Source organism: Mustela erminea, chromosome 9 (genome assembly GCF_009829155.1).
Source record: "Mustela erminea isolate mMusErm1 chromosome 9, mMusErm1.Pri, whole genome shotgun sequence".
NCBI classification, from domain to species: domain Eukaryota; kingdom Metazoa; phylum Chordata; class Mammalia; order Carnivora; family Mustelidae; genus Mustela; species Mustela erminea.
The window spans coordinates 102,421,024-102,493,112 of NC_045622.1; the positions used below are offsets into that span (position 1 = coordinate 102,421,024).

Genomic DNA, 72,089 nt, shown 5'->3' on the forward strand with positions numbered 1-72,089 from the left:
ATAGGCAGTAACCTCTTTAACATCGGCCACAGCAACTTCTTTCAAGACACAACTCCAAAGGCAAGGAATATAAAAGCAAATATGAACTTCTAAGACTTTATCAAGATAAAAATTTTCTGCACAGCAAAGGAAACAGTCAATGAAACAAAAAGGCAGCCCACAGAATGGGAGAAGATATTTGCAAGTGACACTACAGATAAAGGGCTGGTATCCAAGATCTATAAAGAACTTCTCAAAGTCAACACTCAAAAAACAGATAATCAAGTCAAAAAATGGGCAGAAGACATGAGCAGACGTTTCTACAAAGAAGACATACAAATAGCTAACAGACATATGAAAGTATTCATCATCATTAGCCATCAGGGAAATTCAAATCAAAACCACACTGAGATACCATCTTACATTAATTAGAATGGCAAAAATCGACAAGGCAAGAAACAACAAATGTTGGAGAAGTTGTAGAGAAAGGGAAACCCTCTTACACTGTTGGTGGGAATGCAAATTGGTGCAGCCACTTTGGAAGACAGTGTGGAGGTTCCTCAAGACATTAAAAATAGAACTACCCTATGACCTAGCAATTGCATTACTGGATTATTTACTTGCATTACTTGCATTATTTACCCCAAGGATACAGATGTAGTGAAAAGAAGGGCCATATGCACCCCAATGTTCATAACAGCAATGTCCACAATTGCCAAACTGTTGAAAGAGCCAAGATGCCCTTTAACAGACAAATGGATAAGGAAGATGTGGTCCATACACAATAAAAAATTTAAAAATACGAAAACATTCTTTAAAAATAATTTCAAGCACAAATATATGCATTACAATATGAGTCATTACATTTTACTAATATTTTGCTAATTGTCCATTTACTAACTCCATCCTACACAATAATCATACTTCATCTTCCTGGAAAATTCCTGATGTCAGCATTTTTTTCACTCTATGATTGCTGGTCTTATCCACATAGGTAATAATCACTGTTATTTTCTATACCAATCACTGATGATGGTATATATATAATAATCACTATTTTCTATACCAATCACTGATGATTGGTAAAGAAAATGAATATAGAATGCTAGTAACTCCCTCATTTTATTTTTCAGTCTGCCACATTGTAAATTTGAAAAAGGTGTTTCCTACAATTATTTCACAATGATGTACTTAAAAACATAACTTAAATATCCCACATGGTTATCCTAATTTAAAGAGGCTAATTACACTTTCAACTTTATCTTCAGTCATAAGCTAATGTCAAAAGTGTGTATGTTCATTGAGAGATATCATCAGCTATCAAGAATTCTTAATACACTGAGAATGACCTTTTCAGAAAAGGGTTCTAATTATGATCTTGAATAAATATGGACCTCAGAACAAACCCAGAAGAAGAAGAAGAACATAAGTGTTAGTCTTGGGTTGACAGCACTTACTGTGTGACCTTGACCAAGTTACTTTAAACTTTCTGAACTTCAATTTCTTCAACCATGAAATGGGGACATAAGGATTGTCTGTAGGGTCATGGTGAGCGTATCATAGGATCATGCAGATAAGGCACCTTACACAATTCATGGCACAGAGTGGGAGGTTACTTGCTCGTGGATATTAGTATTATTATGAAATTATCTGGGACAGAATAAGCTTTCAATAAATGTTCCATTATTTACCTCCTCTCTGTGACTCAATTTATATTAAAACTCCAGAGAATTTTCTCTTACATTGTTCTTATGACACAAAAGTAACATACAGTGATTTCCCCAGCTAGGCTTTAATTTCCTGAAAGCCAGAGACATTTTTGTATACTCCTGGCCAAACTCTCTGCTCTCTGGCCCTGAATATTGATCCTAGACAATGACACTGAACACACAGAAATAGATATGGTTGAATTTTTCTACTATTTATGACATGTGTAATATACATTTTAAACTCACAAAAATGCTTAATAAATATTTTGAATTGAGCATTATCTTTTTGGAGTATAAAAACAAATATTTCATTTCTGTACCCACTGCTATTATCATTGGGTGAGTTTAGAAGACTTGTTATCAGACACTTCTTCAAAGAAAACATATAAATGGCCAACAGACACATGAAAAAATGCTCAACATCACTTGGCATCGGGGAAATACAAATCAAAACCACAGTTAAATACCACATTACACCAGTTAGAATGGCTAACTTAACAAGACAGGGAACAACAAATGTTGGAGAGGATGTGGAGAAAGGGGAACCTTCCTACACTGTTGGTGGGATGCAAGTTGGTGCAGCCACTCTAGAAAACAATATGGAGGTTCCTCAAGAAGCTAAAAATAGAGCTATCCTATGACCCAAAAATTGTATTACTGGGTATTTACCCCAAGGATACAGATGTACTGAAAAGAAGGGGCACATGCACCCCAGTGTTCCTAGAAGCAATCTCCACAATAGCCAAAATGTGGAATGAGCCGAGATGCCCTGCAATAAATGAATGGATAAAGAAGATGTGGTCCAAAGATACAGTGGAATATTACTTAGCCATCAGAAGGGATGAATACCTACCATTTACATCTACATGGATGGAACTGGAGGGGATTATGCTAAGTGAAATAACTCAATCAGAGTAAGACAATTATCACATGGTTTCACTCATATGTATAATATAGGAATAGTTCAGAGGACAATAGGGGAAGGAAAAGCTGAATGGAAAGAAATCAGAGAGAGAAACAAACCATGAGAGTCTTTTGACTCCAGAAAACAAACTGAGGGCTTCAGAAAAGGGGGTAGGTGGGAGGAGGGGGGCACTGGGTGATGAGTATTAAGGAGGACATGTGATGTGATGAGCACTGGGTGTTATAGGCAACTAACGAATCATGGAACACTACATCAAAAACTAATGATGTACTATATGTTGACTAATTTAATTAAAAAAAAAGATGTGTTCTAAAAACCTACATAGAATCAAATGCCTGTAATAAAAGTTTGCCAGCATTTTCTAAAGGCTGAATAGGGTGGACAAAACCAATTTGGAACTGTGAAGGCATTTTTCTAAAAACTTAAGATAACTGACTACTGAGGAAAAACAAATCAAGCAAATTAAGTACGTGGTATCTTTGTAGACTAAAATTTTTAGAATTTTATTTTATTTTTTCAGTGTTCCAAGATTCATTGTTTATGCACAACACCCAAGGCTCCATGCAATATGCACCCTACTTAATACCCACCACCAGGGTCACCCAACCCTCCACCTCCCTCCCCTCCAAAACCCTCAGTTTGTTTCTCAGAGTCCACAGTCTCTCATGGTTCCTCTCCCCCTATGATTTCCCCCAATTCACTTTTCCTTTCCTTCTCCTAATGTCTTCCATGTTCTTCCTTATGCTCCACAAGTAAGTGAAACTATATGATCAATGACTCTCTCTGCTTGACTTATTTCACTCAGCATAATCTCCTTCAGTTCTGTTAATGTTGATACAAGAGTTGGGTAAATTTTAATTGACTAAGCCATTTCATTTTTCAATTAGGGTTTATAGTGTGATAGGAATTGTGCAGAGGACCACAGGGGAAAGGAGGGAAAACTGAACAAGAAGAAATAGAGAGGGAGACAAATCATAAGGGACTCTGGACTCTGAGAAACAAACTAAGGGTTACAGAAGGGAGAGGGGTGAGGGGGATGTGGTAACCAGGTGATGGGTATTAAGGAGAGCATATGTTGTGATGAGCACCGGGTGTTAAACACAACTAATGAATTGTTGAACATGGCATCAAAAACTAATGATGTACTTACTATATGCTGGCTAACTGAACATAAAAATTGATTATTTAATTAAGTAGTTAATAGTCATGGGAAGAGTTATTATATGTTACTATCATTTAAAATCAAGGCCTTGGGATCTCATTCCTGTCAATCATAATTAAAACTACTTTTTAAACATTTCTTTCTTAAAGATTTTATCTCAGAGTATAAACAACTGTTATCAAAGCACAGTCATTTTCCTTAATTCTTTTTCCTTTTCCAAACAATTACAAGACATTAGAGATAACATGTAAATGGTTCGTTGAGACACAGGAAAGTTGAGGTTGCCAAGCAAGTATCTTAAGAAATGGTGATTGGTCACAAAATGATCGGTTTCCTAAGCATGTTAAGTGCATGGAGAGGAGTAGCTAACATTGTCAAATTAGAAATTTGACTGGGGGTGCCTGGGTGGCTCAGTCAGTTAAGTGGCTGCCTTCGGCTTGGGTCATGATCCCAGGGTCCTGGGATCAAGCCCCATATCAGGCTCTCTGCTCAGTGGCGAGCTTGCTTCTCCCTCTCCCTCTGCCTGCTGCTCTGCCTACTTGTGTTCTCTCTCTCTCTCTATCTCTCTGTTAAATTAATAAATAAATAATTAAAAAAAAAAAAAAGAAAGAAAGAAATTTGACTGAATTTTCCAACTAAAATACCAAGCAGGAGTTCTAGAGAGGTAAGAACTAAAAGGATTAAAAAAAAAAAAAAGAATTAAAAGGATAGTTAAGAATGTAGGAAGTCACTTCTCATCTCGATTATTTCCAGACATGCTACAGGATCTTGGAAAGTAGGAATGCACAGCTATTTTCAATGTTCCTAATAATAAATAAGAATGTACTGTATCCAGGATAAGAATAACATAGGGTCATTAAAATGTCAACAGTCTTTCTTTGAGTTAGAATTATATTAATTCAGTGTGGTGTTCGTTTACCTGTTTCAAGTTAAATCATTTCTGTTTACTGATTGCTTAGTTTGTGTGAGGCACAGTTCTCAAAAATTCATATACATTTCCTATTCTCATGGAACCCTATGGGCATTGTTTTCCTTAATATATATATATATGGGGAAACTGAGGCATAGAGAGGCTAAGAAAATTAATTGTTCAAGGCCAAGCTGCTGATGAATGGCAGAGCTGAGAATTTGGAGCAGGTCTGCTAAACTCCCAAATTTCTGATCATACTGTGAAAGCAAATAGAAACTAAAACATTGTTTTAATTATAGTAAATGAATTAATTTTTACTTAATACAGTCTTGATAACCACAATCTTTTCAAAGCATTGCTGGAAAAGAAATCACACTGGGGCGCCTGGGTGGCTCAGTGGGTTAAGCCGCTGCCTTTGGCTCAGGTCATGGTCTCAGGGTCCCGGGATCGAGCCCCGCATCGGGCTCTCTGCTCAGCAGGGAGCCTGCTTCTCTTCCTCTCTCTCTCTGCCTGCTTGTGATCTCTGTCTGTCAAATAAATAAATAAAATCTTTAAAAAAAAAAATCACACCAAACTCTCAATACACTACCAAATCCCTAAGTGCAAAATATTCACTTCATTGCTTCTTTTTGTTTCTATTAAAACTTTCCATTGAAGGGAAACATTTTACTTCCCAGGAGAAAGGACATGAGCTCTTAGCAAGTCTGAGAAACAGAGAAGACAGCCTACAAACAGAAAGATGGTAGGAAAATACGGCTACACGGAGGAAAGAGGTTCCCAGATCTGGAGCAGGATCCCAGAACACCAACATCCGGCACGCTGCCCCACACTGCCCTTGCTGCCTCCAACCACAAACCTCACCTACATGTGTCTGCAGAAGTTGGACTACTGCTGGTTGGTTATGGTCCGGGCTGTCTAGCAGCACCTGTGGTCCCCTGCAGGTCCAGACTCTTGCCCCAGATTCCAGGGAACACCTTTGAACACCATCTTTTAAGCCTCTTTTAAAGGAAATTTTCTCTCCTGTGCAGCAGTGGTAAGAGAGGTACTTCCACCTGGGGTTCATTTAAATGCCTCCTTAGGATTCAAGGTGGAGACAGGATAGTTAATTAACCTGTCCAGGGTAATTGTTCTCTTAGAAAAACAGGAGCGATCCCCTGCTGATTCCATTTCACTCTATGGAACCTTCAAGTTCAGAACACTTCTTTAGACCAAAGAAGCACTAGAATGAGAATGCTTTTGATACATCATCTTAATCTAAAATCTTTCTTTACAGGTTGATATTTTCAGTCTTTTCTATTATAACTGAGTAACTGAATGTTATAATGATGCGTTTCACTCAAATGTTACAATGCATATTTAAATGACTCATAAACATCATCATAAACTTAAGTATTGGTGTTTATGTAATATTCTACCTTAAGCAATTCCTCTCTGTCGGATTTTAAGTGGAAACTAAGTTTTTGCTGTGAAAAACCATTCTAAATAGATGTCTAAAATTTCAGATAATTTCTGAACTTCAGATCATTTCTGTAAAATAAATTTCTAGAAAGGAGCATTATGCCATTGCTGCAAAGGCATTTTCCTAGCTTTTCTTATGTATTTGATTTTATTTAAAATCTCCTAACATTAAAAAAAATCTCATGTTGGGGCACCTGGGTGGCTCAGTGGGTTAAAGCCTCTGCCTTCGGCTCAGGTCATGATCCCAGGGTCCTGGGATCAAGCCCCACATCTGGCTCTCTGCTCAGCGGGGAACCTGCTTCCCTCCCCTGCCTCTGGCTGCTTGTGATCTCTGCCTTTCAAATAAATAAATAAAACTTAAAAAAAAAATCTCATGTTTTCACAGTGAATCTTACTGCTCTAATTCATCTATTGATTTTAAGCAAAGTTCTTCCCTGTTCAGAATCCAGGTAAGTAATTGTCTATTTTTCACTGACTGTTTCTTGGCTTAGCATTTTTTTACTCGAACAATCCAGAATTTAATTTATGGTTGAAGACCTAATTTTTTTCTTAAGTATCTTGTCATTTAATTGAAATAACAATTAGATTTTCCAACAATGTGTGGTAAATCTTCTATCATATAGTTAAGGGTTATCAGCCCATTTGGTTATAATGGTCTATCTCTACCTTGAACATTATAGACAAGATTCAAAACCTGTTACTGATTTTACATATACTTTCAAATTTACATTTTATCACATTGCATTAAAACTATTTATTTTTACTTACATCATATCCCCTACTAGACTGTGAGGTTCCTAGGGAAGGATCTGTATGGTATTAACCTCTCTCAGCACTCAACCCACTAGTAGGTGCCCACTAGATGTTGATGTAAGTGAAAAGATGAGTGAGTATCAGTTAGGTTCGATGATTGAAGAATTTTATACTAAGCTCTTTTCTGTGGTTCAGAGCATAATAGGACATATTCATGTTCTTTTGGCCAGGTATTGCTTGAAGACATGTTTTTTTCTTTTTCTCATATTATTTTTGTTTTCAAGAGTTACATAGTAGCATATTTACATACTATAAAATTGACCCATTTTAAGTGTACAGTGATTTTTAGTGGATTTACAGAGTTGTGCCATCATCACCACAATCCAATTTTAGAATATTTCCATCACCCAAAAGAAGATACCTCACACCCATGGCAGTTTATTGGCATGCCGACTATAATTTTTTTATAATTTTTTAAATTTTTATAATTTTTTATAATTTTTGTTTGTTTTTCTGACTATAATTTTTGAATGGGAAGAAATCAGAGAGGGAGACAAACCGTGAAAGACTCTGGACTCTGGAAAACAAACTGAGGGTTACAGAAAGGAAGGGGGTAGGGGCATGGGGTAACCGGGTGATGGATATTAGGGAGGACACATGTTGGAATGAGCACTGGGTGTTATACACAACTAATGAATCACTGCACACTACAACCAAACCTTGCGATGTACTATATGTTGGCTAACTGAACATAATAGAAAAATAATTTAAAAATTTTTGAACAGGGTACTGCTGTCTCTGAACCTCTGTCTTTCATGTATCATCTGGGATGGTATGAGTTCTTAATCCCAAAAGAAAGATTCAAATGTCATAGCCATGGAAAATAAGGGAGTGACCTGTACTTATGGAGTGTGTAGATTTGTGGTCTCCCCACCCCCACAACCTGTAGCAACAGAAAGAACATCAGGGAGAACTGCAGAACCAGGTGCTGCTGGAAATTACATGTCGAGTCTTTAATTGTGTAGTTTTAGAGTGCAGCATATTATTCCTTTTTAGTAGATGCCTTTGCCCTTATTTTTCTCTGATGATGGAGCCTCTCAGGCTTATTGTGGCTCAGCTCCTAAGTTAATCAGCACCAGTGTTCATCCTCACATTACTCAGGTGTATTTCAAATAAAGAATTGCCATCCTCCCCTCCATGGGTATAATTATTCACTTGCAGTCCAACTGGAGCTTGGCTCTACAGGGGATTCACTTCCTGTCATTTTCCAAGGTGAGCTGTCAACTCCTACTTTCATCTGTCTGTGAATATACCCAAGTCACTGTCTCCCTTTTTCCATCATCCATTCATTCTGCAGGAGAACAACCCTCTTCCACCATGGTAAGAGCAGAGAAAATGATCTGAGCAAGAGGGTGCTTCTATCACCGCAACCACAAGGCATGTCCATGCATGGAATGAGCCTTTGTCTTCCCTGAATCACACGATTGGCAGGCATTTCTTCATCCACCTTTATGTCACAGGCTATTGTCATAAATTCCAAATATAAATCTCTTTGGTGATTTTTTTCAAAGCTTTTATTTATTTATTTGACACAGAGAGAGAGAGAGACATTGAGAGAGGGAACACAAGCAGGGGGAGTGGGAGAGGGAAAAGCAGGCTTCCAGCTGACCAAGGAGCCCCATGCGGGGCTCAATCCCAGGACCCTGGGATCATGACCTGAGCCAAAGGCAGATGCTTAATGACTGAGCCACCCAGGCACCCCCTCTTTGGTGATTTATAAGAGATATCCAGATGTTCTTAGTAACTTTTGAATGGCCAAAAGGATCTGAACATCCTAAAAAAGCTGGAATACCACCGCTGTTGTAAGGTAGATGGGATGTCAGGTGCATGTTTTACATCTTCACTCTCCCCACCCTTCCCCCCAACCTTGACTTTTCTCTGCTCTTGATTCTTTTAAATTTAATTGAAAACAAATACACAGGAAGATAGAAGAATACAGTGTAACAAGAAAAAAAAATTACCCTTAATCCTGCTACCAAGAAACTACTACTACTAATATTGTTGACTCTCTAGACTAGCTCAATGCTTTCTCTCTCCCCTATTCATCACTTAAGGCTCTGTGGGAACTTTGCACCTTATTCACCAAGGAGAAGTGCTGTTCAGTGCTGCTGGGTTAGACGAAGTGATCATGAAGGCTCTCATTAGGGGGTGTACACTTAAGGTATTGAACTAAACAGACTCTAAGGGCCTGTAATAAAAGTGTCAGTTGTTCTAACATCAAAAATTGGTTTATTCTAGTAAAAAAATTGCAGTTTGGGGATGCAAGCTACGGAAAAACCACAGACAAAGTCCAACAAAGGAGAGGAATGTTATTTTTTTGGAGAAGAGGAAGGAAGTTGGAAGGAGTAGTTCTGAACAAAAGTCCATTGAAGTTGCAAAAACAATGAATACTGTTATGCTGAAAATAAATTAAAAAAAATAAATTATAAAAAAAAAAAGTCCATTGAAGAGAAGCAAGAATTTGGTGTGATGATCGCTTCTCATTGGCAGAGTTGCAGAGGGAGTCAACTTCTTGTAGGAGATACAACCTACCCCCCGCCAAAGCCCCCCCACCCACTGCTGGGGTCTGTAACTGATGATTCTTTCCAGTTGATACTTCTCCTATTGGGGTCTGTAACTGACACGTCCCTTGGAGAATGGAGGGAGTCGTTAGAGTTAGAGGGAGTCTTTGACTCATTTCTGGAATGTGGGAGGCCATGGTATGCTTTGGTTGAATCTCTCGTCAGCTATGTAAAGATGAGTTGAGATGAGAAAGATGAGTCACTGGAACATACTTGTGCCTGCAGCAGCAGAGTCGTATCTACAGTACTAATAAGACATGGACAACTAGGTTTGGAGGGTCTTTCAGTAAAGTCCTAGAGTATGGTGGATAGATCCCTCACTAAAAGTTTACTACATAAGTTTGGATCTTCTCTTCCTTTCTCCCTTGCTTCCAAGATGTTAGTATATCTGGACCTTTTCTCTACTTGGAAAATAGTTTCTCTCTCCCTCCCCTCAACCTGCCCACCATATAATTTATCTCAGCCTCCCCCTCTCTCCTTCACTCTTTCATTTCTCTTCCTTCCACATGGCAACCACTCCAAGGGTAGCCCCCAGTCTTAAGTAATTTAGGACATATAGTTCATAGTTTTAAGAAGCGTGACCAGTTTTCTCTTTCCTTTTTTTTTTTTTTTTTTTCCTTTATCGTTTGTGATCATAGTCTATGGGTAAGCTCTGAATTCAGAATTTAGCCTTAGGAGAAATAGCAGACCATTAGGTTATGATCCATTTCTGTCAATTTAATGTAGAATAAGCTATTTTCATGCCACAAACTCGTGTGCAAAAATGCATCTTCTTTATTGCTTTTTAAAATAATTTCTATTTTGCAGCTCTATTCCATCCAGTGACAGAAACTCAATGCATTCACTTTTATTTGTAAATACTTCCAAGTAAAGTTACTCATCTCATTATTTTCTCCCCAGTTACTGAATATCTATAAATCTATTTGTTAAGATGTCCTCTTTCTTTTATATCCTGGGGTTATTTCTAAGCTCCAGGGCTTGTGGAGTTCTGTAAGCTATTGGAGAGAGGACTTTCAGGTTTCAGACCTGTATTGTCTGCCATCCCCTCAGCATGCAGTTTTCCCACATGGCTTTTAGTATCTTCTTTTCACCATTGGCATTTAACCAGTTGCAGCCCTGTCCCCAGCCATGAACTGAGCTGTATATGGTCCTAATGGTCAATGGTCATTAATCCACATATTCTGCACTTTCCTCCTTCTAACCATCTGGCTCTTTTGGCCCATCAACCCTTTCTACCCCCTGCTGGGGTGCATGGCGGGGGTGGGGAAACTTCATGACCCTCTCACATGCTTCTCTGTAGCTGTGGAAAACTCAAGATGACTTTGTTGAGGCTTTTCTCAGGTTGAGCTCCCCCCCCACCCCCCCACCCCCCACCGCGCTTCATGGTCTAGGCTGCTGCCTTATATTTATGTGGTAAATAGGCAAACTCTAGGACCTGTGTTGCTTGCTCATATTCCAGTCAAGGAGCAGCCATGAGTGTTTTCTTCTTTGGAATCTTCAAAAACCTTATTTGCCTCTCTGGACCCTGAGTTTAACCCAAAATAATCAGGGAAGCAGGACACAAGGACCCAAACTAACACATCCAAACTTTCTGAATTCACACTCAACTCTTGGCTTCCTCTGTTTACCAGTGAGGGAGATCTTTACTTGGTTTTATTAAGTTTGTTACCTTCTGAATCTTTTTGGTCTAATTCTTGAACCAAAGCTTTTCAGTTTAAAAAAATGAGAATTTCAACATTTATTCCTTATTCTATTGTGGCAACCTTTTCCTTAATGTGAATGAGTAGAGTCTGGCTTTCCAGCTTAAGGGAAGGCTCTCAAGATTTAAGCAAAGGAATTCAATGAAGTACAAAGGGGTAAAAAGTACACTGGTAATATCATCCTGCCACCATATAAAATGGCACAAAAATGAAATTCCCACTGTAGTAAATGGTTAATTCCAGTCATATTTCCCGTTTCAACCTTAACTATACCACTTGTGAACTATTAAACATTGGGACAATTACTTAAACCTTTTGCTCCAGTTTTTTCTTTCCATGTTAAAAATGAGTACATAGGGGCACCTGGGTGGCTCAGTGGGTTAAAGCCTCTGCCTTCAGCTCGGGTCATGATCTAAGGGTCCTGGGATCGAGCCCCGCATCAGGCTCTCTGCTTAGCAGGGAGCCTGATTTCCCCTCTCTCTCTGCCTGTCTCTCTGCCTACTTGTGATCTCTGTCAAATAAATAAATAAAATCTTAAAAAAAAAAAAAGCATCTCTCATGAGATTGTAAGGATTAAAAGACTAAGTACAGGTAAGCACACAAAACAGTCCCTATCTTGGTAAAGGCTCTAGAAGCACTATCTTGTATTATGATAGTAATAATGATATAGAAGCTGGAATTTCATTCATATACATGGCATGGCTGCACTGGTAGTACGATATGAGCAGAGCTGGTATTTCATCAGTGTGCACTGGTATGGCCATACTGGTAGCTTAGTGATGCATTTCATTCTGATAGGTTGGTGTTTATCTTGTGCCAAACTGTCGAACGGTTTTTAAGCAGCAGTGTGGTGATGGTCGGCTTTTCACACTCCAACAGCTTTGGCTGGTGAGAAGACAATGAGCACAAAAGGATTCAGAGAGGAGACAGCATGAGCATTAGGATTACAACAGTGCCCTGGTGTCTGAAGTCCCATGGAGGCAATGTGGCGGCAGACACAGCAAGATCAGGCACAGACAGTGTGGGTCTGTGTAACAGCTGAGGGACACAGATGTTAACATACCCCCGATCTTATAATGGGCTGCTGGCAGCCCACCCATTCATTCCTCCAGAGACATTATCTTTATTATCCTGGAAGGTAAGGGAAAATTCTCAGTGGTGTGGAAAGAGGTGTCTCTATTTCTACTATCCTGGCTTTTTTTTTTTTTTTTTTTGCCTTGACAGTGACTTCTTAAACACTGCAGAGTCATTTTGTTATGAGAGATGAAACAGATCATCTGAAAAATGAGTACATTGGTATCAGCAAAATTCACCTAATAATCACAATCATCCATTTCACCTCTTTGTCCCCAAAGAAGGGAAAAATAATTAGCTTTATGGTGAGATCTCCCATCCTAAAAAATGGAATATTTGACTATGGATTTTTCAGAATAATTAAACCCCATTCAATATTTTAAATTATTTTAGATCACCTTTGTGAATTTGCCATGTGAACTGGGGCACACTGAGTTGTTATAATCTGCATTAACCTAATTACTTGGAGTTTGAGCTATTTTTCATCCATTTGTGTAGGCTCATTTTCTCTTTTGTAATTCAGCCTTATATGGGTTTGTAATAATCTCATTATTTTTCAGTAGAATGGATGTAGCTTCCATCAAAATGTTAATCCTTTGTAGATCATCATTTGTTGCTTTATTTTCCCTTACATGGCTGCTTGTCTTTGAATTTCATTTGTGTCATTGATTTAAAGAAAAAGGTAAAGTCTTTAGAGTACCAAATTATTCTCCTTTATGATTTCTTCTAATTTTAGCCTTGACAAATTACATTTGTATTTTCTTCATCATATTTATCAATTTTATTCACATATTTTTCTATTATTTACTCATAGCTTAAATGTGTTTCATTCATATTCTTCAGTCCACATGGTAGCTATATTTTAGGTACCATGAGATAATTATTTATTTATTTATTTATTTATTTTTAAAAATTTGTTTATTTGTCAGAGAGAGAGAGAGGGAGCAAGCACAGGCAGAGAGGCAGGCAGAGGCAGAGGGAGAAGCAGGCTCCCTGCCGAGCAAGGAGCCCGATGCGGGACTCGATCCCAGGACACTGGGATCATGACCCGAGCCGAAGGCAGCCGCTTAACCAACTGCGCCACCCAGGCGTCCCAATATTTATTTTTATATTCTGAAATATTTAACTAGTCTCAGATGATAAATCAGATAGTTTTTATCAATAATTTATAGACCCTTTATTAAATAAATTTTTCCCATGGTAATAGTTTTCAATCTTAGTTTAAATTACTGTATGAATTGAAAATCTAGAGGACAAGCCACTACTTGAATATTTTTTTCAAAGTATTCTGGTTATTGTCAAACTTTATTCTCTTTTTAAATTTTTTATTTATTTTTTTAAATTTCTTTTCAGTGTTCCAGAATTCATTGTTTATGCACCCCACTCAGTGCTCCATGCAATATGTGCCGTCCGTAATACCCACTACCAGGCTCACTCAACTTCCCACCCTCCTCCCCTCCAAAACCCTCAGTGTGTTTCTCAGAGCCCACAGTCTCTCATGTTTTGTCTCCCCCTCCAATTTCCTTTATTCTTCAAATTGAACATTAATATTAGTTTACAAAGTTCTTTCCACCACTTTCCACCCACCGCCAAATTCTGTTGAGATTTGGATCAGAATTAATTTTAACAAACACATTCCTTGGTTAAAACATGCAAGTTTTCAATATTCTTTTTTCAGATCAAGGGACTTATCTTTTCTTAAAATTCAACAATCCTGTTATCGCCATTTGTTTAATGATTATCTTTTGAATCTCCTGTTACATTATACTGGCTCTCCTAAGGCACTCATTTGTGCCTCATCATCTTGCTCATCATATTTATCTCTGAATTGTTAGGAAAGATCTCAGCAGAGTTCTCCAATTTGATGCTTCGTTTTTTGAAACATCCAATTTGTTGTTCACTGCCTGAACCACTTTTAAAATTCTGGGAATTAAGAACTCATTGTGGTTGTTTCCTCAGATGAAGAAAGGGTTAATGACTTCTGAATGTTAGGTGAATCATTCACTTTTCTGCAGATGCACTTGCTTGGGTGTAACAAACCACTTAGGAATATTTTCCGAAATCCACCTTTTTTTTTTTTTTTTTACCTTTCTTTGAAACTTATTTTTTATTATGTTCAGTTAGCCACTGTGTAGTACATAATTAGTTTTTGATGTAGTGTTCAGTGACTCATTAGTTAAGTATAATACCCAGTGCTCATCACAGCATGTGCCCTCCTCAATACCCATCACATTGTTACCCCTTCACCTTACCTTCTTCCCTCTGAAATCCCTAGATTGTTTCTCAGTGTCATAGTCTCTCATGGTTCATCTCCCTCTCTGATTTCTCCCCCTTTGGATTTCCCTCTCTTCCTCTATGGTCCTCCATGCTATTGCTTATATTCCACATATGAATGAAACCATATGGTAATTGTCTTTCTCTACTTGACTTATTTCACTTAGCATAATCCCCTCCAGTTCCATCCATGTTGATGTAAATGATAGGTATTCATCCTTTCTGAGGGCTGAATAATATTCCATTGTTTATATGGACCACAACTTCTTTATTCATTCTTCTTTAGAAGGACATCTCAGCTCCTTCTACAGTTTGACTATTGTTGGCGTGTCTGCTATTAACATTGTGGTGCATGTGGCCCTTATTTTCACTACCTATGTATCCTTGGGGTAAATAGCGAGTAATGCAATTGCTAGGTCATAGGGTAGCTCTATTCTTACCATCTTGAGGGACCTCCATGCTGTCTTCCAGAGTGGCTATACCAACTTGCAGTCCCACAAACAGTGTAAGAAGGTTCCCCTTTCTCCATATCTTTGCCAACATTTGTTGCTTCCTGTTTTTTTTTTAATTTTTAAAATTTATTTTCAGTGTAACAGTATTCATTGTTTTTGCACCACACCCAGTGCTCCATGCAATACGTGCCCTCCCCAATACCCACCACCTGGTTCCCCCAACCTCCCACCCCCCGCCCCTTCAGAACCCTCAGATTGTTTTTCAGAGTCCATAGTCTCTCATGGTTCACCTTCCCTTCCAGTTTCCCTCAACTCCCTTCTCCTCTCCATCTCCCCTTGTCCTCCATGCTATTTGTTATGTTCCCCAAATAAGTGAAACCATATGATAATTGACTCTTTCTGCTTGACTTATTTCACTCAGCATAATCTCTTCCAGTCCCGTCCATGTTGCTACAAAAGGTGGGTATTCATCCTTTCTGATGGAGGCATAATACTTCATAGTGTATATGGACCACATCTTCCTTATCCATTCGTCCATTGAAGGGCATCTTGCTTCTTTCCACAGTTTGGCGACCGTGGCCATTGCTGCTCTAAACATTGGGGTACAGATGGCCCTTCTTTTCACAACATCTGTATCTTTGGGGTAAATACCCAGGAGTGCAATTGCAGGGTCATAGGGAAGCTCTATTTTTATTAATTTTTGGCATTCTAACTGCTGTAAGGTGATATATCATTGTTATTTTGATTTGTATTTCTCTGATAGCTGGTGATGTTGAAATTTTTTTTTCATGTGCCTGTTAGCCATTTGTATGTCTTTTTGGAGAAGTGTCTGTTGACCAATGGAACAGAATAGAGACTCCAGAAATAGGCCCTCAACTTTATGGTAAACTAATCAGGAAAAAATATCCAATGGAAAAAAAGACAGTGGTCCTGGGAAAACTGGACAGCTACATATAGAAGAATGAAACTGGACCATTCTCTTACACCATACACAAAGATAAACTCCAAATGGATGAAAGACCTCAATGTGAGACAGGAATCCATCAAAATCCTAGAGGAGAACATAGGCAATAACCTCGACACTGGCCGCAGCAAATTCTTTCAAGACATGTCTCCAAAGGCAAGAGAAACAAAAACGAAAATGAACTTTGGGGAATTCATCAAGATAAAATCTACTGCACAGCAAAGGAAACAGTCAACAAAACTAAGAGGCAACCCATAGAATGGGAGAAGATATTTGCAAATGATATTACAGATAAATGGCTGATACCAAGATCTATAAAGAACTTCTCAAACTCAACACTCAAAAAACTAATAACCCAATCAAAAAATGGGCAAATTCCACTTTTTTTTAAAAAAAATTTTATTAACTTTTAAATTGTTTTATAAACATACAATGTATTTTTATGTCCAGGGGTACAGGTCTGTGAATCACCAGTTTTACACATTTCACAGCACTCACCATAGCACATACACTCCCCAATGTCCATATCCCACCACCCTCTCCCAACCCCCCTCCCCCCAGCAACCCTCAGTCTGTTTTTTGAGATTGGGTCTTTTATGGTTTGTCTCCCTCCCGATCCCATCTTCTTTCATTTTTTCTTTTCCTACCCCCAAGCCCCCCATGTTTTTAAAAAGATTTTATTTATTATTTGAGAGAAAGAGAGAAAAAGAGAGAAAGGAGAGGGGTAGAGGGAAAAGTAGAGACAGAATCTCAGGCAGGCTCCCTACTGAGCACAGAGCCCAACATGGAGCTTGATCACAAAACCTTAAGATCATGACCTGAGCTGAAATCATGAAACACATGATTAACTGACTGAGATGCCCAGGTAACCTTCCAAAGCCCACTTTTATGTTCACTTTCAGAAAACTACTTTCATTTAACAAAAATAAATTAGTAGAGTACTTATGAAAAATAGGACACAGGTATGGGTATAAAATGAATATTATTTTGCAATTTTGAGTTATTAAATAAAAAGATGCATAGTAATGAACAAAACAATCCACAATCTGTGCTGAATTAGGAGCATTTAGCCTACACCCAGAGTCCTAGAAGCTATCAAACCTCCTCTTTTTCAGGCAACCCACGGAATGGGAGAAAATATTTGCAAATGACAGTATAGACAAAAGGTTGATATCCAGGATCTATAAAGAACTTCTCAAACTCAACACACACAAAACTGATAATCATATCAAAAAATGGGCAGAAAATATGAACAGACACTTCTCCAATGAAGACATACAAATGGCTATCAGACACATAAAAAAATGTTCATCATCACTAGCCATCAGGGAGATTCAAATTAAAACCACATTGAGACACCACCTTACACCCGTTAGAATGGCCAAAATTAGCAAGACAGGAAACAACATGTGTTGGAGGGGATGTGGAGAAAGGGGAATCCTCTTCCACTGTTGGTGGGAATGCAAGTTGGTGCAGCCACTTTGGAGAACAGTGTGGAGATTCCTCAAGAAATTAAAAATAAGCTTCTCTATGATCCTGCAATTGCACTCCTGGGTATTTACCCCAAAGATACAGATGTTGTGAAAAGAAGGGCCATCTGTACCCCAATGTTTAGAGCAGCAATGGCCATGGTCGCCAAACTGTGGAAAGAAGCAAGATGCCCTTCAACGGACAAATGGATAAGGAAGATGTGGTCCATATACACTATGAAGTATTATGCCTCCATCAGAAAGGATGAATACCCAACTTTTGTATCCACATGGATGGGACTGGAAGAGATTATGCTGAGTGAAATAAGTCAAGCAGAGAGAGTCAATTATCATATAGTTTTACTTATTTCTGAAGCATAACAAATAAGATGGAGGACATGGGGAGATGGAGAGGAGAAGGGAGTTGAGGGAAATTGGAAGGGGAGGTGAACCACGAGAGACTATAGACACTGAAAAACAACCTGAGGGTTCTGAAGGGGCAGGGGGTGGGAGGTTGGGGGAACCAGGTGGTGGGTATTGGGGAGGGCACGTATTGCATGGAGCACTGGGTGTGGAGCAAAAACAATGAATACTGTTATGCTGAAAAGAAATTTTAAAAAATTTAAAAAACAGGCAAAAAAAATACAAGAGTGTCTCCTCTGAAATCTGTGTGCATGGTATACTGCATTACCTAAGGAAAATGTAATACAATATTAAAATTTAAAAAAAAACCAAAACCTCCTCTTTTTCTGCTAACACAGCAAAGAAAATGTAATTTCTTAGGACACAGGATTTACCACTCCTTATCTCAGAGTACATCCATTCTCAGTCATAGTGCTAAATTCCTGCAGCAGCCCAGAAACCCAGGAGATATGGCATAATAGAATTAATAGATGCAGATATTTTCCCCTAGCACAACATCACATAAAGTATACTCATTTCTTTAAAAGTATCAAGAGAAAAATGTTAATCACATTAGGTACAGAAAAAGAAACACACAGTGCTGTCCAGAATTCTGTCTAACCACTGAGCCTCTGTATGACTAATTAATCTCTGGACCTCTGTTGCTCCTACACAAGGATACATGTCCCATACATGCATATGTTACAGGTGATTTAAGGATAAGAATAAAAAGGTTGGTCTTCTTAGAAACAGGTCCTTTGGAGTGAAGACCCATATCATTATATTTTTCATAACAGATTCTGAATTTTATATATTGAGGCATTGCTCCTGGTGATGGCCTAAGATTATGGGAATCAGAATCTGAGGATAAACAACAGGAGTGTGCTTTCTGACCCAGCCTCAGCTCTCCAGGACCTCTCTGCCTTGTATCAATTCCAAACAACGATATGAGGCGAACAGCCAAATGTAGATTTCCTTATGCACCTGAAGTTCAGCTTCTTTTATCTAATTTCACCAACTACTTCCCATTTGTTAATTATTGGAAAAAACAACTTCCTGATGGGGACTGGTCCTACTTTAAAAAATGAAAATAGTAACATGAAGACATTCTTGTTGGTGCCCAAATCAGGTACTAGATCACTTTTCAGCAGAGTGCCAATTTCTGGTTCCCTTTTCTGGTTACACAGTGAAGATAGTTGACTACAGAGATAATAGACAAGGAATTTTCTAGGAATTTCTAATAAGCCAACTAGTCAACTAAACCTTACCTATGTCAGACATACATGTTCAGCGTTCCTATTACAACAAATTTCTTTTTGCTTGAAGTTAACAAATCTTTGATCAGGTGTGGTTACTCTTGCTTTGGACAAATCCACAAATGAAGAAATACATTCATAATTTCCAGAAGTAAAAAAATAGGTTTAATCTGAGAACTAACCTAGTTAGATAGGAAAGTCTTTTTACAGAGATCTATCAATACTAATAGTAATCCCTGCCCTAACTGAAATGAGATGCTATAGGGGCATCTGGGTGGCTCAGTGGGTTAAGCCTCTGCCTTTGCATTAGGTCATGATCTCAGGGTCCTGGGACGGAGACCTGCATTGGGCTCTCTGCTCAGCAGGGGGCCTGCTTCCCCCACTCTCTCTGCCTTTCTCCTCTCTGCCTACTTGTGATCTCCCTCTCTGTCAAATAAATAAATAAATAAATAAAATCTTTAAAAAAAAAAAAACCGAGATGCTATAAAGACATGTACTGGTCTCCCAACAGCCTTGACCAGTACTGGCATTTCTGATCCTTGAGGTAGTACGCATTAAGTAGGGCTGGAATATTGAAGGTGAAGAGTCACACCACCACAACTAACTACAAAAATAGTTGTGGATTGTTTGGCCTATTCATGTATTAGGTCATAGCTGATGAAGGATGGAGATGCTGAGGTTCCAGTTACTTCTCATGCATTTTCCTGTCCTTGTGCTAGTCATGGTTTTATATTTGGAGAGTAAAGCAACTATAATTCATCCCACACTTAGGAGAGTTGTGGGTCAACATTTAGTCACCACTTTTTCTGTATTGTATGTCAAATAAATTTCATAATTAGTAACAACAGAAAAAGATTCTCTTCTTCCATCTGTTTAGGGCATCTTTGATTTCCTTGTTCCTCAAGCTGTAGATCAATGGATTTAGCATGGGGATTATAACAGTGTATAAAACTGATGCCAACTTGTTTTGACTCAGGGAATCACCAGAGTTAGGATACAAATAAACAAAGATGCCTGAGCCAAAGAATAGAGTCACTGCTGTCAGGTGAGAAGCACAGGTGTTGAAGGCCTTGGACCTACCTTCAGCTGATGTGATCTTCAGAATGGTGGCAACAATATAACCATATGATATCATGATAACTGAGACAGATGTGAGTCCGAAGATTACTGTGAGCACAGAAGTCATGATTTGAAAGAAAAAAGTATCAGAGCACGATAGGTTTAGCAGTTGGGGAAGGTCACAGAAGAAATGATTGATGACATTTGGCCCACAGAAATGGAGCTGAAGTAAGGCACACAGTTGGATAAATGAGCCAAAGAATCCAGTTACACAAGATCCTGCCACCATCTGGACACAGAGGGTGGGCGACATGATGGCGGTGTAAAGCAGAGGATCACAAATGGCAGCATATCGGTCATAAGCCATGGCTGCCAGGAGACAGCACTCAGTCAGACCCAGGCTAGAGAAGAAGAAGTACTGCATAGTGCACCCCACAAAGGAGATGGATTTCTGCTTCTTGAAGAAATCCGAGAGCATCTTGGGTGCTATAGTGGAGACATAGCAGATGTCCAGCAAGGACAGGTTACTGAGGAAAAAGTACATAGGTGTGTGCAGATGGGAGTCCACCCTGATGAGTGTGATGAGGCCCAGGTTCCAGCACACTGTCATGAGGTAGGTCCCTAGGAACACTGAAAAAAGGACAATGGTGAGCTTTGGAAATTCAGAGAATCCCAAGAGAATGAATGTCATAACTGCTGTACTGTTCCTTCCCCCAGCCATTGCATTAGTAATCCTAGGATCTGTAGACAAAGAAGAGAATAAATCTTTAAGTTAGCTGTTATCCCAATTTCTATTATCACCTTCTACTCACACTAAAAACAAAACCAAGAGAAATACTGAGCCATTTTAGAAGAAATAACTCCACTTAATGTTGCCCCTAAATAGTTACAATGGTCCCCTGCATCAATATTCCCACATGTAAAAGAAGATAATTATGCTTTTCACTGTTAGCTCACCAGGCTCTTACAAGGACAAAAGAAAGTATAATAACATTTGGAAAGCTCTTCTTAAAGATACTTTAGAAGTTTCAGGATATGATTAGAGGGATTATAACTCCTATGTATAGCTTAGTGACTAAAAGCATGGCCTTAGATGTCACATAGCTATCTTTGGAATGCGGTTCTGTTATCTGGGAGTTTTAGGACTCTGAATATGTTGTCTATGATCTTTCTACCTAACTTACTTAATTGACAAGACAAAGATAATAGAACCTACCTCATATGGTTCAGTCGAAGTGAAATTAGTTCAGTTATGTACAGTGTCACTCATGCAAATATTAAGTATTGAGTGAAGTTGTATCATTAGCTAATATCTATGGAATATAGTTTTGAAGCACTAGTTTGGCTCGTGAAAAACTTTTAAAAGGTCAGCCTGGTGGTGGGTGTTAAGGAGGGCATGTATTGCATGGAGCACTAAGTTTGGCACATAAACAATAAATCTTAGAACACTGAAAAAATTAAATTAAATTAAAAAAATAAAGGATTGGTAATACATATAACATTCTCAGACTATAGTGGGATTAAGTTAGAAATCAGTAATAAATTGGTAATTGAAGAACCATCATATTTGGAAAGTAACCACATATTTCTAAACTATTCAGAAGTCAAAAATACATTAGAATAGAAATTAGAAAACATTTGTAACTTAAATATAATGAAAAATATTATTCACCAAATCTTGTGGATTTTTTAATTGAGATATAATGGGTATATATAGGATTTCACTCATATGTGGAATTTAAGAAATTGAGCAGATGAACATAGGGGAAAGGAAAAAAGAAAAAAGAGGGAAGCAAACCATAAGAAACACCTAACAATAGAGAACAAACTGCTGGTTGATGGAGAGGAGGTGGGCGGGGGATGGGCTAACTGGGTGGTGGGTATTAAGGAAGGCATTTGCTGTGATGCACTGGGAGTTATAAGTAAGTGATGAATCATTAAATTATACACCTGAAACCAATTTTGCCATATATGTTAACTAACTAGAATTTAAATAAAAACGTGAAATCTAAAAAAGGAGAAAAAAGAAGGTATATATATATATATACACAATGGAATAGTATGCAGTCTTCAAAAGAAATGAAAACTTGCCATTTGCAATGATGTAGATGGAACTAGAGGAAATTATGCTTAGCAAAATAAGTCAATCGGAGAAAGACAACTATCATATGATCTCCCTGATATGAGGAAGAGGAGTGCAATGTGGGGGCTTGGGGGGTAGGAGAAGAATAAATGAGAAAAGATGGGATCAGGAGGGAGACAAACCATAAGAGAGTCTTAATCTCATAAAACAAACTGAAGGTTGCCAGGGGAGGGGTGTAGGGAGAGAGTGGTGGAGTTATGGACATTGGGGAGGGTATGTGCTATGGTGAATGCTCTGAAGTGTGTAAACCTGGCGATTCACAGACCTGTACCCCTGGAGCTAATAATACATTATATGTCAATTTAAAAAATAAATAAATAAATAAAATATTTTTAATAGCAAAAAAAAATTTAGCAATGGAAAGGGAGATATAACTAGCTCCTGAAATTGTTACAATGGATATGCTAAACAATTTCATGTCAATAAGTTTTAAAACTTAAAATGCTCAAATTTCTAGGAGAATGTAACTTGCCAAAAGTATAGCATGGAGGACATGGGGACTTAGAGTGGAGAAGGGAGTTGGGGGAAATTGGAAGGGGAGGTGAACCATGAGAGACTATGGACTCTGAAAAACAATCTGAGGGTTTTGAAGGGATGGGGGGTGGGAGGTTGGGGTACCAGGTGGTGGGTATTATAGAGGGCACGGATTGCATGGAGCACGGGGTGTGGTGCAAAAATAATGAATACTGTTATGCTGGAAATAAAAAATTAAAAAAATTAAAAAAAAATAATAAAAAAAAAAAGGAATCAGAAATCTGAATATGCTATAAACACTAAAAATTTGAATCAATACTGAAAATCTTTCCATGAAGAAAACCCCAGGCCCAAATGGTTCAATCAGCAAGTTGTACCAGGAATAAAGGAAAACACGGGGTCCCTGGGTGGTGCAGTCAGTGAAGCATCTGCCTTCGGCTCAGGTCATGATCCCAGGAACCTGGGATCAAGCCCAAATTGGGCTCCTTGCTCAGCAGGGAGGCTGCTTCTCCCTCTCCTTCTGCTTGCAGCTCCCCCCACTTGTGCTCTTTCTCTCTCTGTCAAATAAGTAAATAAAATTAAAAATAATAATGAAATAAAACAGTAATTCCAATTATACACAAAACTTTCCAAAGTATAGAAATTTAGACCAATCTCCAATTCATTTTTGTGGAACTATCATAACTTTGTACCCAAACCTGACAAGAATGGAATAAAAATGAAACAGTATAGCCCTATTGACTTGTGTGCACAGATTAGAAACATCTTGAGCAAAGTGTTGACAAACTGAATCTAACAGCATATAAAAATAATAAAGCATGAACAAGTTGTGTTTATTTCAGAAAGGCTTGGTTGCCTTAATATTAGAAATTCACTTATTGTAATTCACCACATTAAGAGGTTAAAGAAGAAAATAATATAATCATCCTAATAGATTTAACTAAAAAATTTTTATTCATGATTTAAAAAAATTAGCAAATAAGGGAACTATTTTAACCTTGCTGAGGATATCTTACAACCAACCTCCGCAAATTATATTGTAATGGTGAAATGATGAAAGAATTATCATAGAGTTCAAAACAAGGACATAAAGCTCACCATCACATATTTTATTAATCTTTGCTTTAAAGATTCTAGCTAGTGAAACAAGGGCAGAAAAACAATGAAATTTTAAAAAGTCAACTTTAGTGAGGTATAATTCACAAACAATAAAGTATATCAATTTTATGCAGTTGACAAATTTGCTCACCCATTAGCACACCACCATAATCAAGATGTAGGACATTTTCTTCCCTCCAAAATATTCCCTTATGCCTTTTTAAAATAAGTCCTCTCTCCTACCCCCTTAGGCAACCACCAATCTGCTTTCTTTTTTTTTTTAATTTATTTTTTATTTATTTTCAGCATAACAGTATTCATTGTTTTTGTACCACACCCAGTACTCCATGCAATCCGTGCCCTCTCTAATACCCACCACCTGGTTCCCCCAACCTCCCACCCCCCCACCATTTAAAATCCCTCAGATTGTTTTTCAGAGTCCATAGTCTCTCATGATTCACCTCCCCTTCCAATTTACCCCAACCCCCTTCTCTCTAACTCCCCAAGTCCACCATGCTATTTGTTATGCTCCACAAATAAGTGAAACCGTATGATAATTGACTCTCTCTGCTTGACTTATTTCACTCAGCATATTCTGTCACTCTATGTTAGGGGATCTTCACTAGATTTTCAAAATAAATTGAAACAAATTGTATTTATTCTTTTATGTCCAGTTCCTTTCATTTAATATAGTATTTTTGAATATTCATATAGTTGTGTTCATCAATAATTTGTTCCTTTTAGTGTCTGAATAATATTTTATCGTACATATATACAACAATGTGTTCATCCATTCACCTGCTGATGGATATTTGAATTGCTTCTAAATTCTAGCTATTATAAATAAATCTTTTATGAATTTTTTATGTGCAAATAGTGGTATAGACAAATGCTTTCATTTGGGGAGTAAGTACTTTGCAGCTGACCTGCTGGATTATATGGTAAGTGTTTATTTAACTTTAAAGAAATTGTCAAATTGCTTTCCCAGTACGTAATTTTTTAAAAAGTTTTATTGAGCTATAATTCATATACAATACAATTCACCTGAATGTGCCCTTTTCACTGCCAGCAACAGCTATGAGAATTTCAACTTTGAGGATAAGATAGAAATTATATTTTTATTACCTCCATGGGATCTGGTTGCTTTTATAAAAAATCCAAAAAGAAACTAAATAGCAATATGAGAATTAATCATTATTCCCACATGATCTGAATGTCTATGTAAAAAACAAAAAAGGACTGTATAGATATCTCATTGCAATGAATGAGCAATTAGCAAAACCAACATATAAAAAATGATGTTCAAAATCAAGTTAATGAAAGAAATCACTGTCATAGAGATTAAGTTCAGGTTTGAGGCAGCAAAAAAAAGGGGGCGGGTAACAATATACTCTGAAAACACAAAGACAGAAAGAACAGCTTTTTAGAAAGGTAAAATAAAGGACCTCCTGCGTGTCTCAGTTGGTTGAGTGTCTGACTCTTGGTTTTTGCTCAGGTCATGATCTCATGGGTTGTGGGATTGAGCCCCACCCTGGGCTCCATGCTCAGCATGGAGTCTGCTTGATATTCTTTCCCTCTCCCTTTCCTTCCCCACTACACTTCCCCTTCTCTCTAAAATAAATAAATAGATCTTTTTAAAAAATAGAATAAAATAAAATAAATACCCTCCAAAACAAAAACCTAGTCAAGAAATGGGCAGAAGTTATGAACAGACATTTCTCCGAAGAAGACATAGAAATGGCTAACAGACACATGAAAAAATGTTCAGCATCACTCATCATCAGGAAATACAAATCAAAACAACAATGAGGTACTAGCTCACACTGGTAAGAATGGCTAAAATTAGCAACTCAGGAAACAACAGATGTTGGGGAGGATGCAGGGAAGGGAATGCTCTTACATTATCGATGGGATGCAAACTAGTGCAGTCACTGTGGAAAACAGTATGGAGGTTCCTCAAAAAGATAAAAATAGAACTACCCTATGACCCAGCCATACATTACTATGTATTTACCCAAATCATACATAGTGATTTGAAAAGGCACATGCACCCTAATGTTTGTAGTAGCAATGTCCACAATACCAAAACTACGGAAAGAGCCCAGATGTCCACCACGGACAGATGAATGGATAAAGAAGATGTGATACACACACACACACACACACACACACACACACACACACACACGAATATTACTCAACCATCAGAATGAAATCTTGCCATTTGGAATGATGTGGATGGAGCTAGGGTGTATTATACTAAGTGAAATAAGTCTGTCAGAGAAAGACAAGTATCATATGATTTCACTCATATGTGGAATTTAAGAAACAAAACAGATGAACATAAGGGAAGGGAATGAAAAATAAAATAGGATAAAAACAGAGAGGGAGACAAATCATAAGAAGCTCTTATCTATAGAGAATGAACAGGGTTGCTGGAGGGGACTTGGGTGGTGGGATGGGGTAGTTGGGTGACTGGCGTTAAGGAGGGCACTTGATATAATGAGCACTTGGTGTTATATGTAACTGATGAATCACTAAATTCTACCCCAAAATTAATAATACATTATGTGTTAACTAACTTGAATTTAAATAAAACAAATTAATAACAAATAAAAGAACTCAGAGGTCACCATATATATTAGCTCGTCTCATAAATGTCTACCAGAAGATGCACTTGAGCCAAAAAGCAAACAGCAAAAATGGTATATAGAGAAAGTAATGTGATCATAAATACCATTTTACTTAAAATCTTACCCTTATGTAGATACGTCAGTAAATAAGACTGTAGAAAAAACACAATAAAAAGGAATTTTTTAAAAGTCCACATCTTATTTCTACAACTTACTAAACTCTATGCCCAGAGCGTCACTAAGTAATACATGAAAAGTCTCAAATGAAATACTGATTTCTACAATCTGGGGAAGAGGGAGAAAATGGAACACAGACAAATTAGAGACAGGGGTCCCCTGCATTTTGCCCATTGTCTTGCACCGGGACAAGTTACTCAGATTCATCAAGCTGGGTCCTTCTATGTGTTGCTTTCCCAGCCTTTGTAATACAAAGGCAGGGGAGGGAACCACCTGCACAGCTATCCCTCTGATCTTTCTGCAGCTCACCCATCCAGCCTGAAAATTATCCCTCTAAAGCAGAGCTTCTCAACCATGGCTGTACATTAGAATAATTTGGTGAACTTTTCAAACCCTCATGGATCAGGCTGCACCTCAGATTTTAAATCAGCATTGCTGGTGCTGGGAACCAGGCATCCGTATTTGCTAAAGCCCCACAGGTAATTTCAACATCAGTCTCCCTTCAATGGGTATAAAAATTGCCCTGAGCATCTGCTAATGCACAGATGACTGGGCCCTATCTCCAAGAATTTCCTAGATAGTAGGTCAGGAATGGAATCTGAGAGTTTGCTGTTGGAACGAGCTTTCAGGTGATGCTCACACGGCTGGTCCCAATAGTATACTTTGAAAACCACTTTTCTAAAGATTAAATGAATTAAGTGACCGTTTGTTGCTAGAGCATGGGCAGCTGTTCTGAAAGCCAGCAGAATGGTTGAAAGCAGTTGTATCTTAGGAAAGCAAGACCACACTCAGCACCTACGTTTTTTGTAAACACCTCCAATGGCTCACATACTGTAGAGGAGGGGCACATGTTTGTTAAAGGAATGCTTCAGCATTTGTCAGACCTTGAGATTAAGATCATGCCTCCAATTGATATTATGATTTATTTCTATCAGTGCATAAATCTTCCAACCAGGTAGAACCACGAAGGATTTTCTTTAATATTGGAAAATGATCACAATCATGGGACCAAAGGAGAAATTTAAGAGGTTCTTTTACTCACTGAAATATTATCATCCCATTTTGGGGAGAAATTATATTCCTGTTATTTATAAAAAAACAAACCCAAAACAGTCTCTTATGGTTTGTCTCCCTCTCTGCTGGAGGGAAAGTGGATGTGTGTATGGGATAACTGGGCATTAAGGAGGGCACATATTGTGATGGACCCTGGGTGTTATAAGCAATTGATGAATTATTGAAATGTACATCTGAAAATAATGATGTATGATATATTGGCTAATTGAATTTAAATTTTAAAAAACCAATCTTCTATCATTGAAGGAGAAGGAGAGTTTGAGTTTCTCTAAGACAATACCTAGAGCTAAAATGGGGAAAATATCCAGTATCTCTGTGGGCATCACTGTGTATCCATCCTTACAACTTCGGGTGAACCAGCCTCAGGGGTTAGGGGACCCAGAAATCCTGAGATGATAACTTTCCCTTGTAATCTGAGGGTATTGCTTTAAAGGAGACTGATTTAGCATAGGTCTTTGATGTAGCAAATTGTGTCACAGTGATTTGTAATGTTCACAGTAACAGGATAGAAATTACTGCCCGGTGTAAACTTCTTAAACTTCTTAAGTTAGCAAAGTTGTTTCTCTTTATGTGCTCCTTGCAATTAGGGAATGAAGGAAGAAAAGAAGGAAGAAAAAAGTGGAAAGAAGTTCATATTTAGAAATTTAAAGACCAAACCTCTTTAAACTTAGGACATGCTAGGGAACCAGACCAATGCTAAGGAACATTTAGCTCATTGATTCCTAAAGTTCTTCATATTTCAGGATTTGGGGTAGGGATGGGGCTTGGGTTTGTTCACTTGTAGGTCATATGCTTTACATCCTAACTAGCCCTTAAATGAATTTAATTGGAAACAAAAAGCTATAAAATGTGAAATAAATATTGATTCTTAAACCCTTAAGCATTATGAAATGAAATATGCTAATTTGATCATAAAAAGACTTTGCATATTGACAGATTTGGAACATCAAACAAACAAATCAATTGTTAATTTTTAGGGTACAGTATTATAAATGTCTGCCCTTTTGTTTATCTGTTTTCATCAAATATAATAATAAATAATACTTGTTGACCACACTTACTATTCTAGTCCTTCTTCTAATATATATATATTAACCAGGTAAGCCTTACAAAAATCCTATTTTAATATTAGACACATGAAGTTAAAGGATTTGCCCAGGGTCCCAATGCCAAAAAGTGGCAGACTTGGGAGGCCACTCAGGAGGACTGGCTCTGGGGCTAGGCATTTAATAATTAACTATTCTTCAAATTTATATTAAAAGTTTCTGTGTCTTTCATCTTTATTTTCCTAGTTATTAACATTGAACTATTTAATTGTTTATAAGTGGCTTAAAGCTTCAAGATGATTCTTAAAGTTTAAACAAATAAGAGTAGGTAGGGTCAAAAGATCACATTGGCCTAGTATCAACTGTAGCTGAAGTAAGTGACCTCTTGCATCAACTATTACAATGACTAATATCCACTTTATTTTTAAAAATTTTTTAATTTTAATATCCACTTTAAAGATGGGTCTGGAAAGATGGCAGTCAAGGACAATTTTTAATATTTCCAAAAGCTATATAAATTGTATATTTATGCAAAATAATGCCATCAAATTGCTTTGGAATAAAATTGTATCAACTCCCTCTGGCTACTGCATTTCAGGCTAAGCAACAGTTTCAACTATTCCTAATGAATATAAATGGGAAACTAAATTAATTACTGAGAAGCAGAGTATACTTGGCTCCACGGTTTACCAACTTTATGATGGTTAGCAAATCACATCACCACTGTTTGCCTCCATTTCTTCATTTGTAAGGGAGGAATGACCATGATCTCATTAGGTTTCTGTGAAAACCTATTTAAGTATGGTATGTAAAGTATGTAATAGAGTGCTGGTCACAGTAAGCTCTTGAAAATGGGTTTTTATATTAATAATAAATGGTAATAATGATTATATCCTAAAGGTGTTTTCCAAAAAGTTTTTACAGGGAAAAAGCGGAATTATATGGTAATGAAAATCTGGGGCTCCTTGAGCTATCAGAAAACCTCCATACCCTTCACTCCTCATTCTACCTATTTGTCAATGACCGAAATTCCATGGGAGATGTTTTTCTTTCAGTTAAAATACCTTGGATTCTGTTAACATTCAAATACTCCCACAGGGTTAGGGAAGAGGGAGTATAGTTATCATGAGAAAATAAAAAAGTAAAAATAGTAATTGAACCTGGATGCATGAGGACTCTGAATTGAATGCGTAGGAAACCAGGGTTGCACGAAGAAAGCAAGCCAAGGGTGCCTGGATGGCTCAGCTGGTTAAGCATCTGCCATGAGCTCAGGTCATGGTCCCAGGGTCCTGGGATCAAGCCCAGGATCGGGCATGCTGCTCCCTCTGCACCTCCCCCACTTATGTTTTGTCTCTCAAATAAATAAGTAAAACCTTTTTTAAATAAAGAAGCAAGCAAGCCAAATTTTCCCATTCTGATTTTACCCACCCAGGTATTGTAGATGTTCTGACAGGTATATCTTGGTGAAATCTGAGAGGCACTGCTACCATGGCTGCCTTGTCCTGGACCTGTGCCTGGACCTGTGCTGTCTTCTTGACTGTACCCTATATGCCCAGATGTGCACAGAGTTCTCTAGGGATTTGAAGGACACAAACATCACAAGATGAGCATTTCAGGATGGGTATGTTTACTTCCCCTAGGTCCTACTAGCCATTGCTTCAAGAGAGGTGCTTCCAACTCAAGATTCTCTTAAAGGTCTCCTTAGGGTCTAGTGTGGCAAGAGAGGAGGTAATTAACAGAAGGCATTGTTGGCATCTAATTAGTCTCCAGAGTGAGGGATGGAAGAAACACATAGAGAAATGTTCCCAGCTGAGTCCATTTCTCTGTGCTATCATGCGCCCCTCATGACCTAAGTAAATCAAATTCTAATTTTTCTTTCTAGACTTTCAGAATCAGGAGCTCTACAAGGGGCTCTTAATGCAGGGAGATCATATCACTTATTATCCAAACTGAACAACCTTGGTCATGAAAAAAGAATTATTGATAATCATGTCAGGACAATACGCATAAATCAGGATTGTTCCAGGCAAACCAGATTGTATGCTCACCCAATATTTGAAGCCTTTATCAAAACAATTATTCATTGTGCTTTTGGTGATAATGTACTGAAGCTCTGGACAGACCTGCTTGGGTTGAATTCTGACTTTCTTACAAACTCTATGACCTTGACCCTTTTACTTAATCTCACTGTGCTAATCAGCAGAATGGAGGTGATAAAAGAACAACTAGCTGAAAGAATTGTGGTAAACCTAAATGAAGTAAATCTGTACAGTGCTTGGGAGTGCTCAATAAATGTTAGCAATCTTCATTGTTGTAATTTCCCCATTTTTGTTTATATTTTTACCAAAAAAAGTACATGTTACATATACAATTCCCTGATATTCAGCTTTTGTTACATGATGTTATTTTTATTTTTTTTAATTTTTAAATTTTTAAATAAACATATCATGTATTTTTATCTCCAGGGGTACAGGTCTGTGAATCGCCAGGTCTACACATTTCACAGCACTCATCATAGCACATCCCTCTCCAATGTCCATATTCCCACCACCCTCTCCTGTCCCCCCTCCCCCCAGCAACCCTCAGTCTGTTTTTTGAGATTGACTCTTTTATGGTTTGTCTCCCTCCCAATCCCATCTTCTTTCATTTTTTCTTTTTCTATCCCGCAAACCTCCAACATTGCATCTCCACTTCCTCATTTCAGGGAGATCATATGATAGTTGTCTTTCTCTGATTGACTTATTTTGCTAAGCATACTACTCTCTAGTGCCATCCAGGACATGACATTATTTTTGTATGTATTTAAAACTTTATAAATTATGTTTTAATAGTCTATATAATGTACTGTTCAAATTTTTAATTTAGTTAATGGTTTTCTTACTGTATCAGACCTTCTCTATATATTTTATTTTTATTTTTATATTTTTCCCATTTTATTTCATTTTTTATTAACATATATATTATATTATATTTATTATACTATATTATATTTTGTGGGTCAAAGTGTACATGCATTTTATTTTATTTTTTTTAAGTATAACTTTTTTAAAAAATTTCTTTTCAGTGTAACAGTATTCATTGTTTTTGCACCACACCCAGTGCTTCATGCAATTCTGCCCTCTCTAATCCCCACCACCTGGTTCCCCCAACCTCCCACTCCCCCACCCCTTCAAAACCCTCAGATTGTTTTTCGGAGTCCATAGTCTCTCATGGTTCACCTCCCCTTCCAATTTCCCTCAACTCCCTTCTTCTCTCTAACTCCCCTTGTCCTCCATGCTATTTGTTATGCTCCACAAATAAGTGAAACCATATGATAATTGACTCTCTCTGCTTGATTTATTTCACTCAGCATAATCTCGTCCAGTCCCGTCCATGTTGCTACAAAAGTTGGGTATTTGTCCTTTCTGATGGAGACATAATACTCCATAGTGTATATGGACCACATCTTTCTTATCCATTCGTCCCTTGAAGGGCATCTTGGTTCTTTCCACAGTTTGACGACTGTGGCCATTGCTGCTATAAAGGAAACAGTCAACAAAACAAAGAGGCAACCCACATGGGAGAAGGTATTTGCAAATGACAGTACAGACAAAAGGTTGATATCCAGGATCTATAAAGAACTCCTCAAACTCAACACACACAAAACAGATAATCATATCAAAAAATGGGCAGAAGATATGAACAGACACTTCTCCAATGAAGACATACAATGGTCATCAGACACATGAAAAAATGTTCATCATCACTAGCCATCAGGGAGATTCAAATTAAAACCACATTGAGATACCACCTTATGCCAGTTAGAATGGCCAAAATTAACAAGTCAGGAAACAACGTGTGTTGGAGGGGATGTGGAGAAAGGGGAACCCTCTTACACTGTTGGTGGGAATGCAAGTTGGTGTACCCACTTTGGAGAACAGTGTGGCGATTCCTCAGGAAATTAAAAATAGAGCTTCCCTATGACCCTGCAATCGCACTACTGGGTATTTACCCCAAAGATACAGATGTAGTGAAAAGAAGGGCCATCTGTACCCCAATGTTTATTTTTTTAAATACTTTCATCATTTGAGTGTGTATACCTAACTGTTAAGATGGGTTTGGCTTTTTTTTTTTTTTAATATGTTGATTCTTTCTGTCTCTGTATCTCTCTGCCTCTGGATCTCTTTATGCATGTATATGTGTCTCTGTCTCTCTCTTGGTCTCTATGAAATTTATCTGTTTTTCCTTTGGAACTTCTCAGATTCTGCATTTTGCTAATTCAGTCCTCATAATACAGTTTAGTATGTTTTTCTGTCTCCTGTGTTTCATGTAAATTGGTAGTTGGATATAGGGGCTTAATAGATTTAGTTCTGAAATTTTCAGCAAGACTATCCCATAGGTAATACTGCACACTTGTTTTTAATATCCACATTTAGAAAGCACAGATCTCCATCCTCAGTCATGTCATAAATGCAGTGCTTTGCCTGGCTCCCCAATCTGAGAACCTATGGGAAACCAAGAGAAATGGTGACACGTCCCACAGATTCATTCTGGTTGTTACACACCGCTTCAGTGGATCTTTAAAAACCTTTCTCTACCTCTGCTTTCCTCTCCAGTAAGTAAATTTCACAGAAGTTTGTTCTGATTATTTGTTAACTTCTAGTTTTAAACTTCTATATTTATCATGTAAATGATTGTTGTCTCTTACTCTAACATTGTCCACTGCCATGTGATGAGATAGCTCTTGTTAAAGAATGTGTACATACCTGTTCAAATATTTCAGAACAAGATAAAAGAGAAAGACGAAAGCAGGGTTTCTCTCCTAGATCAAATACAGTTAATATTTTGTGTGGAATAGGGAGTGAACATGAGGCAAGATATTGTCGGGTTGCACCCCAGTGAAATGGGTGTGAAGTCTTGCAGATTGCTAATTACAGCAATAGCTGGGACTATAACAAAAAGGTTGAGAAACAGGTGAGGTTAAGATCCTAAGAGGTGGATAAGAAGTATTTGATATAGATAACCCTAGTACCACTCAGATTTTTCATGCCCTTGCATTGTACTTCCCATATTACAATACGGAGACTCCATTTTTGTGGGAACTAGATGCCCTCAGATCCTCTCAAGAGGGGAGTTTCAGTCAATAGGGTTAGTGAAGCAATTTTCAGTCCTTGATAGAGCAGCTAGTTCTGAGGTCCCAGAAGATTAATTTGATCTCTCCACTACTGATTCCATATTTCCCTCACTCTCAGCCATTATTTCATCTGGTATAGTTTGCTCATCTAGAGAGAGATCCAACACATATATCCCTAAAGAAATTGAGCCTTTAGTCGCCTTGTTCTTAATAGTTCTTGGGTGCTGCAATTGCCTATTAACTGCTCTTCTGGATACACAGGCATCAAGAGATGCGTCAGTGAATCCCCCGGACCCCAAACACACTTCTTCTAGCTGACTGTGTAGCAGCAACCCTAAATCCTCACGATAATCAAGTCAATTACCCCCACCATAAAGCAAGTCCTTTCTTTGCCTGATGGTTTACTAGCATCAGATGAAAGTCTCAGTTTTGAGTTCATTGGACTCCTTTTGTGTCCCTTGACAGTATTTATACCTGGGATCTAGGGCTCAAGATTGCATAACCTAAGTTTATGGGGGAAAGAAAGCACACATTATAAAAGGGGGTCACTGGGAATGATGGTGAAGGAGGGGAAAATCCTACTCTATTCTTTGGTTCCTGGAGCCATGTACATAAGGTCCTGGGAAAACCACTCTATATTATCTATAATATTTAGTTCACATTCAGCTTCCTGGAAGATAACGCCTTAAATATAAGGAATTTTTTTCTAGCTGACACCTTAATTCAGCTTAAAGCAGATACTTCTTTAATGACATATAGTAACATAATAACATAATGACATACAATAAAAGATCAGTGGATCTCATGCTTATACTTCCATCAGCTCACCTTCTTTGCTGTAAACTGTGTCCTTTTAGCTGAGGCAATGTTATATTGGATAGCCTGGGTGTTTTTTAATTTTTTATTTGACAGTGAGAGAGAGAAAAATAGAAAACAAGCAGGGAGAGCAGCAGGCAGAGGGAAAAGGAGAAGCAGGCTCCCCTCTGAGAAGGGAGACTGATGTGGGGCTTGATCCCGGAACCCTGAGATCATGACTGAGCCAAAGCCAGATGCTTAACTGACTGAGTCACCCCAAATCCCTAGACTGAGTGTTTTGTAGGCCCTCAGTTGGTGGTACTGGCAGAGATACTGCACACATGGAAGGCAGACCTTTAACTAAAGAATGTGTCAATTCAAGTAAACATATGTCACTCTCCCTTCCAAAGTGGTGGAGTTCACTATAATATACCTATCACCAAGTGGTTGGTATACCTGAGTATCATTAAGTGTTCAGGTTTATCTTCTTTGCTAACACATTGGATATTCAGTGGTGTCCGTAATTTGGCCTTGGTGAGAAGGTGCTTAAGCAGTACCTTCATCCATTCCACCGTGTTCATTCTCTGTTCATAGTAGCCATGAATTGGAATATACAAAGAGGGAGACTAAATGACATTCATAGTCTTTGTCAACCTGTCCATCTAAGTGTGAGAACTCCCAATGCAATGGATATTTTCTGGTGAGTATTAACATGTGACAAAAAGATCTAGGGGCTTTATGCCTATAGGTTTATACATATACTTCTTCCCTGGATGTTCCCGTCACCAATCTTCCAAACTTGTTCCTTCTAGGTTTCTGACCAACTAGTCAAGATATCTATCACTACTTAAAAGCCCATGTGTGCCTTTAACCCAGGAGCTTTCTCCCTCAATTCAAACTGGACAACCAGGTGTGCTTCTTGGAATTTTGACCACTAGAAGAACTTCCCTTCACCACTGTCCTTTAAAGCCACTTTATTGGACAGTGACAGAGTGCTTTCAAAAATAGATGTACCAGAGTACACTCTCATCAGCAGAAGATGAAACTCTGTAACTGTATACTTTAGTTGACACTTGATATTGTCCTACTTGATACTTTTTACTTAAATGATAGGTGTGAAATTGTATCACTCTATAATTAATGAGGTTTAAATTCTTTAATATGCTTTTTTTTGTTATTTTTCAGAGAGAGAGAGGGAGAGAGAGCGAACACAGGCAGAGGCAGAGGGAGAAGCAGACTCCCTGCCAAGCAAGGAGCCTGATGTGGGACTCGATCCCAGGACGCTGGGATCATGACCTGAGCCGAAGGCAGCTGCTTAACCAACTGAGCCACCCAGGTGTCCCTAAATTCTTTAATATGTTTTAAGACCATTTGTACTTTGTCACAAAATTCCTATTGATTTACTTAGCCCATATTAATGCAGACACTTCCTTTTTTATTCATAGGAATCCATTATATATTCTAGATACATATCAGTCATATTTGCCTTAGTGTCTTCTCCAGTCAAAATTGGATCTTTAAGGAATTCCTAGCAGTCTCTTAATAATGTCTGTATGGTTCTTCTTGGTTTAGAAATATGTTCCTACAGGTAGTAAATGAATTTTCCTCATGTGTATCTTACACATATTTTGTTAGATTTATACCTAAACATTCACTTTTTCAGGTGCAAGTTGTCTGTTTCACATATCCAATATTCAATGGTGGAACCTGGATCAGGAAATAGCAATAACACACCTATTTTGAAAGTGGAGAAGTAAGACACATATAAAACTCACTGGTCTATAGCAATCCCAAGATTCTACTAGGCAGATTTTATGAGGAACTCCCACACTGAGAGTGTGTACTATTCCATAACTGGGGACTATTTCCATTTTCCCTAATTCATTATTTTCCAAGATAGTTAGTTTCACCTTCTCTAAAGTCCTTACTTTGATGTTTCTCCTCTTTGGCCACATTTGAAGAGTGAATTAACAAACATCTGCTCCATAAGAGTCTGATCAACTGTCCCAGACTGTTTCCTAGCCATTGAAAATTGATGGCCCCCAAATTCTTTAAAGTCTCAAGTAGCCAAATTTCTCCTAGTCCAGATTAATAGTTGACTTCTTATTTACTTATTCAGGTACATTCCACAGATCAGTAGACACATTAACAATTCTGTTCTAAATATCTTTGTCTCTGTCCAAAATATATATGAAATATCTCAGTCCTATCAGGCTTCTCTGTGAGAATCACACTCTACATTGCTGAATTTCTTTTCCATGAACCATTTGTCAAATTAAAAAGATTTACTGAGCAAAACCTTCAACCATTTAGAGTTTAAACAATGGGAGGTAATAAACACATCCTTGATATGGTCCTTAATGCAAGGCTAAGCTTTATTACCCTTTTTTTCTGAGTCTTTCTAATTTTTCTCTTTACTCATTGGAGATGAAGATTGAGAGCTTTTCCTCTAAGACCAGGAACAAGATAAGAATGCCCACCCTCACCACTCTTTTATTCCCCCCACATATGTGTGACTGACAAAGCCACTCATTCAACATGGTGCTGGAGTCCTAGCTAGAGCAACTAGACAAGATAAAGAAATAAAAAGCACACAAATAGGACAAGAAGTAAAGTGGTTTCTATTTGCAGATGACTTGATCTTATATATGGAAAATCATAAAGAGTCAAGCAAGCCACTGTTAGAAGTAATCAATGAATTCAGTAAAGTTGCAGGATATAAAATCAACATACAGAAATCATTCTTTTTTCCATACACTAACAACAAAACATCTGAAAAAGAAGAAAAACTACCCTATTCACAATTGCATCAAAATCAATAAATACTAAGGAATAAAACAAGGAGGTGAAAGATCTATGCAATGAAAACTCTAAAACATTGATGAAAGAAATTGAGAACATAAACAAATAGAATGATATCCCATGTTCATGAAACAGAAGAATTAAAATAACTACACTAACCAAAGCCATCAATAGATTCAATGTAATATCTATCATAATTCCAATGGCATTTTTCACAGAAAAAACAACACTAAAATTTGTATGGAACCACAAAAAAACCCAAATTGCCAAAGCAATGCTGACAAAGAACAAAGCCAGAGGCTTCCCACTTCCTGATTTCAAACTATACCAAAAGCTATAATAATTAAAACAGTATGGTAATAGCATAAAAATACATACATAAACCAATGGAACAGAACAGAGAACCCAGATAAGCCCCCAATCAGTCAATGAATATATGACAAAGGAGCAAAGAATACTCAATGGGGAAAGGACATTCTGTCCAACAAATGGTGTTGGAAAACTGGATAACCATATGCAGAAAAAAAAAATGGACCCCTATCTTACACCACCCACAAAAATTAACTCAAGATGGTTTAGAGGCTTAAACACATGACCTGAACTCATAAAACTCCTTGATGAAAACATGAGGAAAAAGTTCCCTTGACACTGGTCTTGGCAATAATTTTTTGGAAATGACACCAAAAGCACAAAAATAAAAGCAAAAATCATTAAGTAGGACTACATCAAATTAAAATCTCTGCACAGCAAAAAAAAAAAAAAAAAAAAAAAAAAAATTTAAAAGCAAGCTAGGAAATGGGGAAAATATTTACAAGCCATTTATGGTTAAGAGATTATCTTCAGAAAGGATGAATACCCAAATGTTGTATCAACATGGACGGAACTGGAAGAGATTACGCTGAGTGAAATAAGTCAAGCAGAGAGAGTCAATTATCATATGTTTTCACTAATTTGTGGGGCATAAGAAATAACATGGAGGACATTGGGAGGAGAGGAGAAAGGAGTTTGGGGAAATTGGAGGAGGAGACAAACCATGAGAGACTGTGCACTCTGAGAAACAAACTGAGGGTTTTGGAGGGGAGGGAGCTGGGGGGGTTGGGTGAGCCTGGTGTTGGGTATTAAGGGGGGCACGTATTGCATGGAGAACTGGGTGTGATGCATAAAAAATGAATTTTGGAACATTGAAAAAATAAAGTTAAAAAAAGATTACTAAAAAATAAAATAAAAAAAGAGGTTACCATAAAAAATATACAAAGAATCATACAATTCAGAGCGCCTGGGTGGCTCAGTGGGTTAAGCCACTGCCTTCGGCTCAGGTCATGATCTCAGGGTCCTGGGATCGAGTCCCGCATCGGGCTTTCTGTTCAGCAGGGAGCCTGCTTCCCTCTTTCTCTCTCTCTCTGCCTACCTCTGTCTACTGTGATCTCTGTCTGTCAAATAAACAAATAAAATCTTTAGAATCATACAATTCAGTAACCAAAAAAAAAAAAAAAAAGGAATAATCTAGATTTAAAATGGGCAGAGGAACTTAAACATTTTTCCAAAGAAGACATCCAAATGGCCAACAAGTACATAAAAAGATGCTCCATGTTACTAATCATCAGGGAAATGCAAATCAAAACCACAATGAGATACCACCTCATAGCTGTTAGAATGGTTGTTATCAAGAAAAAAAGAGATAATAAATATTGATGAGCATGTGAAGAATAGGGAATCCCAATGCACTGTTGTAGGAAAGTAAATCCAACCATTATTAAAAACAGTGTGGAGGGGGTGCCTGGGTGGCTCAGTCAATTAAATGTCTCCCTGGTCCTGGGATCAAGCCCCACACTAGGCTCCCTGCTCAGTGGGAACTCTGTTTCTCCCTCTCCCACTCCCCCTGCTTGTGCTTACTCTCTCTCTTAAATAAATTTGATGGCATTGATAGCATTAAGTTAAGTGAGATAACTGGGAGTCGGGGGAAGACAAACACTGTGATATCACTAGTATGTGGAATCTAAAAATGCTGAACTTATGAACACAGAGAAGAATGATGGTGACTAGGGGCTGGTTGGCAGAATTGGGGAGACATTTGTACGTGTACAAATTTGCTCTTAAAAGATAATTAAGTACTAGAGATCTAATGCACAGCATAGTGAATACAGTCAACAATACTGTATTATATACTTCAAAGTAACTAAGAGACCAGATTTTAAGATGTTCTCACCACAGAATAGAAATGATAATTATATGACACAAAATAATTGTTCACTAATGCTACAGGCAGTAATCAGATTGCAACATATAAAGGTATCAAATCAATATATTGCATAACAAACTTATACAATGTCATATGTAAATTATATCTCAATAAAAATAAGTTTTTTAAATAAAATAAATTACAAAATGATATTAATGTAACTGGTATTTTTTTAAACTTCAATCCTACCTACTGTCATTCAGATACCTTCCAAATGTAACCTACCTCCTAGATTGTTGCTAGAGGGGAGGTAGGCAGGGGAATGGTTTAAATGGGTGATGGGTAGTAAGAAGGGCACTTTCTGGGCACCTGGGTAGCTCAGTGGGTTAATCCTCTGCCTTTGGCTCAGGTCATGATCTCAGGGTCTTGGGATCGAGCCCCACATTGGGCTCTCTGCTCAGCGGGGAGCCTGCTTCCCCCTCTCTCTCTGCCTGCCTCTATGCCTACTTGTGATCTCTCTCTCTCTCTCTGTCAAATAAAATAAATAAAATCTTAAAAAAAAGAAGGGCACTTGCTGTGATGAGCACTGGGTGTTGTATGTAAGTTATGAATCACTAAATTCTACACCTGAAACTAATAATATACTGTATGTGAAGTAATTGGAACTTAAGTAAAATCCTGAAAAAAAAAAAAAGAAATGCTAAGTCTTTGTACTAAAATTCATGCTCAACTTTTCATTCTTATGGGACATGGCTCCCAATAATACCTTCTGCACATTCAAACCACTTCACTTTGTTAATTTGTATGACTATGGAAAATGCCCTTCTCTTTTGTGAAGTAAATCCTACAAAATGAGGTAAAGCCCCTCCTCCTGACTGAACTTTCCATGGACTCCCTGATAATCCACATGAGTTCTTATTCTTTTCAAGTCCCTTAGTCTGTGGGTCTGTTTCAATCATCTTACATTGAACTATACCAAAAATGTAGAATTTATTATTTTACATATGGGTCGGTCTCCTAGCTAGATATTCCTAGACAGGAAACTTTCCTAATTTCTCTTTTCATCCTTACCACCCACCTTGATGTATTTATCTAGCAAACTCTTAGTGGGGGCTGGCAGATTCACTGTTCCTTGATATTACATGACAAAATCTCTGTGCAATTACTGTGGGCAAGCTAAACTGTCTTTTTAGTCCCATAGACTGACCTAGTTTAGAATATGTGGTTCACCTAAGAGTAGAATCTGGCATATACCATTGGTCTAAATGTTCTTAAGGGGCAAGTTGAAATAATCACGTTTTATTTTCCCAGGTTTTTTCTTTAAAGTAATACTTTAGTGGTGCGTGGGTGGCTCAGTGGGTTAAAGCCTCTGCCTGTGGCTCAGGTCATGATCCTGGGGTCCTGGGATTGAGCCCTGCATTGGGCTCTCTGCTTGGCAGGGATCCTGCTTCCATACCCCTGCCCGGCCTGCCTCTCTGCCTACTTGTGATCTCTGTCAAATAAATAAATAAAATTTTAAATAAAATGAAATAATATTTTAATGGCATTTTCCATCAGTACCTCTAGCATATGATTTTCAACAGCAGTTGAAATGCAAGGTGCACTGATGAAGGCAATTCTTAGAAGACAGCAGTTCTGGGAACCTAACCCATCTTTAGGAGCTCCCAGAAGATTAACTTCCAGTTATCATCAGCAGCTCTTATTTGTCACCTGCCTGAGCTCATCTGAACCCATCAAAAGTTAGATCTGCACAGTATTATGGAAATATCCTCCAGTAATATCTAGCAGAGTTTGTCTCCTGATGAAACCCTCATAGTACTTTAGCAATAGACTTCCCATACTTCATTATACATATGTAGTGAGCAATGCCACAAACAACATACTTATACCTGGACTGGCAACCCAAACATCCTTTATTTGTACTACAGTTTCCTTGGAATGGGGTAAGCACCCACACACCCTCCTGGAGATTTCAATAATTCCCCTTTTTTCAGTCCTATCCAAATGTAAACTCATGCAAGATTTGGCAAAGGTTTTAAATGCCTCTTCACTTAAAGTCTTTAATTAAATAGAATAATTCATGTGACCCATCAAAATTGAGACCAAAAGCATTCATTAACACAATGAACACTGAAAAGAAATTCAAAAATAAATAAAAAAAATAAAAATAAAAGAATCCATTAAATTGGGATGCCTGGGTGGCTCGGTTAGTTAAGTGGCTGTCTTTGGCTCAGCTCATAATCCCAGGGCTCTGGGATTAAGCCCCACATCAGGCTCCTTGCTCACTCAGCAGGGAGCCTACTTCTCTCTCTGCCTGCCACTCCCTCTTCTTGTGCATGTGCTCTCTCTATCTTTCTGACAAATTTTTTAAAAAAGTCTTAAAAATAATCCATTAAATCTCTGAGGATATGTATATGTAATGACATCTAGTTTTTAAAATTTTTTTTTATTAATTTATTTTCAGCATAACAGAACTCATTGTTTATGCACCACACCCAGTGCTCCATGCCATATGTGCCCTCCATAATACCTACCACCTGGTTCCCCCAACCTCCCACCCACCCACCCCTTCAAAACCCTCAGAATGTTTTTCAGAGTCCATAGTCTCTCATGGTCCACCTTTCCTTCCAATTTCCCTCAACTCCCTTCTCCTATCCATCTCCCTATGTCCTCCATGGTATTTGTTATGCTCCACAAATAAGTGAAACCATATGATAATTGATTCTCTCTGCTTGACTTATTTCACTCAGCATAATCTCTTCTAGTCCCATCCATGTTGATACAAAAGTTGGGTATTTGTCCTTTCTGATGGAGGCACAATACTCCATAGTGTATATGGACCACATCTTCCTTATCCATTCATCCGTTGAAGGGCATCTTGGTTCTTTCTACAGTTTGGCGACTGTGGTCATTGCTGCTATAAATATTGGGGCATATGTGGCCCTTCTTTTCACTACTTCTGTATCTTTGGGGTAAATACCCAGTAGTGCAATTGCAAGGTCATAGGGAAGCTCTATTTTTAATTTCCTGAGGAATCTCCACACTGTTTTCCAAAGCGGCTGCACCAACTTGCATTCCCACCAACAGTGTAAGAGGATTCCCCTTTCTCCACATCCTCTCCAACACACGATGTTTCCTGTCTTGCTAATTTTGGCCATTCTAAGTGGTGTAAGGTGGTATCTCAATGTGGTTTTAATTTGAATCTCCCTGATGGCTAGTGATGATGAACATTTTTTCATGTGTCTGATAGCCATTTGTATGTCTTCATTGGAGAAGTGTCTGTGACATCTAGTTTTTATCATTTGGTTAAAGACTGAGCAATCTAGCTAGTCAACAGTGTTGGGACACATCTTGTTCCTCTTTTTAACCAGACCTCTAGGACCAAATGTTTTGTTTTCTCCTTCAGACAACATAAACTAGCCAGAGCTGAGAATCTGCATATCCCACTATTTCCTCTCCTAACCCTTGAGGCTTCCTAGAATATATCATTTTAGAGCAATTTGACCATCTACTCCATCCACTGAATCACCCATACAACCATAACTTTCTAGGAGATAAATACTGAACACACACAAGAAAGAATGCATACCAGTTTTCCATATTTGTTCCTAGTCTCTGCAAATACTGCACATTCAGTAACTATATTATTACAACAAATTCTCACACAAATCTCCTTACACCAAATTTGAACAGATGCTTAAAATACCAGAAACAACTTGGTAGTGTGATCCCATTGGCTATGTCAATTAAGGGCAAAGTTTCAAGATTTAATGGAGGAGAAAAAGAGGTTTGTGTGCCACAATATCAGAAATTGCTATTAGTTGACATAAATTTTGTACATCATCTCCCATCAGAAATCCACCTTGGACATGAGACACATTAATTAAAACATCAAAGTTATAAGTAAATAGTACTGAAGGGATGACATTCTTCATTCCGTTCTTCTTTATGATCCAAATTGCCTCCTGATTCCTTAGATTATAGCTGATGGAGACTGAGATGTGACCAAAAACTTACCAGGTGATCAGTCCTGAAAGAGCCCTTAACAAACATTAGCCACCTCAGATTGCTCTTCCCAGAGGACACAACCAGGCCAGTTGCATAGCTTTGTTTCTGTTCAAAGGCACATCCCCTCTCTTGATTTATTCCCATTGTGGTCAGAAATACAGAACAGACATTGATCACCCTCTTGTCTGGATTATGCTGCATAAAATATTTAGGAGACAATGTCTCTACATTCCTGGGGATCTCTATCAGGTATCACTCCTTTACAGTCAGAGGTCTGAGACAGAGCAGGGCTCAATCTCTGAAGAAAAAGAAGTAGGAAGTTTCTAAACATTAACATTTTACAAATACTTGCAGACTATTAATAAATGATGAGGCCACTTCTCATGCAAGTGAGAAAGTATGAAACTCCAAGACTTAAATGTATTGTGCTTGTGTGGAACCAAGTCAGCTCTCAGTCCATTTGGCATATTATCTGTCTCAAATTAACCTTTCTTTATCCAAAGGCAGTATGAATTTTGTTAAAGTCCATTCCTGTGCATGTTACTAGGGGTTAAGTTTTGTGAGAGGAAAAGTCTGGACAGAACCTCAGCAGGACCATCTCTTCTTTTGTAACCTCTTCAAGGCATTTTTGATTTCCTTGTTCCTCAGACTGTAAATCAAGGGATTCAGCATCGGAATAACCACAGTGTAGAATACTGATGCAAATCTGTCAAAACTAGAGGAACCACCAGAGCTGGAACTCAAATAGACAAACATACCAGAGGTATAGAAGAGGGAAACTGCTGTCAGATGAGAAGCACATGTGTTGAAAGCCTTGGACCTGCCTTTGGCTGAAGTGATCTTCATGATGGAGATGACGATATAGCCATAGGATATCATGATAATGAGGGCATTTATAATCCCAAAGATCATTGTTAATATAGCAGTCAACAGTTGTGCAAAGAAAGTGTCAGTGCAGGACAGGGCTAACAGCTGGGGCATGTCACAGAAGAAATGATTGATGACATTAGACCCACAAAAGTGGAGCTGAAACATGGTACACAACTGGGATATAGAAGCAGAGAGTCCAGCCAAATAGGATCCCAGCACCATCTGAATACAGAGTGTGGGTGACATGATGGTTGAATAGAGAAGTGGATTGCAAATGGCACTATATCGGTCATAAGCCATGGCTGTCATGAGACAAGACTCACTCAGTCCCATGGTTGAAAAGACAAAGTACTGAACAGCACAATCCACAAAGGTGATAGTCTGTTGCTCTTGGAAAAAGTTGGAGAGCATCTTGGGAGCTATAGAGGTCACATAGCAGATATCTATGAAGGACAGATTACTGAGGAAGAAGTACATGGGTGTGTGGAGGTGAGAGTCCATCCTTATTAAGATGATGAGGCACAGGTTCCAAGTCAGAGTCAAAATGTAGATCAGCAGGAATACAACAAAGAGCACTGCTAGGATTCTGGGAAAATCAGAGAATCCCAAAAGGATGAAACAGGTGATCTGTGTAATATTTCCTCTCCCAATCATTGGCTTGTACTTCTAAAATCAGAGAAAAGAGAAGAGAATGCACTGCTGACTCAGGTGAGATGACAGTATTACAATTCCCATATGTGCTATTTTTTTCCCTTCACTGAGTGCTGGGAAAAACCAATGTCTCACTGTCCTGGTGAAAAGACCCAAATTTTCATCTCAAATTATCAAGAAGTGTGATTTTAAAAGTGCTTCCAACTAATATTTATTTGACTAATAGAATTGAAATTAAAAAAAGAAAAAAGTGCTTCAGATTCTCAATTATTTCATGAAGTCTCATGAAAATTAAAGAGATATGTTTGAATTTGACTGAGAACTAAAATAATATAAGTGCTGTGATTATTACAGAGATCATTCATTAAGTTTTTTTTTATTTATTTTTTATTTTCAGCATAACAGTATTCATTATTTTTCCACCACACCCAGTGCTCCATGCAATCAGTGCCCTCTATAATACCCACCACCTGGTACCCCGACCTCCCACCCCCCACCCCTTCAAAACTCTCAGATTGTTTTTAAGAGTCCATAGTCTCTCATGGTTCACTTCCCCTTCCAAATTCCCCCAACTCCCTTTTCCTCTCTAACTCCCCCTGTCCTCCATGCTATTTGTTATTTAAAACCTCAGATAATTCATTATATAATCACTGCTTTACAAGAACAGAAGTAGAATCACTCTAGATTAAAACCGAAATAGCTCTTCAGGCCAACATGGCCATCTAGATAATGTTTTGAAATTTCCTTTTTTATTCTTAAGAAAAGTTATTTATCCTCTTTGTAATAATTTCACAAACTCTTATATGCATGTAGTCAGTGTATCATCTTCTAGCTGGCCTGAAAACTATATCATAACTTATGACTCTGACAATATTTTCTTGAGGCACAGTATATGTAACCAATAAAGTTATGCAACAAGTGTTCTTAGGGAATTCTTCGTACTAAGTATATCAAAGGGAAGGTAGTATAGCTCACTACTGACCCCAACATTTTTTTCATTTTTAGGGTACTCTACTACTTTAGAAACAGCATGAGAACAAATTGAGAACATTAAATGTTCAGACTATAGAGTTTTGTCTGATATCCTCTCGCTTTATGAGCTTGTCCCAGTAGCTTAAACACACAAGACTGATTTACTCAAAATGAAGTGAGAACATTAAGAGCCCCTGGACTATGAAATTACTAGGACAGTTACAAGAAAATTCATGGAGATGCTCAGCACACAGTTCTGTACACAATAACTGTTCAATAGGTGTTGGCTATTATTATCATGGATTGCTTACAGATAACCATGAATGACAGCTGTGCCCATGGTTAGGAACATCAACAGTGCTATAGTTGTATGGGTTAATCTGAGGAACTTCCTGAGGTATCACTGACCTTGTGGACAGTGAGAATCATTACCTTTAGGCAGATGTATATTCAGACCTCATGTAGAAACAAATCAAACCACCCAGGGCCATGAAGACACAAAGCACATAAACAATTTTCTATTTAATTTGCTTGAGTTTGAGTACACTTGGTTAACTGACAACCAGCATCAGACAATGATGGACCAGATGCAGAGGAAAAGTTACTTTTAAGGATTTATATATCTTAATAGCTTTTGTTCCTGTAAATAATATGTTCCTGTAACACTGGTTTTTATCTATTGGATGTATAATGCTTAGCAAGTTATTGACCCCTTTGTGTTTCAGTTGTATCATCTATAAACAGAGCTAGGAGAACTTACCACTTCAGAGGGTTGCTGCAAAGACTGATTGACATAAAGCGCTTAAAACAGTAAGGGCTCAATAAATGTTGGCAACTATCATCCCCATTATCATTCCTCTCTGTGAAGGAAAAATAAAGTAAGCTAATACTGAAATATCAAGAAGTTCTTCACATAAATTATTTTCTAAATTAAATGGTCTCTAAGCCAACACTCAAAAATATCGTTAGTCAATGACTGTAGTTGTTTCTGTCTGGTATTACTCTGTTATCTCCCAGTCAGCTGGAGTATAAACAGCTGATGCTGCTTTTCATGGGCCACCACCACCATGCACTCTGAGCTGATGAAGCTCCATACAGCGCATGGTCTCGTGGACATGTTTCACTATTACCGATAAGCACCTTGTATATGAATAGTTTTGTTACTGAACAAATAGATGGTGCTTTCACCCACTTTTGGAGACAAAACTGAAATTATCTTATTTCATTTCATTTATGCTTTTGTGAACTTGGAAGTCTTTCCTTTGACTCCTAAAGTGTGGCCAATATAACTTATCCACAATTTTATCCAAGATGAGTTGGGGTCAATGAAAATATTCTGAAAACATAAACTCTCATGCACAACATCCCCCAATACATGAACATAATCAATAAATTTGGTGAAAAGAATTCAGGTTTCTGATCAATCACTTGCAGTAAAGCTCTTCACTTTTTTTAAAATTTAATTTTATTTTTTCAGTGTTCCAAAATTCATTGTTTATGTACCACACCCACTGTTCCATGCAATACATGCCCTCCTTAATACCCACAACCAGGTTGACCCATCCCCCTCAACCACTTCCTTTTAAAACCCTCAGTTTGTTTCTCAGAATGCACAGTCGCTCATGGTTCATCTCTCCCTCCAATTTCCCCCAATTCACTTTTCCTTTCATCTTCCTAATGTCCTTCATGTTATTCCTTATGCTCCACAAGTAAGTGAAACCATATGACAATTTACTTTCTCTGATTGACTTATTTCACTGAGCATAATCTTCTCTAGTCTCATCCATGTTGATACAAAAGCTGGGTATTCATCATTTCTGATGACTGAGTACTATCCCATTGTAGATATGGACCACATCTTCTTTACCCATTCATGTATTGAAGGGCATCTCAGCTCTTTCCGCAGTTTGGCAATTGTGGACATTGCCGCTATGTACAGGGTATTGGGGGTACATATTGCCATCTTTTGATTACCTCTGTACCTTTGTATCTAGTAGTACAATCAGGGTCATAGGGTAGTTCTCATTTTAATTTTTTGAGTAATATGCACACTGTTTTCCAAAGTGGCTGCACCAACTGCATTCCCACCAACAGTATAAGAGGGTTCCCCTTTCTCCACATCCTCTCCAATATTTATTGTTTCCTGTATTGTTAATCTTGGCCATTCTAACTGGTATAAGGCAGTATCTCAATATGATTTTGATTTGAATTTCCCTGATGGCTAATGATGATAAGCATTTTTTATGTCTGCTAGCCATTCTGTATGCCATCTTTGAGAAGTGTCTGTTCATGTTTTCTGCCCACTTTTTAAACACTTGGAAGCTAAAGACCATCCTGCTCAAGAATGTTTGGATCAACCAGGATATAGAAGAAGAACTTAAACAATTCATGGAAACCAATGAGAATGAGGACACATCAGTCCAAAACCAATTGGATACGTCAAAGGCAATCCTAAGGGGGAAATACATAGCTATCCAAGCCTTCCTCAAAAAAATCGAAATATCCAAAATATAGCAGTTCTATTTACACCTTAAGGAACTGGAAAATCAATAGCAAATTAAGCCAACCCCATGCACAAGAAGAGAAATAATTAAGATTAGAGCAGAGATCAATGAGAGATAGAAACTAGAGATAAAGTATAACATGTCAACAAAACTAGAAGCTGGTTCTTTGAAAGAATTAACAAGAAAGATAAACCATTGGCCAAACTAACCCAAGAGAAAAGAGAGAGGATCCAAATTAATAAAATTATGAGTGAAAGGGGAGAGATCATGACTAACACCAAGGAAACAGAAACAATCATCAGAAAGCATTATCAACAGTTATATACCAATAAATTAAGCAACCTAGAAGAAATGGATGCATTCCTGGAAATCTATAAATTTACAAGTCTGAAAAAGGAAGAAATTGACAATGTGAATAGACTAATAACTAGTAATGAGATTGAAGCAGTGGTCAAAAAACTCCCAAAGAGGAGCCTGGGTGGTTCATTGGGTTAAGCCTCTGCCTTCAGCTCAGGTCATGATCTCAGGGTCCTAGGATCGAGCCCCATATGAGCCCCATATCAGGTTCTCTGCTCAGCAGGGAGCCTGCTTCCCCTCACCCCTCCCCACCTGCCACTCTGCCAACTTGTGATATCTGTCAGATAAATAAATAAAATCTTTAAAATAACCCAAACTCCCAAAAAACAAGAGTCCAGGACCTGACAGATTCACTGGGGAATTCTACCAAACATTCAATGAAGAAATAATACCCATTCTCCTGAATCTGTTTCCAAAAATAGAAACAGAAGGAAAACATCCAGACTCTATGAAGCCAGGACTACCTTGATCCCCAAACCAGAAAAAGACCTCATCAAAAAGGAGAGTTTCAGACCAATATCCCTGATGAATATGGATGCCAAGATTCTCAACAAGATCCTAGTTAATAAGATCCAACAGTACATTAAAAAGATTAGCTCTTCACTTTCTCATCACATTCCGGTGACAGAGGCAGCCAGAGGTAAAGGTATTTCATGTGACTCAGCATTCCCCCAAAGGTAAGGAATTATGGATTGTTCTACTCATTCATGACAAAATGTATCTTCTTAAACTTTGGTAAGTTATAGGAAATGGGGGAAATTCACTTTTTGGTTAAGTTTTTGTATGTGTCCACCATTTCCTAAGACAAGTTAAAAAAACAGTGACTGGTGTAAATATTAATTGGAGGGGAATGGAACCAGTGTTCATGTTCTAGAGGCAGAAAGGTACCCCTCCCCAATATCATAGAATCTAGAAAGACCTCAAGGCATCTGGTTGTGAAAATGAATTATAATTTTAGACAAGACTCTTGAAAGCAGCTAGGAGGAAGAGATTCCTTACATGCAGAGGAAGGCCCATCAGAATAATGTCAGATCTGTCTGCAGAAACCTGGCAAGCTAGAAAGGGCTGGCAGGATGTATTCAGGGTACTGAATGAAAAGAACATGCAGCCAAGAATACTTTATGCAAGACTGACATTCACAATGGATGGAGAGATAAAGAGCTTCCAAGACCAGCAAGGTTTAAAAGAGTCTGACCACCAAGCTGGCACTACAAGAAATATTAAGGGGGGTTCTATGAAATATGAAAAAAAAAAACAAAAATATCATTGAACAGAAATATATGGAGACAATCTATAGAAAGAAGTACTTGACAGGTAACACGATGTCAATAAAAACGTATCTATCAATAATCACTCTCAATGTGAATGGCCTAAATGTGCCCATAAAATGGCACAGGGTTGCAGATCGGATAAAACAACATGACCCATCCATATGTTGTCTACAAGAGACCCATTTTGAACCTAAGGATACATCCAGACTGAAATTGAAGGAATGGAAAAGCATCTTTCATGCCAACGGCCTCAAAAGAAGGCTGGGGTAATGATTCTTATATCAGATAAATTAGATTTTAAACTAAAGACTGTAGTTGGAGATACAGAAGGACACTATATCATTCTTAAAGGATCTATCCACCAAGATCTAATAGTTGTAAATATTTATGCCACGAATATGGAGGCAGCCAACTACATAAGAAAACTGTTAATCAAGATAAAGAGTCATATTGATATGAATACATTAATAGCAGGGGACCTTAACATGCCATTCTGAGCAATAGACAGACCATCCAAACAGAAAATCAATAAAGAAACAAGAGCATTGGGGCACCTGGGTAGCTCAGCGGGTTAAGCCTCTGCCTTCTCTGCTCAGCAGGAGCCTGCTTCCCCCCTCTCTCTGTCTGCCTCTATGCCTACTTGTGATCTCTCTCTCTCTGACAAATAAATAAATAAAATCCTTAAAAATAAAAAAAAGAAACAAGAGCATTGAATGACACATTGGACCAGATGGACTTCATAATTATATTCAGAACATTCCACCCTAAAACAACAGAATACTCATTCTTCTCAAGTGTACATGGAACTTTCTCCAAAAGATTTCACATACTGGGCCACAAATCAGGGCTCAACCAATACCAAAAGATTGTAATTATTCCCAGCATATTCTCAGACCACAATGCTTTGAAACTGGAGATCAACCACAAGAAAAAGTTTGGAAGGAATTCAAACACCTGGAAGCTAAAGACCACGTTGCTTAAGAATGCTTGGATCAACCAAGAAATCAAAGAAAAACTTAAACAATTCATGGAAACCAATGAGAATGAACACACTTTGGTCCAAAACCTATGGGATACAGCAAAGGCAGTCTTAAGGGGCAAATACATAGCCATACAAGCCTCCCTCAAAAAAAAAAAAAAAAAGTGGAAAATCCAGAATACACCAGCTGTCTCTACACCTTAAAGAACTGGAGAATCAGCAACAAATTAAGCCAAGTCTACACACAAGAAGGGAAATAATCAAGGTTAGAGCAGGGATCAATGAGATAGAAACTAGAGATACAATAGAATGTATCAGTGAAACTAGAAGCTGGCTTTTTGAAAGAATCAATAAGATTGATAAACCATTGGCCACACTAATCCAAAAAGAAAAGAGAGAATGCCCAAATTAATAAAATTATGAATGAAAAGGGAGAGATCACAACACGAAGGAAATAGAAACAATCATCAGAAATTATTATAAACAGTTATATGCCAATAAGTTAAGCAACCTAGAAGAAGGGAATGCATTCCTGGAAAACTATAAACTTCCAAAACTGAATCAGGAGGAAATTGACAACCTGATTAGACCAATATCTAGAAACGAGATTAAAGCGGTGAACAAAAACCTCCCAAATAACAAGAGCCCAGGACCTGAAGGATTCCCTGGGGGCATACCACCAAACTTTCAAAGAAGAAATAATCTCTATTCTACTGAAGCTGTTTCAGAAAATTGAAGCAGAAGGCAAACTTCCAGACTCTTTTTATAAAGCCAGCATTACCCTGATCCCCAAACCAGGTAAAGACCCCACTAAAAAGGAGAATTTCAGACCAATATTACTGATGAATATGGATGCTAAGATTCTCAGCAAGATCCTAGCTAATAGGAACCAATAGCACATTAAAAAGATTATCCACCATGACCAGGTGGGATTTATCCCTGGATTGCAAGGGTGGTTCAATATTCACAAATCAATCAATGTAATAGAACAAATCAATAAGAGAAGAGCTAAGAACCACATGGTCATCTCAATTGATGCAGAAAAAGTATTGGCAAGATACAGCATCCTTTCCTGATTAAAATGCTTCGGAGTATAGGGATAGAGGGAACATTCCTCAACTTCATCAAATCTATCTATGAAAAACCAACAGTGAATATCCTCCCCATTGGAAAAGAGCTGACAGCCTTCCCTTTGAGATCAGGAACACAAGGATGCCCAATCTCACCATAGTATTAGAGTTTAACATAGTATTAGAGTTCTAGCAACAGCAATCAGACAATATAGAGAAATAAAAGGTATTCAAATTGGCAGTGAAGAAGTCAAACTCTCTGTCTTCACAGACGACATGACACTTTATATGGAAATCCCAAAAGATTCCCCCCACCCAAACTACTAGAACTCATACAGCAATTCAGTAATGTAGCAGGATACAAAATCAGTGTACAGAAATCAGTTGATTTCTTATACACTAACAGTGAAAATACAAAAAGGGAAATTAGAGAATTGATTCCATTTACTATAGCACCACCAACCATAAGGGAATAAACCTAACCAAAGAGGAAACATATCTGTACTTGAGGAACTACAGAACACTCATGAAAGAAACAGAAGACACAAAAAATGGATGACCATTCCATGCTCATGGATTGGAATAATAATCATTGTTAAAATATCTATACTGCCTGGAGCGATCTATACTTTCAATGCCATTCCAATCAAAATTCCCTCAGCATTTTTCAAAGGTATTTATTTATTTATTTATTTATTTATTTATTTATTTAACAGAGAGATCACAAGTAGGCAGAGAGGCAGGTAGAGTGAGGGAGAGGGAAAAGCAGGCTCACTCTGGAGGAGAGAGCCCGATGCAGGGCTCCATCCTAAGACCCTGAGATCATGAGCTGAGCCAAAGGTTGAGGTTTAACCCACTGAGCCACCCAGATGCCCTTCCACAAGCATTTTTCAAAGAGCTGGAGCAACAATCCTAAAATTTGTATGGAACCAGAAGAGACCCTGAATTGCTAAGGAAATGTTGAAAAACAAAAACAAAACTGGGGACATCACGTTGCCTGGTTTCAAGCTTTACTACAAAGCTGTGATCACCAAGACAGCATGGTACTGGCATAAAAACAGATGTATAGACCAGTGGAACAGAGTAGAGAGACCAGATATGGACCTTAAACTCTCTGCTCAAATAATCTTTGACAAGGCAGGAACAAATATACAGTGGGAAAAAAACAGTCTCTTCCATAAATGGTGCTGGGAAAATTGGACAGCTATGTGTAGAAGAATGAAACTCGACCATTTTCTTACACCATACACAAAGACAAACTCGAAATGGATAAAAGACTTCAACGTGAGGCAGGAATCTATCAGAATCCTAGAGAAGATCATAGACAGTAACCTCTTTGACATTGGCCACAGCAACTTCGTTCAAGATATGTCTCCAGAGGAAAAGGAAACAAAGGCGAAAATGAATTTTTTGGGCCTCGTCAAGATCAAAAGCTTCTGCACAGCAAAGGAAATGGTCAAAAAAACAAAGAGGCAACCCATGGAATGGGAGAAGATACTCACAAATGACAATACAGACAAAGGACTGATATCCAGGATCTATAAAGAACTCCTCAAACTAAACACACACGAAACAGGTAATCATGTCAAAAAATGGGCAGAAGACATGGACAGACTTCTCCAATGAAGACATACAAATGGCTATCAGAGACATTAAAAAATGTTCATCATCCCTGACCATCAGGGAGATTCATATCAAACCACATTGAGATACCATCTTACACCATGTAGAATGGCCAAAATTAACGAGACAGTAAACAACGTGTGTTGGAGAGGATGTGGAGAAAAGCAAACTGTCTTACACTCTCGGTGGGAATGCAAGTTGGTGCCGCCACTTTGGAAAACGATGTGGATATTCCTTAAGAAATTAAAAATAGAGCTTCCTTATGACCCTGCAATTGCACTTATGGGTATTTACCCCAAAGATACAGGTGTAGTGAAAAGAAGGACCATCTGTACCCTAATGTTTATATCTGTACCCTAATGTTTATAGCAGCAATGGCCACAGTCATCAAACTGTGGAAAGAACCAAGTCACCCTTCAATGGATGAATGGATAAGAAAGATGTGGTCCATATACACTATGGGGTATTACGCGTCCATCAGAAAAGATGAATACCCAACTTTTGTATCCACATGGACAGGACTGGAAGAGATTATGCTAAGTGAAATAAGTCAAGCAGAGAGAGTCAATTTTCATATGGTTTCACTTACTTCTGGAGCATAAAGAATAACATGGAGGACATGTGGAGCTGGAGAGGAGAAGGGAATTGGGGAAAATTGGAGTGGGAGACGATCCATGAAAGACTGTGAACTCTGAGAAACAAACCGAGGGTTTGGGAGGGAATGGGCATGAGAGGTTGGGTGAGTCTGGTGTTGGGGATTATGGAGGGCATGTATTGCATGGAGCACTGGGTGTGGTGCATAAACAATGAATTCTGGAACACTGAAAAGAAATTAAAAAAAAATAAAGGCTACCTGAGGGGGAAAGGAATATTAATTGAAAATTTTATTATGTGCATTTAACTAAACAAAATCTTTCCATTTCTCAATATTGAGCATGTGGCCAGTTTGTAAGGTTGTGCAGAATACAAAATCAAGTAAAGAAAACCAAGATGTTGCAATGAAGTAGAACAATATAAGTAACAGAAAAGATTAAAAGAGACAGGCCAACAATGCCTTGAAGTGAGGCATCTCTGATATCTGTGTTACTCACACCAGTGCCTCCAGACCGGCAGGGCTCCAAAGATGACCACAGAGAGCTATTGGAAGTATTTCAAAAGGCAAGTGGAAAGAACCAAGATGCCCTTCAATGGACGAATGGATAAGGAAGATGTGGTCCATATACACTATGGAGTATTATGCCTCCATCAGAAAGGACGAATACCCAACTTTTGTAGCAACATGGACGGGACTGGAAGAGATTATGCTGAGTGAAATAAGTCAAGCAGAGAGAGTCAGTTATCATATGGTTTCACTTATTTGTGGAACATAACAAATAGCATGGAGGGCATGGGGAATTAGAGAGGAGAAGGGAGTTGGGGAAAATTGGAAGGGGAGGTGAACCATGAGAGACTATGGACTCTGAAAAACAATCTGAGGGTTTTGAAGGGGCAGGGGGTGGGAAGTTGGGGTACCAGGTGGTGGGTATTATAGAGGGCATGGATTGCATGGAGCACTGGGTGTGGTGCAAAAAATAATGAATACTGTTATGCTGAAAATAAAAAATAAATTTAAAAAAAGGCAAGTGGAATTGTACATGAGTACTTTATTATATCATTAATTGGTGAAGCTGCTTGCCTCTTGCTACTCAGAAATTATCAAAAACGCTGTATGTTGACATGAAAATCAAATTAATTAATATTATTATAAAAACAAATTCCTTAAACAAAAGAAAATTCAAAAATTTCTTTTGATGGATAAAGTTGGAAAATCTAGATAAGAATATGGGATCTTAAGAAATTCCTCTGAATGTCAGTAAATTGTTATTTTTAATTCAGTTCTCAATTATTAACTTTTAAAACTGTTAGCTTTAAAAAAATTTTAAGCTTTAATTTTTTTAAACCTTATGCACATATTTATTTATTTGACAGAGAGTGAGACAGAGAAAGAGGGAACACAAGCAGGGGAAGTGGGAGAAGCAGAAGCAGGCTTCCCATTGAGCAGGGAGCCTTGGGATTATGACCTGAGCTGAAGGCAGATGCTTAATGATTGAGCCACCCAGGTAACCTAAAATTTTTTAGCTTTTATAAACTTTATCTCATTAGATTCTAAATAATCCCAATATCCCCCATTGAACACGTGAAAAAGAAAATAAAAAAAAAAAAAACAGAAGGTGACAGAGCTCAATATCACACCCTGAAAAAATTGTAGACCTGGAACTCAACATTCATCCTTCACCTCAGAATAATCCCTGAAATTTTAGATTAGAGATTAGCCTAAATCTTCTTTCCAACGAAGTCAGAGAAGTTGGGAAGGAGAAAGAAAACCCAGGAAGGGTTCACAGTAGAGGAATGGGGGTGAGGAAGAGGAGAAGAATGGGAGACACTGAGGAACATAAACCTTGCTCCACTACAGCTCCTACTAGAAGAATCACATGGCTATTAAGATAGCACCGAATCCACTGTTCTCACCAAATCTTGCCCTCTCACCTTGATTCAGAATCCACAAGAAGACAGAGCTCTTGCCAAAGGCTGAAATTGTTTATTTCTTTTCCAAGGGAATATTCCAAGCATGATTCTATTGCTCTCCAAGATGGGACTCTTTGGCCAAGAATTGGGCTTTCCACTCAGAGTAAGAGAGATGCCAACAACTGGAGATCCTCTTAAATTAGTTATTGTTAAGGGCAGAGATAATAGGATAAAAGACAATTAGAGGGAGAAAACCCTCTAGGTACTTGTTCTCTGGAGTCACAGTTGTCATGGAGATTCTGTCCCTGCTAATTTCATGCCCCATTTTGCCATGTCCCTTGTTGGATCCAGTCCCCACTTCCCCAATAGTCCAATCATGTCCATATGACTATTGCTTTTCTGTTAGACACTAAAGAGTAAGTAGAGCTGGGAAGAAGCTAGGAATCATTCAGTTTTATACCGTCTATTACCAGACGAGGAACCTAAAGCCAGAAGAGCTAAAAGATTTGCTCGAGATGACACTGGTAAAATACTAACTGGTGAAATACCTTAATTAAAATAAGTTAGAAATGTGAGCATTTCCCTGTTATCAAAGCACTTTCATTTTAAATATATATATTCGTACATTTGCTCACCTCTCTGACTGGATCCAATCATTGCTGCAGCCTGTGAGGCAGACATGGCATTTCCTATGGGTAAGCAAGGAAATCGAGGCAATCAGGAAAACAGTAAAACTAATTTATGACTTATCATGGCACAACCTGGGGCATTGATATCAACCAATCTGGGTAAAATTCTGACCCTTCACTTGATGACTATGTGACCATGAGCAAATTAACCTATAACAGCCTCAGGATTATCACATCAGGATTATCATAAAATGGGGCTTATAGTAGTAGCAACCTCATAGAGGAGTTCTTCATAAAGAGAATGAAATTGGATAATGCTTATAAAGAACTTAGAGGTGGTGTAGTGCAAGCATGTCTTCTATTATTATTCAGTGTAATTTCTATGCTCTGATTTGGAGTTCTTTCCAACATATGCTGCATTACTAATACGTCCTTCAAAAATATCTCCTTATCATCATTCCCACAAACATTTTTGCTTGTTTGTTTCTAGGGGGTTTTTGTTTGTTTGTTTCTAGTTTTTTGAAAATGAAAGTCGTCTACCCTGCCAGTTACTAGGAATACAGAGATGTTTTAGAGAAGTTCCATTTTGGTTTGAGCTACTTCAACTATTCTCACTTCTAGGGAGAAACGGGTGGGTGGGCAATGAATTAATTATTTAACACTTGCTGATAATTTAGTAGTTATATATTTCCCCTGATAAGAACTGTAATAACTTAATCCTTAAACTGAGCAGGTACTTAAGATAGTTTTAAATGTCTAACACCAAAAGTAGAGAATTAGGCCACCATGGCCACCCAATAGAGGACATGTTTCTGGTCAGAAAGAATCATGTATGTTCCACAAATAACACTTTGTGAGATTCAAATAAATTGTTACTACAGTGGGAAGAATGTGGCATACCTCTTTGTGCCCAAAGGTTCTATCTGTAATATCTGAAATATAATTTCTCATCTACCATCTTCATATGGCCATCTTCATACGGTAACAGAAAAAATTAAATCTAAGTGATGTAACTATGTAAAGTATAAAGTACTGTATCTATATACACAAGATAAACAGGGAAGAATAATAATACAAAAACAAACTCATAGATACAGAGAACAACTGACTGTTACCAGAGACGTTGCAGAGTGGATAAAATGGTGAAGGGGGTCATTTATATGGTGATGACTGGTAATTAGACTCTTGGTGGTGATCACTTTGTAGATGTTATATAGATTATATAGATTATTTAGATTATAGATTATATAGATTATTATATAGATATTTCTTATAATGTACACCTGAAACTTACATAATGTCATCAGCTTCTTGGCATAGGCAGGCCTGGATCTTGCTGCTTGCTATCTTCCCCAAGAATGTGTAGTCCTCACATAGTTAGCCTCACAAGAATGATGGTTATCATGGTGTGTTTAAGGTGTAGGAACTGAGTCTTTGATTTGAGTTTCCTAGTGATTCCAGGACCTTAAGATGATTAGAAGCAGAAGAGCCATTATATTTGGGAGTTCCATGAAGACACAATAGGACAACTAAGAGAATTTCAAGAAAAATTTAAAAAGAGATTTTTTTTTCCATTCAAGAGTTTGTGGATAATTTCATACATTGTATGTTACTATATTTTAAAGATTTTATTTATTTGTTAGAGAGATGGAGAGAGAGCACAAGAAGGCAGAGTAGCAGACAGAGGGAGAGGAAGAAGCAGGCTCTCCCCTGACCAGGGAGCCTGATGCAGGGCTCAACCCTAGAACCCTTGATCATGACTTGAGCCAAAGGCAGCCATTTAACCAACTGAGCCACCTAGGTGCCCCAGTACATTACTATTTATACAGTACTTAAGAAATATCTACATTTTCCAAATTGGCCGAACCAGCTTACTTTCCCACCAGCTCTGCACAAAGGTTTTTTTTTTTTTCCTAGTCCTCCCCAACACTTGTTATTTCTTGTCTTTTTGGTATTACCCATTCTGACTGGTTTAAGGTGCTATCTCATCTTGCTTCCGCATTCCATTTCCCTGAAGAATAGGGATGTTGAGCATATTTTCATATGTCTATTGGCCATATGTCTTCTTTGGAAATAGGTCTATTCAAGTTTTCAGCCCATTTTTTAAATTGTATTCTTTGGCTTTTTTTGTCTTTGCATTGTATGAGTTCTTCATATATTTTGGATATTAACCTTATGTCAGATATACCATTTGCAAATACTTTCTCCCATTCAGTGAGTTGACTTTTCATTTTGATGATGGTTTCCTTCATTGGTTTTTCCTTTACAAGCTTTTTAATTTGATGTAGTCTCATTTGTTTGTTTGTTTGTTTTGTTTTGTTTTCCGTGCCTTTGGCATCAGATCCACAAACACATCAGCTAAGTCTGATGTCGAGGAGCTTGCTGCCTATGTTTCTTTCTAGGAATTTAATGGTTTCAGGTCTTAGATTCAAGTATTTTATCCATTTTGACTTAATTTTTGTGTATGATATACGAAAGTGGTTGAGTTTCATTTTTTTTTTTTTTTTGCATGAGGCTGTCCAGTTTTACCAGCACTATTTATTGAAGAGACTGCTTTACTTTTCCATTGTATGCTCTAGGCACTTTGCTGAAAACTAATTGTCCATAAATGTGTGATGTTTTCTCTGGGCTATCTGACCAGATCCAATCATCACAGCAGCCTGTGAGGCAGGCAGGGCATTATTTTCTATGACTTAGCAAGGATATCAAGGCAGTAAGGAAAAGAATAAAACTAATTCATGACAGAGCCATGACTTATTTTGGTACAACCTGGAGCATTGTTATCAATCAGTCTGGGTAGAATTCTCACCCTTTCACTTGATGACTATGTGACCATGAACAAATAAACCTCTCCCAGCCTCAGGATTATCACCTCAGGATTTTCATAATGGGGCTAATTTGGAGTATTTTCCAACATGTTATGCTACATTACTAACCCTTCACTAAAAATACCTACTTAACATCATTCCCACAAACATTTTTGCTTGTTTTTTTTTAGTATTTTGAATAGGAAAGTCAGCTACCTTGCCAGTTATTAGTGATAGAGAGATGTTTTAGGTTAGGTCTCATTCTTGGTTTGATCGACTTCAACTATTCTTATTGTGGAAGAAAGCAATGGGTGGGCAAGGAATTATTTAACTCTTGCTGACAGGGATTGCATTTAATCTGTAGATTACTTGTTTTTAGGGGGCTGAGTTTGAGAAATTCTTTATAGATCTTTGATACCAACTCTTTATTTTATATGTCATTTGCAAATATCTTCTTCCATTTCGAGGGTTGTCTCTTAGTTTTGTTGACTGTCCTTTGCTATACAACAGCTTTTTATCTTCATGAAGTCCCAAAAATTCATTTTTGCTTGTGCTTCCCTTGCATTTAGAGACATTTCTTTAAAAAATGACTACTGGAATTTTGATAGGGATTGCATTTCATCTGTATCTTTCTTTTAAAAGGATGGAAATTTAAACAATATTAATTCTCTTAATATTTTTACCCATTATTTTGTTCATGTGTTATGTCACACTGATTGATTTATTGATGTTGAACCATCCTTTCATAACTGAAATAAGTCCCCCCGATCATGGTATATGATCCTTTTAATGTGTTCTTGAATTCACTGTGCAATATTGAAGATTCTTGCATCGATGTTCATCAAGCACAATGGGTTCTAGTTTCCTTTTCTTTGATGTCCTTGTCTGTTTTGGTATTAGGGTAATGCTGCCCACATAAAATGTGTTTAGACTCTTACTATTTGCAGATGATATGATACATTATGTGGAAAACCCAAGAGCACTCATACATAGAACTCATATAGGAATTCAGCAAAGTGTCAGGATATAAAATCAATGCACAGAAATCAGTAGCATTTCTATACACCAACACCAAGACAGAAGAAAGAGAAATTAAGGAGTTGATCACATTTATAATTGCACCCAAAACCACAAGATACCTAGGAATAAACCTAACGAAAGAGGCAAAAAATCTCTATTCAGAAAACTATAAAGTACTCATGAAAGAAATTGGGGAAGACACAAAGAAATGGAAAAACCTTCCATGCTCATGGACTGGAAGAACAAAGATTGTGAAAATGTGTATGCTACCTAAAGAAATCTATACTCTTAATGCAATCCCTATCAAAATGCCATCAACTATTTTCAATGAAGTGGAACAAATAATCCTAAAATGTATATGGAACCACAGAAGACCCTGAATAGCCAGAGGGATGTTGAAAAAGAAAACAAAAATTACCGGCATCACAATTTAGGACTTCAAGCTCTGTTACAAAGCTGTAATCATCAAGACAGTATGGTACTGGCAAAAAGCAGATACATGGATCAATGGAACAGAACAGAAAATTCAGAAATGGACCCTCAACTCTATGGACAACTAATCTTTGAGAAAGTAGGAAGGACTAGCAAATGGAAAAATGTCTCATCCATAAATGGTGCTGGGAAAATTGGGCAGTCACTTGTAGAAGAGTGAAACTGGATCAATCTTACACCATACACAAAGATAATCTCAAAGTGGATGAAAGACCTCAAAATATGAGATAGGAATCCATCAAAATCCTAGAGGAGAACATAGGCAATGACCTCTTTGATATTGGCCACAACAACTTCTTTCAAGACATGTCTCTAAAGGCAAGGGAAACAAAAATTGACAAGACAAGAAACAAGTTTTGGAGAGGTTGTGGAGAAAGAGGAACCCTCTTACACTGTTGGTGGGAAGGCAAGGTTATACAGCCACTTTGTAAAACAGTGTGGATGTTTCTCAAAAAGTTTAAAATAGTCCTACCCTAAAAAAAATAGACTTACCCTATGATCCAGCAATTGCTCTAGTGGGTATTTAACCCAAGGATACAGATGTAGTGAAAGGAAGGGTGACATGCACCACAATGTTCATAGAAGCAATGTACACGATAGCCAAAATGTGGGAAGAGCTGAGATGCCCTTCAACAGATGAACAGATAAAGAAGATGTGGTCCATATATACAATGGAATATTACTCAGCCATCAGAAAGAATGAATACCAAACTTTTACATAAACATGGATGGAACTGGAGGAGCTTATGCTAAGTGAAATAAGTCAAGCAGAGAATGATGATTATCCTATGGTTTCACTTACTTGTGGAACACAGGAATAGCATGGAGAGCATTAGGATAAGAGAGGGAAAAATGAAGGACGAGAAATCAGAGGGGAAGATGAACCATGAAAGACTATGGACTCTGGGAATCAAACTGAGAGTTTCAAGGAGGGGAGGGGCTTCAGGGGTGGGAGGATGGGTGAGCCCGGTGATGGGTATTAAGCAGTGCATGTATTGAATGGAGCACTGGGTGTTATATGCAAACAATGAATCATGGAACACTACATCAAAAATCAATGATGTCCTGTATGGTGACTAACATAACATAAGGGAAAAATTATATAAAAAAAGAAAAAAGCTTCTGCACAGCAAAGGAAACAGTCAACAAACTAAGAGACAACCCACAAAATGGTAGAAGATATTTGCAAATGACATATCAGATAAAGAACTAGTATCCAAGATCTATAATGAACTTCTCAAATTCTCAACACCCAAAACACAAATAACCCAGTCAGGAAATGGGCAGAAGACATGAACAGATACTTTTCCAAAAAAGACATACAAATGGCCAACAGAAACATGAAACAATGGGCCACATCACTAGCTATTAGGGAAATACAAAAAAAAAAACAACCCCACAATGAGATATTACCTCATACCAGTTGGAATGGCCAAAATTAACAAGAAAGGAAACAACAAATGTTGTTGAGGATGTGGAGAAAGGGGAACCCTCTTAACACTGCTGGTGGGAATGCAAGCTGATACAGTCACTCTGGAGAACAGTATGGAGGTTTCTCAAGAAGTTAAAAATAGAGCTACCCTACAACCCAGTAATTGCACTACTAGGTATTTACCCCAAAGACACAGATGGAGTGGTCTAAAGGGTTACCTGCACCCCAGTAGTCATATCAACAATCTCCGCAATAGCCAAACTGTGGAAAGAGCCAAGATATCCATTGATAATTGAATGGAAATACACAACAGAATATTATGCAGCCATCAGAAAGGATGAATACTTATCATTTACATCGATGTGGATGGACCTGGAGGGTGTTATGCTGAGCAAAACAAGTCAGAGAAAGACAAATATCAGGATTTCACTCCTATATGGAATATAAGAAACAGGGCAGAGGACCATAGGAGAAGGGAGGGAAAACAGAATGAGAAGTCATCAGAGAGGGAGAAAAACCATAAGAGACTCTTAACTATAGGAAACAAACTGAGGGTTTCTGGAGGGGAGGTGGGTGGGGGTATGGGGTAACTGGGTGATGGGCATTAAGGAGGGCACGTGATATGATGAGCACTAGGTGTTATACACAACTGATAATTTACTGAATGCTACATCTGTAACTAATGATGTATTGTAAGTTGAATAACTGAATTTTTAAAAAAAGAAAAAATAATTTGCTTTGTTTAGAAGTTTTTAAAAAACAGTCCCTAGTTTCATTAATATTTTCTATTGTCTTTTTGTTCTCTTTTTCATTCATTTCCACTCTGATCTTTGTTATCCCCTTCCTTCTACTAACTTCAGGCTTATTCTTTTTTTAGTTCCCTGAACTATAAAGTTAGGTTGTTTAATTTACATTTTACCTTTCTTTCTTTCTTTTTTTTTTTTTTGGTTACTTGTTTTTTTTATTTTTTATAAACATATAATATATTTTTATCCCCAGGGGTACAGGTCTGTGAATCGCCAGATTTAAACACTTCACAGCACTCACCCCAGCACATACCGTCCCCAGTGTCCATAACCCCACCCCCCTTCACCCAACCCCCCTCCCCCTAGCAACCCTCACTTTGTTTTGTGAGATTAAGAGTCACTTATGGTTTGTCTCCCTCCCAATCCCATCTTGTTTCATTTAGTCTTCTCCTACCCCCTTAACCCCCCATGTTGCATCTCCACTTCCTCATATCAGGGAGATCATATGACAGTTGTCTCTCTCCAATTGACTTATTTCGCTAAGTGTGATACCCTCTAGTTCCATCCACGTCATCGCAAATGGTAAGATTTCATCTCTTTTGATGGCTGCATAGTATTCCATTGTGTATATATACCACATCTTCTTGATCCATTCATCGTTGATGGACATCTAGGTTCTTTCCATACTTCGGCTATTATAGACATGGCTGCTTTAAACATTTGAGTGCACGTGCCCCTTCGGATCACTACATTTGTATCTTTAGGGTAAATACCCAGTAGTGAAATTGCTGGGTCATAGGGTAGTTATATTTTCAACATTTTGAGGAACCTCCATGCTGTTTTCCAGAGTGGTTGCACCAGCTTGCATTCCCACCAACAGTGTAGGAGGGTTCACCTTTCTCCACATCCTCGCCAGCATCTGTCATTTCCCAACTTGTTAATTTTAGCCATTCTGACTGGTGTGAGGTGGTATCTCATTGTGGTTTTGATTTGTATTTCCCTGATGCCGAGTGATGTGGAGCATTTTTTCATGTGTCTGTTGACCATCTGGATGTCTTCTTTGCAGAAATGTCTGTTCATGTCTTCTGCCCATTTCTTGATTGGATTATTTGTTCTTTGGGTTTTGAGTTTGATAAGTTCTTTATAGATTTTGGACACTAACCCTTTATCTGATATGTCGTTTGCAAATATCTTCTCCCATTCTGTCAGTTGTCTTTTGGTTTTGTGAACTGTTTCCTTTGTTGTGCAAAAGCTTCTGATCTTGATAAAATCCCAATAGTTCATTTTTCTCTTGCTTCCCTTGCCTTTGGCAATATTCCTAGGAAGAGGTTGCTGCAGCTGAGGTCGAAGAAATTGCTGCCTGTGGTCTCCTCAAGGATTCTGATGGATTCCTTTCTCACATTGAGGTCCTTCATCCATTTTGAGTCTATATTTATGTGTGCTGTAAGGAAATGGTCCAATTTCATTCTTCTGCATGTGGCTGTCCAATTTTCCCAACTCCATTTATTGAAGAGGCTGTCTTTGTTCCCATTGGACATTCTTTCCTGCTTTGTTGAAGATTAGTTGACCATAGAATTGAGGGTCTATTTATGGGCTCTCTATTCTGTTCCATTGATCTATTTGTCTGTTTTTGTGCCAGTACCATGCTGTCTTGATGATGACAGCTTTGTAATAGAGCTTGAAGTCCGGAATTGTGATGCCACCAATGTTGGCTTTCTTTTTCAATATCCCTTTGGCTATTCGAGGTCTTTTCTGGTTCCATATACATTTTAGGATTATTTGTTCTATTTCTTTGAAAAAAAATGGATGGGATTTTGATAGGGACTGCATTAAATGTGTAGATTGCTTTAGGTAGAATAGACATTTTCACAATATTTATTCTTCCAATCCAGGAGCATGGAACATTTTTCCATTTCTTTGTGTCTTCCTCAATTTCTTTCATGAGTACTTTATAGTTTTCTGAGTATAGATTCTTGAGCTCTTTGGTTAGGTTTATTCCTAGGTATCTTATAGTTTTGGGTGCAATTGTAAATGGGATTGACTCCTTAATTTCTCTTTCTTCTGTCTTGTTGTTGGTGTAGAGAAATGCAACTGATTTCTGTGCATTGATTTTATATCCTGACACTTTCCTGAATTCCTGTGCAAGTTCTAGCAGTTTTGGAGTGGAATCTTTTGGGGTTTCCACATATAGTATCATGTCATCTGCGAAGAGTGATAGTTTGACTTCTTCTTTGCCAATCTGGATGCCTTTAATTTCCTTTTGTTGTCTGATTGCTGAGGCTAGGACTTCTAGTACTATGTTGAATAGCAGTGGTGATAATGGACATCCCTGCTGTGTTCCTGACCTTAGTGGAAAAGCTTTCAGTTTTTCTCCATTGAGAATGATATTTGCAGCGGGTTTTTCATAGATGGCTTTAATAATATTGAGGTATGTGCCCTCTATCCCTACACTTTGAAGAGGGATGGGATCAGGAAGGGATGCTGTACTTTGTCAAATGCTTTTTCAGCATCTATTGAGAGTATCATATGGTTCTTGTTCTTTCTTTTATTAATGTGTTTTATCACATTGATTGATTTGCAGATGTTGAACCAACCTTGCATCCCTGGAATAAATCCCACTTAGTCATAGTGAATAATCCTTTTAATGTACTGTTGAATCCTATTGGCCAGTATTTTGGTGAGAATTTTCGCATCTGTGTTCATCAAGGATATTGGTCTGTAGTTCTCTTTTTTGATGGGATCCTTGTCTGGTTTTGGGATCAAGGTGATGCTGGCCTCATAAAATGAGTTTGGAAGTTTTCCTTCCATTTCTATTTTTTGGAGCAGTTTCAGGAGAATAGGAATTAGTTCTTTTTTAAATGTTTGGTAGAATTCCCCCAGGAAGCCATCTTGCCCTGGGCTTTTGTTTGTTTGGAGATTTTTGATGACTGTTTCAATCTCCTTACCGGTTATGGGTCTGTTCAAGTTTTCTATTTCTTCCTGGTTTATTTGTGGTAATTTATATGTCTCTAGAAATGCATCCATTTCTTCCAGAATGTCAAATTTGTTGGCGTAGAGTTGCTCATACTATGTTCTTATAATTGTTTGTATTTCTTTGGTGTTAGTTGTGATCTCTCCTCTTTCATTCATGATTTTACTTATTTGGGTCCTTTCTCTTTTCTTTTTGATAAGTCTGGCCAGGGGGTTATCGATCTTATTAATTCTTTCAAAGAACCAGCTCCTAGTTTCATTGATTTGTTCTATTGTTTTTTTGGTTTCTATTTCATTGATTTCTGCTCTGATCTTTATGATTTCTCTTCTCCTGCTGGGTTTAGGGTTTCTTTCTTGTTCTTTCTCCAGGTCCTTTAGGTGTAGGGTTAAGTAGTGTACCTGAGACCTTTCTTGTTTCTTGAGAAAGGCTTGTACTGGTATATATTTTCCTCTCAGGACTGCCTTTGTTGTGTCTCACAGATTTTGAACCATTGTGTTTTCATTATCATTTGTTTCCATGAATTTTTTCAATTCTTCTTTAATTTCCTGGTTGACCCATTCATTCTTTAGTAGGATGCTGTTTAGTCTCCATGTATTTGGGTTCTTTCCAAATTTCCTCTTGTGATTGAGTTCTAGCTTCAGAGCATTGTGGTCTATAAATATGCAGGGAATGATCCCAATCTTTTGATACTGGTTGAGACCTGATTTAGGACCGAGGATGTGGTCTATTCTGGAGAATGTTCCATGTGGACTAGAGAAGAATGTGTATTCTGCTGCTTTGGGATGAAATGTTCTAAATATATCTGTGATGTCCATCTGGTCCAGTGTATCATTTAAGGCCTTTATTTCCTTGTTGATCTTTTCCTTAGATGATCTGTCCATTTCAGTGAGGGGGAGTGTTAAAGTTCCCTACTATTATTGTATTATTGTTGATGTGTTTCTTTGATTTTGTTATTAATTGGTTTATATAGTTGGATGCTCCCATGTTAGGGGCATAGATATTTAAAGTTGTTAGGTCTTCTTGTTGGACAGATCCTTTGAGTATGACATAGTGTCCTTCTTCATCTGTTATTATAGTCTTTGGCTTAAAATCTAATTGATCTGATATAAGTATTGCCACTCCTGCTTTCTTCTGATGTCCATTAGTATGGTAAATTGCTTTCCACCCCCTCACTTCAAACCTGGAGGTGTCTTCAGGTTTAAAATGAGTTTCTTGAAGGCAACATATAGATGGGTTTTGTTTTTTAATCCATTCTGATACCCTGTGTCTTTTTTTTTTTTTATAAACATGTATTTTTATCCCCAGGGGTACAGGTCTGTGAATCGCCAGGTTTACACACTTCACAGCACTCACCAAAGCACATACCCTCCCCAATGTCCATAACCCCACCCCCCCTTCTCCCAACTCTCCTCCCCCCAGCAACCCTCAGTTTGTTTTGTAAGATTAAGAGTCACTTATGGTTTGTCTCCCTCCCAATCCCATCATGTTTCATTGCTTCTTCTCCTACCCACTTAAGCCCCCATGTTGCATCACCACTTCCTCATATCAGGGAGATCATATGATAGTTGTCTTTCTCTGCTTGACTTATTTTGCTAAGCATGATACGTTCTAGTTCCATCCATGTTGTCGCAAATGGCAAGATTTCATTTCTTTTGATGGCTGCATAGTATTCCATTGTGTATATATACCACATCTTCTTTATCCATTCATCTGTTGATGGACATCTAGGTTGAAAATAGAACTGCCCTATGACCCAGCAATTGCACTACTGGGTTTTTACCCTAAAGATACAAACGTAGTGATCCAAAGGGGCACGTGCACCTGAATGTTTATAGCAGCAATGTCCACAATAGCCAAACTATGGAAAGAACCCTGTGTCTTTTGACTGGAGCATTTAGCCCATTTACATTCAGGGTAACTATTGAGAGGTATGAATTTAGTGCCATTGTATTGCTTGTAAGGTGACTGTTACTGTATATTGATTCTGTTCCTTCTGATCTACTACTTTTAGGCTCTCTCTTTGCTTAGAGGACCCCTTTCAATATTTCCTATAGAGCTAGTTTGGTGTTTGCAAATTCTTTCAATTTTTGTTTGTCCAGGAAGCTTTTAATCTTTCCTTCTATTTTCAATGATAACCTAGCTGGATGTAGTATTATTGGCTGCATGTTTTTCTTGTTTAGTGCTCTGAATATATCATGCCAGTTCTTTCTGGCCTGCCAGGTCTCTGTGGATAAGTCTGCTGCCAATCTATTATTTTTACCATTGTATGTTACAGACTTCTTTTCCTGGGCTGCTTTCAGGATTTTCTCTTTGTCACTAAGACTTGTATATTTTACTATTAGGTGACGTACTGTGGAACTATTCTTATTGATTTTGAGGGGGATTCTCTGCACCTCCTGGATTTTGATGCTTGTTCCCTTGGTCATTTTAGGGAAATCCTCTATAATAATTCTCTCCAATATACCTTCTGATCCCCTCTCTCTTTCTTCTTCTGGAATCCCAATTATTCTAATGTTGTTTCATCTTATGGTGTCACTTATCTCTCAAATTCTCCCCTCATGGTCCAGTAGCTGTTTCTCCCTCTTTTGCTTAGCTTCTTTATTCTCTGTCATTTGGTCTTCTATATTGCTAATTCTTTCTTCTGCCTCATTTATCCTAGCTGTGAGAGACTCCATTTTTGATTGCACCTCATTAATAGCTTTTTTGATTTCAGCTTGGTTAGATTTTAGTTCTTTTATTTCTCCAGAAAGGGCTTTTTATATCTCCCGAGAGGGTTTCTCTAATATCTTCCATGCCTTTCTCGAGCCCGGCTAGAACCTTGAGAATCATCATTCTGAACTCTAGATATGACATATTACCAATGTCTGTATTGATTAGGTCCCTAGCCTTCGGTACTGCCTCTTGTTCTTTTTTTTTTGTGGTGAATTTTTCTGCCTTGTCATTTTGTCCAGATAAGAGTATATGAAGGAGCAAGTAAAATGCTAAAAGGGTGGCAACAACCTCAGGAAAATATGCTTTAACCAAATCAGAAGAGATCCCAAATTGTGTGTGTGTGGGGGGGAGGTTACAAAAAGAGGTTCAAAAAAAAAAAAAAGAATAAAGAAATAATATAAAAAAGAAAGAAATATATATTAGATAAACTAGTTAAGAAAAGTTAAAAAAAGAAAAGGGTAAAAGTTAAAAAAAATTAGCAGAAGAAGAGAAAAAAATTGAAAAAGAAAAAAAATTAAATTAACTGTGAGACTAAAGAATCATGGGGAGAAAGCCATGAGTTCCGTGTTTTGCTTTCTCCTCCTCTGGAATTCTGCTGCTCTCCTTGGTATTGAAACTGCACTCCTTGGTAGGTGAACGTGGTCCTGGCTGGATTTCTTGTTGATCTTCTCTGGGAGGGGCCTGTTGTAGTGATTCTCAAGCATCTTTGCCCCAGGCGGAATTGCACTGCCCTTACCAGGGGCCGGGCTACTTAATCCACTCGGGTTTGCTTTCGGGGGTTTTTGTTCCCTGAGCGCTTTCTGTAGAGTTCCAGAGGATGGGAATGAAAATGGTGGTCTCCTAGGCTCCAGCCCGGAGGAGGCGAGAGCTCGGGGCCCCACTCCTCAGTGCGCCTCAGACAATAGCGCCCATTTACTTCCATTTGCCTGGCCTCCGGCTGCGTTCGAGCTCCCGGAGCCTGCAACCAGTTCAAGGTAACCCCAAGCTGTGAGCTCACTCCTTGGCTCTGTCTCTTGTAGCCAGCTTCCCCGTTCTAATACCTGCAATCTCTGCGACACTCAGACACCCCTGATACTTTTGTGACCCTGCGGGACCTGAGGCCACGCTGGCCCCACGTGGGCTTCACCCTGGTTGAGCCTCTGGAGCGATGTCATTCAGCGTAACAGACTTTTAAAAGTCCCGATTTTGTGCTCCATTGCTCCACCACTTGCCGGAAGCCAGCCCCTCCCCCCGCAGTCTATCTTTCCATCGCTTTGGATTCACTTCTCCGCCAGTCCTACCTTTCAGAAAGTGGTTGATTTTCTGTTTCTAGAATTGCTGTTCTTCTTCTCTTTGATCTCCTGTTGGATTTGTAGGTGTTTGCAATATTTAGATAAGCTAGCGATTTAGCTGATCTCCTGCTACCTGAAGTAGTCTCAGCCTGCTACTTCTCCGCCATCTTGACTCCACCCCCTTACATTTCACCTTTCTTAATTCAAGCATTCATCGCTATGTACTTCCCCTCTTAGAACTGCTTTTGCTGTATCCCTAAGTTTTGACATGTTATATTTGAATTTTATTGGCCTCAAAAATACTTTAGTTTCTGTTTTTGATATCTTCTTGATCCGTTGTTCAATAGCATGTTGGTGCTCAGTAGCATGGTGTTCAGTAGCATGTTGTTTTCTCTGCACATATTTGTGAATTTTCCAGTTTTCTTCTTGTACTTGATTTCTAGTTTCATATCACAGGAAAAGATGCTCAATATGATTTTAATCTCTTTAAATTTAATAAGACTTGTTTTGTGGTTTAACATATGAAGTGTTCTGAAGCATGTTTCATTTGTACTCTGGAAGAGTATATATTCTGCTTCTTTTGGATCAAATATTCTGCAAACATCTCTTAGGCCCATTTGTTCTAACATGTAGTTTCAGTCCCACATGTTGATATTAATATTCTGTCTGGTCTATCTAGTGTTTAAAATGGGTTAGCAAGTTTTCTACTGTTATTGTATTGCTCTTTCTCCCTTTGAGTCTGTTAATATTTCCTTGATGAATTTAGATGTTCCTAAGTTGGGTGCATAAATACTTGCAAATGTTATATCCTCTTGTTGAATTGACCCCTTATTCTTATATAATGATCTCTGTGTCCTATTAAATCCTTTTTAATAAAGACATCTGAACCTTCTTTCTTTTGATTTCAATTTATATAGAATTTATTTTTCCACCCCTTCATTTTTAGTCTTTGTGTGTGTATCTTTAAAGCTCTAGAAAGTCTCTTGTAGGCAGCATATACTTGGATCTTGTTTTTTTTTAATCCATTCAGTCACTCAACATGTTTGATTGGAGAATTTAGTCCTTTAATATTTAACGTAGTATTAACAAGTGTGGGTTAATGCTGCATTTTGCCCATTGTTTTTTGCCATGTTTTGTAATTCGTTTGTTTCTTGATCTCTTGCTCTCTTCCTTTCTATTTGATGATTTCATGTAGTAGTATATTTAGACTGCCTTCTCCTTATCTTTTGTGGATTTACTATAGGTATGGATGTGTCATTACCACAAGACTTACATAAAACACATTACAACGGTCTACTTTAAACTGGTAACAACTTAAGTTCAAATGTATATTAAAACTATATAAGAAATAAAAAAATAAAAAATTATAAAAAACTACATTAGTACATTTTATATTGTTAATGCAACAATTTATATCTTTTTATCATGTGTATCCATTACCATATTATTGTAATCATTTTATTTTTACTTTTGTCTGTAACCCTCATTTTACATTTTA

General features: G+C 37.9%; 2 protein-coding genes across 2 annotated transcripts; both read right to left on the bottom strand.

Moving 5' to 3' along the window:
* Window positions 1-19,943: 19,943 nt before the first annotated feature.
* Window positions 19,944-20,888, bottom strand: LOC116600352 (olfactory receptor 1440-like). Its single transcript, XM_032360529.1, has one exon. It carries the CDS (start codon window positions 20,886-20,888, stop codon window positions 19,944-19,946), a length of 945 nt encoding a protein of 314 aa, XP_032216420.1.
* A 23,406-nt stretch (window positions 20,889-44,294) lies between these two features.
* LOC116600365 (olfactory receptor 5AN1-like) lies at window positions 44,295-45,233 on the bottom strand. The gene has a single exon (XM_032360542.1). The coding sequence runs from the start codon at window positions 45,231-45,233 to the stop codon at window positions 44,295-44,297; it is 939 nt and encodes a 312-aa protein (XP_032216433.1).
* Window positions 45,234-72,089: the final 26,856 nt, after the last annotated feature.

Excerpts from the sequence above, each read along its gene's own strand:
- LOC116600352 (XM_032360529.1), bottom strand. The coding sequence starts at position 20,888 with ATGGCTGGGGGAAGGAACAGTACAGCAGTTATGACATTCATTCTCTTG.
- LOC116600365 (XM_032360542.1), bottom strand. The coding sequence starts at position 45,233 with ATGATTGGGAGAGGAAATATTACACAGATCACCTGTTTCATCCTTTTG.